The sequence below is a fragment of the Mercurialis annua genome, linkage group LG5 (assembly GCF_937616625.2).
Source record: "Mercurialis annua linkage group LG5, ddMerAnnu1.2, whole genome shotgun sequence".
Taxonomy (NCBI): domain Eukaryota; kingdom Viridiplantae; phylum Streptophyta; class Magnoliopsida; order Malpighiales; family Euphorbiaceae; genus Mercurialis; species Mercurialis annua.
In genome coordinates this window covers 16814228-16886316 of record NC_065574.1, presented here as the reverse complement: position 1 = coordinate 16886316, position 72089 = coordinate 16814228, and the positions used below count along the sequence as shown (strand labels likewise).

Genomic DNA, 72089 nt, shown 5'->3' with positions numbered 1-72089 from the left:
CCACTTCTAACTCTTCAAGATATTGTAACTCATCAAGATCCTCATACTGCACAGGAGACTCAAACTGCACAGGATCCTCTAACTGTAATGGAGGCTCTAATAAGTTAGACGGATCCTGATTTCCATCAATAATGTGCTCCAGATAAAACTCTAACATTGCCCCACTCTTTGGCTTCCCAATCATGTCAAATAATCCTTTATCATCAAAGATCAATACATTCTCACCCGAAGGCAATCTGTAATATAATCCACTAACTACTCAATACCCCAAGTTCTCCACATAACAAAGATGAGAACTCCATAATCCAGGTTATCCAAAGGACTGTATTCAGCTACCATAGTAGATTTCCCATATAAATACTTTTGCCTTGATGTAAAATAACCACCATGGTGGATAACAACACTGACATACCACATTTTACTGCATAAAATAACATTAACTATTAGGGCTACATCATTAAAATACAATTTTAATGTCATACATAGGGCAACCAAAACCATACTAAACAACAACATTGTAAACCCCCCATAACTGTGTGACAGTAAGGTTACATGACTAATGATTGTTCACAAATAGTGTGCCTTTAACACAACAAACTTAATTCACGACAAACAAATTGATAAAATATTTTCTAAGGCTATCAGTGAAGTGTTTTTTCAATTCATTATTCCAGGGGACCACATAATAAATTTAGACAAACATTCTCCTCTAGAAGAATAAGACTTGTTTTCGATTTCAGTAGGGTACATCCAGAAATCCTAATTTCTATCACTTTAGATAAAAACCCTAATTTATGAAATTTCAAGAAATGGGGCCCACATATTCAATTCACACCAACCAAACATTCACCTTTAAAACCCTAATTAATAAAATTCGACATATACGGGACCACATTACAAATTCCCACTAGCAACCAGAGTAAAAAAACCCAGTAATCAAAACAAATTTAGAAACCCTAACTAATCAACCCGACAGTTTTAGGGACCACAACTCAAAAGAAATTTAAAATTAGGTTATAAGGTACCAACCTCGACACCAGCAGCTTTAAATAAACCTTTCTCTTTCTTCTGATGACACAATTGTTCCTTCTTTGTAAACGGTAAAAACGAAGATGACCTGAAGCTTCTTTCAAATCGTGAACGTCATTTTAAAATTACTCCATCTTCTTTCAAATCGTGCGCAACATTTCAAAACTAGGGTTGTACAATGAAGAAGAAGAGAGGGGATGAGAGTCGTTCGAATAAGGAGTTTAGGGTTTCATCACTTCAGAGCATAGGCTTTTTACCATTCCAAAATGCAAAGCGACGCCGTTGAAGACTTCTTACTGCAAACTTACACGATGTCGTTCCTTTCAATTAGGGTAAATACATAGAACGACGTCGTTCTATTTAAGCTGACTAGGACTCCGCGTGTAAGCCACGTGTAAGGCAACATATATGACGTGGATAATTAAACAGCACGGGCTTTACAAATTTGTGGCCTCACTCTCGTTAACGACGCTTGAAATTCACGCGGATCATTCCGCCCAGAAAAAGGCTTAAAAATTCAAATAATGACAAGTACAGGATTCTAGAAAAGACAAACTTTGGCATAGGGGCCTCTCGAACAAATCATATAAAGTACAGGGGCTTCCGCATGGGTTTTGCCTTTATAAATAATAATATAATTTTAATTTTTTTATACAAATATATAATATTAGTTTAATTTAATATTTAACTGAATCAAACTAAATTAAAAAATTAGATTTGAAATTATATATACAAAAAGAGAAGAGGAAATGACGCGCTGTACCCCTTTTTTTCAAAATTTTCCACATATGCCCTCTCAACTTTTAGAGTTTCATGCGTACGCTTTTTTTAATTCTTTGTTTCCACAATTACGCCTTTTTCTTTAGCCATTCTTTAGCCGTCTCTTTTCTTTTTTCTCCGTTTGATTTCACCTTTTTCTTCGCCTGATTTTCTTTTTCCGGCTGAATCATCCCCTCTTCCATTTCTGTTTTAGTCTGATCACTGATACATGCTTCAATCTCTAATCTAAAGGTAAAATACTTGATTTAGGTATTTGAATTTCTTTTTTCAAATTATCGTTTCTCGATTTTTTTTTATTTTAATTTATGGGTTCTCTTCGTGTTTTTTAATTTATTTGTAAAATCAGTACATAAACTTATCGAATGCCATGATTTTACTTCTTTTGTGTTTCTGGATTTTGTCATTTGATTATTTAGTTTTATTGTTTTTTTTTTCATTTTTCTCAATATTCTGTATTCAATTTTGTAGTGTGTGATTATGGTGGCTATTTAGGTTCAGGTTGATTTTCCTGTTCAAGAATTTGGTGGAGTCTTTATTTTTATTTATCTAAAACCTAGTTTTTAATGTTTGAAGCTTATTTGATTTTAGGATTGTGTATTTATTCATGCAACTGTCAATTTTTTGATGATATGTATCTAATTTTAGGTTTTCCAGAATTTTTATTTGGTTTTTAATGATTGGTAGACTGATTGTATTATTTGCAGATATGATGGAATTTTATCTTACTATGAACATTGTTGTTTTTCATTTTTATTTTTGTTACCTGTTTGATTTATTTTATCAGACTACACTTTTATTTGCTGTAATTTTTTTCACTTTGTTTATTTTTCTCATTTGTGTTTTTTATTTATCATGTTTTTAGGAAAATTTGTGAATTTGCTTTGTTGACGTGACGCAACCGTTTGTTATCAGCAGAAGTTTTTTTGGTGCTGTTGTGAAACAAGGAATTGACGGTTTTTGGTGTCTAAGTAAGTTTTTTATTTGATCACTAAAGGTTGTGCTTGAACAGTTTTTTTTTTTTTTTAATTAGTGTTTTTGTTATTTAAATGATTAGTAGTATATTTTGTTTTTGATGCTGTTTTTTAATCCTGCTTCATTAATTTCAAACTTTAAAATGTGTTTTTTTCATTATTTTCTCATTTTATTAAAAGTATTTTCAGATTTTTTGTTTGCCAGATGTTATATTCTTAATCCAATTTCATTGTTTATTTGTAATTTTATGTTTTTATGTTCAATTTTGTTTTGTTATGTAACATTCTTCCTTACATTACATTTTTTTACTATAGGTATTTCAAAAAGGGTATTTTATGTATCTGGCTTAACAGTTGTTTGACTGTATATTGACAGTTGTTTGACATTAGGTTAAGATTAAATTGACAGTATATAAGCATGTTTTTTTTCATATTTTTCCTTATGTATATTATAAGTGAATATATTTAACATATTTTATATGGAATGTGTTAGGTTTTTAACTTATTAATATAGGAATTTTAAAGTAAACTGTTTTTTGATGCCTTTGTTTTTGGTGATGTCCTTACTTGCTTTATGATCCAAATTTCACAATTAGTATGATAGAAGTTATTGACTCTTTAGATTATTGGCAATATATTTCAGGAAAATGGTATTAAAGTCAGTGTCTAAACATAATAAAAAAGTCACACCAAGGAAAGATGAAGTCAGTGCGACAAGGAAAGATGGAAATCGTGCTGGTTTAAGAAGTAATTCGAAGAAAACACTTACTGATATTGATAATCAGCCTAAGGTCAGTGTTTTTTTGTAATAAAATATGCTGCAAATATGATTTTGTATGTTTAGTTTACAAATAATTGAGCATTGTGTGATTGATTATTTGTATATGTTTTTATGTTGGTTTTTTTTTTCAGATTTGGCAATATGCTATACCTGTTGATGAATGGTTTGTAGCAAAAGTGCAAACTACTTTAAATCATGATCCCATTTTAAAGTTAAAAACCAAATTGAATGATGTTGAGTTAGATTTGTTTAGAAAGAGTCCCTTTGGTTATTTTCTTGATATGCCAGTTTTTAAGGTTCAAACACAAGTTTTGCATTTCCTTTTATTGAGGTTGCTTAACCAACCGAATGCAAATGAATTGTGGTTTAATATTGGGGGAGTGAGACTGAAATTTGGGATTGATGAGTTTGCCTTAGTTACAGGTTTGAAATGTCATGGAGATATTAGTAAACTTAGGTTTAGAAACACATCTGATGGGATCTTTGACAAATATTTTAAGGACCTTAGTTGTTTTAATAAGCAAGCCTTAGAGGATTTTTTTGTCACTAGGAGATGGTCTAGTCCGGAAGATGGAGTTAAAATAGCAATTTTGTATTTTCTTGATGTGTTTCTGTTTTCGTCTCAAAACGTAAAACGTGTTTCCATAGTCAACCTTAACATAATTGAGTCAAGTGAGTGCAATGAATTTCCATGGGGACTGGATTGTTTTAATTGTGGGATAGATGATTTAAAAGATAAGTTGAAAGGGAAAAGTAAGCAATATGAAGAAGAAGGTAAAACCCCGTTTTATCGGCTGGCTGTTTTCATTTATGCCTTGCAATGTTGGTTCTATGAATGTTGCCCTGTCGCGGTCAATAACCTTGCAATTTTGGAGAATGGTGATGCTATCCCGAGAATTTTGAGATGGAAAGTTGACAATAATCCTGGCGTTGCGGAATTAGAGAAGCCTTTCTTCTCTTTGAGTGGAAAACAGGTTAGTGTTGTCTTTTTTAAAAAATAAAAATTATACAATCTATATTTTCTTATTTTTTGTTTTTTTCTCTTTTTCATTGTACAGATGAAGTTGAGGAAAATCACTCCTTCTGTTGAGGAGATGAAAAAGTTGGACTTATCTCATTTTTTTATCAAGGGAAAGGATAAGAAGAAGGAGGTGAGCGAGAATTTATCTGATTCAGAAGATGATAAAGCTGAGTATCAAGGTGGTGAGGCATCATCTTCAGCTTTACCAAAGAAAAGATTGCATCTTGATCATTTTGAGAAAGAGCTGCAGACGGTGGTTTCTTCTCAAAATAAAATTGTGGAAGATTTGAACTGCTTTAAAGATTATGTGACTCTTCAGTTTACTAATCTTTTTAAAGTTCTTGATTCAATCAAGAAGAGCTCAAATGTAATTGAAGAGCAGACAAACTTGGTAAGTAATTTTTTTGTTAAAATTTGCAATCTACTTTTGAACTACTACTGATATACCTTTAAACTACTTGCATTTCACATCTAAACTACTTATGATATGCTTAATTTAACTAGTATTTATTTACTGATTTTTTCTCTTTTTTGTTTATTTTAACAGCATAATGGAGCTTCAATTAGTGATAATGGGTCTGATGACAAGGAGGAGGATATATCGTTTAAGGTAAAATAATTAAGCTATTATGTATTTGTATCAATTTTTTAAGCAACATAGTGATGTACTAATATGAAACGACAAATTTATATTATTATATAGGTGATCAATCGCAATATTGTTCAACCTATTGTGGAAAAAAAGAACAATTTGGCGGAGGATGATACGGCAGTAGAGAATAAAAAGGAGGTTGAGCAACAAGATCAAACTAATTTATCTCAAGTTGATGAAGCAGCAAATGAGTTTGATAAAGTTTCTAGTGATGAAGTTGAGCCTGAAATCGTAAAGGCTGCAGAATGCAACATTGATAAGACGTTAAAGGATGCACAATGCAACATCGATACTATTTTAAAGGATGTAGAATGCGATATCGATGAAATGGATGCTGCCACTTTTGACGAAATTATTTCTTCTGCTACAATTGCAGTTGAGAAAATAAAATCACAAAAGGTACCTTATATGCAATTTATGTAATTTTTTTAGTATACATCTGGTAGCTTGTTAGTTGTTTTTTTTTGTTATTTCTTTATATTTTTGTATATTTCAATCCTTGCAGAAAGCTATGGCATGTTCATCTAGTGACAATAGAAATCATCCTGAAATTATCGCTGCAGCTATGTGTCTAGATGCTTTTGAGGTACTTTACTTTTATTTTTTTTATCATGTGTTGTTTTTTTACTAAATAGGTTATTATTGGTTGCTTAGCACTTTATTAAGTTTTTTAGTAGTTGTTTAATATATATTTTTATTAAATTTTTTTCTCGTTTTAGATTGCTGAGAACAAGGGTGGTTGTTCAAATCCAAACCTTGAAGCTGTTAATGTTTCAAATACTTTATCATCTGCCTCGGTATTTGTTTATAAATTTAGTATATTTTTTATCATGTGTTTTTTTACTAAAACAATTTATTATTGGCTGCTTAGCAATTTTTTATGTTTTTCTTAGGAGTTGTTTAATATCTGTTTTTGTTAAATTTTTGTCTCGTTTTAGAATTTTGAGAACAAGGGTGCTTGTTCAAATCGAAGCCTTGAAGCTGTTGGTGTTGTTTCAAAGACTTTATCCTCTGCTTCGGTATTTTTTGATAAATTTAATATAGTTTTTTCATCATGTGTTGTTTTTTTTACTAAAACAGTTTACTATTGGTTGCTTAGCAGTTTATTATGTTTTCCTTAGTAGTTGTTTAATATCTGTTTTTGTTAAATTTTTGTCCTTTTTTAGAATTTTGAGAACAAGGGTGCTTGTTCAAATCGAAGCCTTGAAGCTGTTGGAGTTGTTTCAAAGACTTTATCCTCTGCTTCGGTATTTTTTGATAAATTTAATATATTTTTTTCATCATGTGTTGTTTTTTTTACTAAAACAGTTTATTATTGGTTGCTTAGCAGTTTATTATGTTTTCCTTAGTAGTTGTTTAATATCTGTTTTTGTTAAATTTTTGTCCTTTTTTAGAATTTTGAGAACAAGGGTGCTTGTTCAAATCGAAGCCTTGAAGCTGTTGGTGTTGTTTCAAAGACTTTATCCTCTGCCTCGGTATTTTTTGAGAAATTTAATATATTTTTTCCCTTTGTTGGTTACTTAATTATTAATTATTACATGTATCATTTTTTTTCTCTTTTAGAATACTGAGTGCACGTCTGTTCATGAACATCCGAGTCATGTATTGGCTGAGACTGTTTCAGAGTCATTACCCTCAAATTTGGTATTTTTTTATTTTAATTTTGTTAATTTTATTTATTTTGTTGCTTGTCAGTTTGTTTTTTTATTTATTGATTCTTTAAATTGTTTGTTTTTGCCTCTTTAGAACGCCAACCTCGTTCATGCAAATCTGACTGCTGTAGTACATGATGCTGCTCCGGTTTTAAATGATATTGATGCATCATTTGATTTTTGCAAGCAAATTGAGTTTGATTTATGGCTTGGAAAAGGATTTAAAGAGAAAAACAGGTAAACATATTTTTATCTATAAATTTGTTTTTATAAAATATATTTGTGACTTATTTTAATAATGTTATTTTTTATTTTTTTAGGTACAAGCATTATTCTCCTGAGGACAATGAGATTGCACCTCCCTTTGAGATGTATGTTGATCAAATAAGCAAAAAAACATGGTTCTCTTATCTGAACTACAGTGGTCTGCCTTTATCATGTTCTGTGAGTTTTTTTACTACTCTTACTTTTAGTAAATAAAACTAATTTACTACTAATTTACTTGTAATTTACTGATAAGTTATTTGCAAATTTTAATTTATATTTTCAGCATATCGACGTGTTGTTTTATTTTTTGAGGGAGAAGCAAAAGTCGAGGCCTAATGTGAGATGCACCACTGCTGACAATATCTTTGATAGACGCATGCAAAGTTTGTATGCTTCATATTTGTCGACTTCTGATGCTGAAAAGTTTTTGAAAGGGGACGCTTTGATTTTTGATTATATGCGGGGTAAGAAGATTCTTATGGGTACTCCTTGGAGTGAAGTTGACGACGTTTTATTTCCTATTCATGTGGGAAATAGTTGGCATTGGATATTGGCGCGTTTATCGTTCAAGGATAGGTGCATTTATATATACAACTCTAAAAAGTCACCTATTCTCAACCGAACGGCGGCTGAAGTGGTTATGGGGTATTGTGTCCTGATTCCAAGGTTGTTAGTCATGGGTAATTTACTATCGTCTATCAAAGCTATTGATTTGTCTTCTCCTGCTTATGTTGGGAAAACCAAATTTGAACCTTTTGCTTTGTCTCAAGTTGATGGCTTACCAACACAATCTGACAGGTAAATATTTATGTTTGTGTTTTTCATTCATTCATTTATTTCTCTTTTAATGCATATGAATGAGTAGCGTTCTCTCCTAAATTTGATTAAATGTTCTGGTTACATTTTATTATGCGTTGTTTATGTTATGGCTGTGTTTATGATATTGTAATTTGATTTTTTTCTTTTTGTGATACAATTTGGTGATTATATTATGTTTCTTCTTTATATGTAGTGATTGTGGTGTATTCGTGGCTGCATTTGCTGAGTATATCATCGAAGGGAGGAAGGTGCCTTTGCGTATCTCGATTGAAAATATGAGGTCTAGATATTGTACTTTGTTGTATGCTCACGCACTGTCAAAGCAACCACCAATGGAGGAAACCAATACTCAAGCTGCACCAATTGTAGAAGAAGGACGAGGGAAAAGGAAGAAGATCAAAGCAGAGATTAAAGACATTGGAGCTGAATCAAAGGTTGAACAAGGCAGGGGGAAAAGGAAGATTATCAAAATAGAGAATAAGTGATTTTTTAATATGAATTATGATACTTTGATACTTTGTCTAAAAATATGAAGTTTGTTGGATTTTTTCTTTCTATTATGTTATGATCAGATCTTTATACTCTAAGTTTAAATTTTTATATATTTTCACATCTTATGAAATATTTATGATTCTAGTTTATTGAGCTACCAAAAAGCTGCTCATGAGCTACCATAAAGCTGCTTGAATTTGTAGGTGCTCATGAGCTACCATAAAGCTGCTTAGATTTTTTTATAATTGTACAATAAATTTATTTTTTAATTTGAATTTGATGATCTGATCAGAATGTATCTAATAAATATTTAATATAGTAGCTTACTTATGAAAAGAAGTCCATTTTTTTAAAATAAAGACTTATCATAAGGTAAATTTAAACCTTTTCCAAGACCTGATACTAATGAGCTACTAATGAGCTACTAATTAGCTGACCAAAAGCTACTTAAATAATACTTATAGCGAAAACCATAGTCATGTGTTTTTCATACGATTTTACTTGTAATTCATTAATTGCTATCTTTAAATAAAAATAAAAAAACATAAGATATTTTTAAAATGTGTATTTATTGAATAATAATTTCATATTCTTGTTTGAATTTGAATCATAAAATCATAATGTATTTAAAAAAAATCAAATAACTAAAGAATTACAATCAATTTTTTTTGGGGCATTTTGGCACGTTTTCCTGTTGTGTCCGTAAACTCCGCACCTGCTGCATTTGTTCTGATTTGTAGATTCGCATGGTCCTTTAATTCTCCTCTTCTTTGGTCTTCCTGACTTGGTTTTTCCATGTGGCGGCAGGACTATTTTCTCTGTAACATTTGTTGGTATGCTAGGCAAGTTTTGATTGTCAACTGGATATACTATCCCTTCATAAGTTTTTAACATCATTTCTTTTCCAAAGTATTCTGAACAGTACCTATAAGGCTCTTGGTGTAGCTCTTTTAGTAACGCCATGGCATGTGGACACGGAAGTTTGTCCATTTGAAATCTTCTACAAGTACAAGTTTTTTCTTTCAAATCTACTGTGAATATCAGGTCATGTTCATAAACCGTACTTAGTTGATCAGTTGATTTTGATACCTGCAATTCAAGATCAGTTACGATTAATGTTTAAAATTACAAAAAATCTATTTAAAAGTCACAACTAAGCTACTGTCAAGCTACAAAAATCCAAACTGGACACTCATTTTATCATAAACAGCAACAATTAATTAAAGCCGACACATGTTAATGAACACAAAAGAAACAAATATAAAATAAGGGCATACACCAAAATGCACACACATTTTATTAGGATATATAACAAGTAAATCTGACCTTCATTTTCAGCGAATCAATGTAGTTTTCATGTAGCATGTTTTCAGCTCTTTTTGAAACGCTTGTGAAGGTTGACATGGCTGAGAACCTATTTGTATATGTCCATTCTTGAACCAATGCTCGTAGGTACTCTAACAAAGGTGTTATTGGTAATTCCCTTGCACCTCTAATTTTTGCATTCAAAGATTCTGCCACATTTGTTGTCATCATCAAATGTCTATTGTTTGTAATATGTGCCCTCGCCCATTTTGGATACCCCACTTTTTCTAGATACGGCCTTATACGCGCATCCATCTCATCAATTTCAGCCATGTAAAATTCAAATTTATCTTTAGTGTATGCCCTTGCTGCTTTGAAAAATGTTTTTCTAAAATCTTTTGATTTCTTCCTGAAATTTGTTTTGAGGTTGTTGTACAAATGAAAGGTGCATATTCCATGGCTAACTTCAGGATATACCTTTCCAATTGCATTTTTGATGCTCTCATGCCGATCCGAAATAATACACATTCCCTCCCTCAATCCAAATGCCTCTCTTAAATTTTGAATAAACCATTCCCATGATTCATTATTTTCAGAATCTGCCACTGAAAACGCTAAGGGGAAAATTTTGCCGTTTCCATCTTGTGTACTTGCTGAGAGCAGTGTTCCACCATAAGCTGACTTTAGAAATGTGCCATCAACTGCTACCAAAGGCATACACGAAGTCCACCCTTTTATTGAAGCATCTAAAGCCATGAACACGTAGAGAAAGTTGTTGTCTTCTGTAGTTTGTAATCTCATAAATGATCCTGGATTTGCAATTTGTAGGAGATATAAATAAGACGGCAGCTTTCCAAATGAATCATCGGCTCTTCCTCTTATTTTTTCAAGAGCCATCTCCTTTGATCTATAAGCTTTAGTATAGTTGATGTTTACACCGTAGTCTTCTTTCATGTCCCTCAATATATCTCCCGGCGTGTAAACTGTTTTTAAACTCAGAAATTTTGACTTAATGCACTCTCCAATGATTGCTGATGTTGCTTGCCTTTGGTTGCTTGTTCTTGATTCTAATGGGCAAATATGAACATTGTTCAACTTCCTTATCATGAACATGCTTGTGTTTCTTTTTCTTGAAGCTCTTAATTTCCAATCACATCTCTCATCCCAACAATCTAAGAAAAACTGTCTTCTACATGACTTCTTCACCTTATATTGGAAGTGATTCTTTATCGCGTAGAAGCTCATAACCGTGCTCAAAGTTTCTTTGTCTTTGTAAATCTGCCCTTGATCAATTTCTGGATGTTTTCTATTCGATATCACATTCGCATCATCAAACTTGCTCTCTATCTCTTCGTCCTCGCCATCAAAGTCATTACTCGAATAGTTTGCGCAAAGGACTGCCTCTGAAATGCTACCGTCTGCTTCTCCATTAAATGACATCATTTCTGACGTAGTTTTTGAGCTTGAGGCAGCAGCAGTATGAATGCTTCTGATTTGGGTATTAGTCAATAATAAAGTCGAATCAAAGAAGTTGACGTCCCTTTGACTTTTGGCAAATGATATGCACAATGGATACTTTGTGCAATCTCCATCTTGTTTTTTGAGCTCTTTGTAAAAGAATAAAGTAACATTATCTTGTATCTTCAAAGGTGGATATTCGTTCTTCACTTGGTACTTGACTTCTATTTCAGTAGCTCTCTGGTTGCTTTCCAGTTGATTATTTAGTTTCTGTAGTAAACTGATGTAGTCACATTCATCCGGCAAAACCATTCCAGTAACATCAAAATTGATGTAGTCCATACTCTGATTCCACTCTCCATTATAATGAATGAATACTGGAATATTTTCCATGTATTAAACAGAAAAACAAAAACAAAAAAAAATCAAAATATGCTTTGAACTTATTCCTAATAATATTTAACCATGACAGTTAATTTAAAATGCCATAAACTTAATTTGCACACATTGCAGAGATAATTAATAGAGCTATAAACAACTATATTCAAACAGATCAATCATAATTTTATATAGAGAATTCTTATTTTGTATTTGTCTAAATCTTTTAATGAAAAACGTTCTTATATAGTGCCAAATATAATTGCACAGTTATAACCTAGAAATCGATTCAAAAATTGCATAAAATAAAACTCATTCATCATAATTGTAATTTATTTCAAAGAAAAACCTAAAAAATTTCAGATCTCTCTAAATAGAATGGAAACTAAAACAGAGATATTATAATTTGTTATTACAAAATTGAATTTAATGAAAAATTACTAAGACATTAATTGAGTAATTGATTAAATTTGAATCACGTACCTGAATTAGATGAGAGATTGAATGCTTGAAGTCAGACAAATACTTGAATATACGGGACAAATCTGATTAATTATTCAATTATCTGAAATTTTTGGAGAAATCAGCAGAAATCGGAACAATTTTGGAGATTAGCTGTTTTATCTTCAACTTTAATTTTTGAATAACCTAATTTTTATTGATTTGAAGAAGAAACTGCCGTTGTTCATCGGAGAAGATGGAGATATTTAACGGTATTAGAGTCTGTTATGGTGAAAGGCATATTTGCTATCTTTTAAACAAAAAAGGCGTATATGTGCTAAAGTTTTAATGGAAGAGTGTTTATGAAAAGTCCAAGCCCAATTCAAGCATATATGAACAAAGCCCAAAAGAGAACAAGAGATTTTACCCTCTTATCCCCGTCTTAATAAGATATGTAGAAATCGAATTATTTGATAGAAGAATGTGCAACTTTTGGGGAGCAAGGATGGATGGGGCCCTTAATTTTATCTCCACCAAAATAATATAAAATACCAAAAGTATCCAAATAAATTTGTTTCCTCCATTAAAATCTACCTCCTTTTCACCAAGAAATGTGGTCGCTCCATTAATGATAAGCAGACAGCATAAAAAAAGGTAAAGAAATCAAAGATAATGACATTATATAAATCAAAACGAAATGAATTAGAAAAAAAAGAGAGAATAAGTTATTGGGTTAATTGATGGTCTAATTACTTAAAACTCCCACATTATAACTTTTTCGCATTTATATCCTAATTTAGAAAAAAAATTAATAATATCCTATTTTAAATTTTTATATTTCGTCTCTACCCTAAAGCATTAAATAGAACTCTTTTTATTTAGAAAAAAAATTTAAAATAGTCCTTTTTTTTGGCTAATAGGCTGAAAAAACCCTAACCTTTGTTTTAATTTTCAATTTCATCCCGACGTTGCAATTTTTTCAATTTTACCCTATTTTGCATTTTTAGTTTTCAATTGAACCCTGAGGCATTCAATTGAACCCTGAGGCATTCAATTGCTCCTCCGCCTGAGGAGCTGCTGCTCCTCCGCCTGAGAAGTTGTTGCTCCTCGGAAGAGGAGGGGCTTTGACGTCAAAAATAAAAAAAATAATTTTTTTCAGGTGGTTTCCGATGGTAGGTGATAAGCAGAGTTCGGTCGATTGGTCCGGTGATGGTAGGTCCGATGAAAGCGGAGTGAGATGTATTAAAAATTAATAATGAATTATAATTAAGATTTTATTATGAATTTATTTGAAACTTTTTAAAGTTTAAGAATGTATCGAATTTTTTCCATATGAAAAAATGTATGAAATGATCCTTCAATATTTGTTTTATATATTTTAATCCTTATAATAATAAAATTATTTAATATTTTTATTTCAGGGTGCAATTGAAAATAAAAAATGCAAAATAGGGTAAAATTGAAAAAATTGCAACGTCAGGGTGGAATTGAAAATTAAAAGAAAGGTCAGGGTTTTTTCAACCTATTAGCCTTCTTTTTTTTATGTATATTCTAATTAGATTTTAATATTATTAATAGTACAAAATATTTTCTTTTAAAAAAATTAAACTTATAATAATTATTTAATTTATATTAATTATCAATAATTTTTTAAATACAAAACCGTAAAAATATATAATTTTTTTTAATTGTTTTTTTCCGATTCTCAGTTCGAAGGAGGAGCCCGACCTACTCCTCCTTCATGGAGGAGGAGCCAAGATCTCCAGATCGTCCAGATAACTCAACTAAGGGACAAACACAAGCTCCGCGGCTGGATAACCCCTCAAATTAAAATAAAGAGCAGGCGATACAATGTCTCTACCACGTATCATCGACAGAGGTGGATCGCTAGGAACCGTACGAGCACTGGGTCCGACTACTTGAAATATCCCAAAGAAATTGTTTGAACTAGGCTCGTAGGGAGAAGCACTATGAAGGAAAGAAAAAAAATCTACTCTTTTGGATTGGGTCAGAAAATGTTAAAACTTGTTGTCACAAAAGAGAATAGTAGGCCCAGAAAAGTTTATACATATTTTAAACCCGTTCTTCCGACCATTTTTACTGATAACTTGTAGTGAACATACCCCTTATGAAAGCTCACCGTTGGAGCACACGCTTACCTAAGAACCATGACCGATAGCTCGGTTCATGCATCTGATAGCGCAGGCCGGATCTCTCAATAGCACCCCGCAGCCAGCAAGGCCAGCGATTCCCCTGAGGATTGTTACAAGACGAGTGTATCTGTAAGAAGAAGATTGTTCAAATAAGCATTGAAGTTCGAGAACAAATCACCAACTTACAAGACTGTAACTTACATCAATCCCCGCTAGATCGTTCAGTCGATCTCTACACTCAACTCTCTACTGATAGGACAGAGTACGGGAAAAGTCCTACAATCTCAAAAGAGGGATGCCCAGCGCTGGAAGATCGCCAAATCCGGTCAAAATGTACATCTGAATGACCCAGATCTGAAAAAGGGGAAAACACATAATCAGTTAAACATCGAAAATATAAATACAACATACAAAAGATAAAGAGTCAGCAAAAGCAATCACATGTACAACGGGCAACATCCCAAAGAGACGGGATCCCTCACGAACAACCCGGTCCATGCTGCTATACAAATAAACAAGAGCAACAGACCCCCAATCATAGGACGCAACGAGATCCAAGTTCTCTAATGTCGGCATTACACAAATGGGAAGAGTAGAGCCTGAGTTACAGAAATAACATATTCCCCATCATGTAAAATATAAAGGCCTGAGTGAGTAGATCAACCTCCTTCATTTTCTCGGAAAACAATTTCGATACCGGTCATACAGCTCAGTATACCAAAGGGCCCAACCCTTGATCTCTGGTACGAAGCCAAGCATCTCTGAGATATATACATCCCTCTAGGCATAAGTCGCCAAACCACCATCAAATGGAATCGGTTGACCCCCAAAAGCTATCTCAGTAATAAATGAAAAGTCTAGAGGAGTCATAGTGAACTTCCTTATCGACAAGTGAAAAGTATGAGTCGTGTCCATCTACCGATCCATCAACGCACGCAACAAAATTTTGTCACATACCCTCGTCGCAGTAAACAGCGCACTAGCCAAATGGCCAAAGCCTAGACATTTACTCGAGACTAAACAGCAGGGGAAAAGAATTGTACCAAGTCTGAGCATCGACAAAGTTCCCCGAAGTACGGAACGACTCCCTAATATCAATACCAGAGTTAGAATCACACAAAAGTAGAACGAAATCACAATTGCTCTCCCTCCCCGAACATTTTTTTGAGGGATCCGACCCATTTTCGAGCAAATTTCAAGTTTCTTTTGAATATACAAACAATTAAAACACATACCAAAGAGGAAAAGTCCAGAAAAATGGGACCTTCTGAAATCCAGAGCAGATGTGTTGCTCCAAGCACAAAAAAAAGTGGGACCTCCTGGCCCGTCTCAAATATCAAAGCCTTCCGGATGGCTTGTCGATCAGCATCCCTACACAGCTCCTTAAATCTCCATAGTGGTTTCATACTACAAATGAAATTGAAACTTGCAAGTTAAGAGAAAAAGCATGCTAGGAAAGAGAAATGTGAAGTGAATGTGAGCAAGAAAATCTCTCTTCCTTAACACTTATTAGGCACAAGCCCGCAAGAAGACAAAAAACTGCATAGAGGCCATTCTCATGCCCGATAGAGGTCGTAACAAAAATTGGATTTTTTTTAATCCCCCTAGCGCCAGAGTTCCAGGCTACAAGACTAAGGTTTTGCCCTCAATAGAGCAGGACAATCAAACATCCTAGGGAAATGTCGCGAACCATCGACAAACCAGATCACTCCCCAATGAATTAGAAACAGACTATCTACACTCCCTAGTGGACCAACCAGAAGGAAAAATATCCATTGGACTACCAAGAGGATCAAACCAAAAAACTTCTCCATAAGACAGATCAAAAAATAAAAACTCCTTAATGGACCAACCAGATTCCCAGAAACTCGAATCATAAAAATTCCTAGTTAACCAACCAGGGGATCAGACTCCCTAGAAGTTCGAATCAATAAAATTTCCCTAGTGGACTAACCATGAGATTTCCCTAGTGGACCAGACAGAAGACTTCCCCAGAGGATCAGACTAGAAGAATTGTCCAGAAGACAGGATTGAAATGGCCAACGATAGAAAGACATCGCCACGCCATTCACTATACGTAGAATGCGACATAGTGTAATAACAGTCTAACTCTATGTGCAAGACTCCGGATGGAGGATTAATTTATTGTCAAGAAGACAAGAAATGGTAAAAAGACACTGAGATACGGTAAAAAGACACTGATATACAATAAAAAGACACTGATATATGGTATGAAGACACCAAGATATATGGTGTGCAACAGTTCAAATAAACTTCAAACATTTTTTTTATAGTTGTTGAATAGCTACAGAATCCATACACCTATGCAATATGGTGACCCTTGGGATGCCAAGGGGGTGTTGTCCCTTCTACAAACCTAAGGAGTACCAGACATAATAACTACTAGGGGTCCAAGCCATTAGATCACTCTCAGGACGACTGAAAGTTCATAGCTTCATTCCATATGGCACACACCAGGGGTCCAAACCATTGGATCACTCTAAAGATGGCTGAGAGTTTATAGCTCCATTCCACAGGGCACACATCAGGCATTCCAAACCCAACGGATGACCTTCAGGACAACTGAGAAGACGTACTCTCGGCCAGATGCAGAGTAGACTGGAATTAGGAGGCATGAAGTTAGAATCATGCACCATGACCTGTAATGCTCAAACTAGGGCATCACCAAATCACCGGCGAGCGAGTACCTCCGATGGTGGGAAGTATCCTTGTTGCTTGTCGAACAACGAGTTGCTTCTTTAACAAGAATTGACCTACTTTATCAATTTCCGTTAAAGAGGGGGCAAACTGTAGATACTTATTTTTCGGACAGGAAAAAGTTGATAAGGGACTGAAGCGTCCAATGATGATCTCTAGATAAATTTGTCTGGGTGACGAGCTATCGATTCGTTTGTTTGAATTCAAGCATGCGTGATCAGTGCACAGCTGTGAACTTGAGGGATTGAAACATAATTAGCCATAATTAGTCTATAAAAATTTAAAGCAATTGTAGTATGTCTATAAATTAGACTAAGTACAGTATAATAAAAGTTTATGGGTAAATTTTCAAGTTTGACGAACTAAAATTTACCATAACCAAACCTGTAGGGTCCCAGAAACCTTTTTAATACTTTCAGGCACTAAAGAAAGACTTTTTAACACACTTTACTTAGCCTTAAAGAAATATTACGAATTTAATTAAAATAAATAGAAGTTTAGCCTAATCCTAATACTGACAGGTTTGTCACTTCACACTTTTTCACCTTTCTTGTTCATCTACAACTCTAGCTAACAGAAAACTAAACTAACAGAGACTCTAGCTAACCCTAAACTACCTCTAACCACTATAAATCGGACCCCTAGATAGCCTAGCCAAAGGTCAAACCGGTAAGTAATTAAGCACTAGAAAAGCAAACACAAACCCTAGGAAATACTTAGATTGGCCAGACCCTACACATGCACACACACAAACACCAGTCATTCAAATAAGCTAAAGCGCTATAATCTCTCAAAGACACCCTGCAGATATTGTAAGATAAGTCAAAAACTTGATAATAAAGGTAATTATTCAAGTTATACACAACAAAAGAAAGAGAAAAGAACATAGGAAAGGTGTAAGTTATGTTGAGTAGAGAGAAAGTTATCCCCAAGGTGTGTTGGTTCATACCAGATAATGGAAGTATCAACAAAGTTGATACATGACTTCTCTCGTGAAAGCTAACCATAGACAGTGGAAATGAACGAAGAATATTCATAAGAAAAGGAAACTAATAAGAAATCGTCAATACAGAAGTACAAAGGCTACCAAAGAGATTCACACGATGAGAATCCTTTGGAAGAAGAACCACTCTAGAAATAGAGGGTACATGAAAGGTGAAAGTGGGTATACAATGAGGATACTCATATTGGTTTATTCCGAGCAAGTGGCAAAAGTTTAAATTTGAGGACGAATTTATTATAAGGAGGGGTAATTGTAATAACCCTAAAACGATTCAGATATTGGATTGTGCCACGATGTCCTAAATTGTGAAATTTAGGTCAAGTAGGTCAGGAATGGGACTCGACTTAAGAAGTTTAGACGAAATATGAGAATTAATCGGACTACGAAATAATAATTCGAAGTAGAAATTATTATTAGTTGGAGCATTATTAGCGGGACTAAGCGAAAAGTTAAGGAAGATTAAATTAAATGAAATAGAAGTCCCGAGCTAATAATTTTCACAACAACGTTCGTGAAATATTATTAAGAATTAATTGAAAAAGGAATTCCAAAAGTTAAGCATGCTGGTTAATTGAGAGTTTGAGCTAAAGTGCAAATTAACCATTTTGAGCTAAAATGGACTTTAAGCCACTTTGAGCTAAAGTCGACCTTTAGCCAACAACTTATTTAGTAAAGGAATGAATTTTATTCATTTCACTTATTATAAATAAATAGGAAACGAAAGGATTTCCGGAAATCAAATTGTGAATTAAGCACGACGGCAAGTCGTTTTGAGAGTTAAGTATGTCGGTTTAACGTTTCAGTTAAATTGGACTTTTGACCTTTGAATGATGTCATTAACTTAGCAACTACGGAGTTGAATAAGATATTCCTCTTATTTATCTTAAGAAACGAAAATAGAAAAAAAAAAGAACAAAGCTCTCTTCTTCCTCCCCTAGGCCGAACCATGCTCCTCCTCCACACCTCCATGGATTCTTCACTTTAAATCATGAAACTTGAAGCAAATTCTTCATTGATCAAAGGTAAGGAAGCTAGACTCATCAATTTAATCTTTGGTTGATGGATTATGGAGTTTGATTGATTGAAATTTGTTAGGGTTTATGGACATAAATTGGGGATTTTACTTAAGGTTCAAAGCTTTCATGGAGGATTTTTATATGGTGGTTTGTGAGGTTAAGGGTTTCGGCATGAGGTATATCCCCAAGGTGAGCATAATTCTGAATTTGGTTGTATATTGAGTGAGATAATTGATGATTATCTTGTTTCCAAAAGAACATATCTTCTTCCCTTAATGAGCTTTTGTTGTAGTCAAAGCTCATTACTTTAGGTGCAAGTCAATGAAGATCACTTTTGGAGTGTGAATCAAGCTTGTATCGCTTATGGAAGGTCTATAAGTACTCACCAAGGCTCCGCACTTTCCAAAACTATCAAAACAGAAATTTCCAGGTCCTCAGCCGGCCTTTGGCCGGCTTGGAGGTTGTGGGACGGCTCCGGGCCGGCCGAAGGGCTGTTCAACCCAAATCCACTGACATTGGCTGATTCGCATCTTGGTTTGCAAGTGTTCCGTCTTGGAGGCCGATTTCGAGCCGGTTAGAGACTGAATTTGGACTCAGTTTCTTCATGAAAGTTGTAGATATACTTAGCTTTTCATGACATGTTTAATCACATGATTTGAATATTTATGGCTCCAGATATGATCCGAATACGAAGATGTATCCGAATTTTTAACTTTTCGATCTAAACTTTCAGCGAGTAATTTAGCGGCTATTTTGCTTGCACGCAGACACTATTTTTCATTATTCTTCTTCATGGAACTGATAGAATCACTCCTTCTTGGATTTCACTTCATTTAAACTCTATTTATTCAATTAGACTCTAAAAACGATATGCATTTACATTTTATATTAAAAATACAAAACAAGTAAAAATAACTATATAAGCTTCTATTTTACGCAATAAAGCACTAAAATATAGCGAATAATGATATGTAAATTACGTAAAATATAAGCTTATCAAACCTCTTCACACTAAAATTTTGCTGGTCCTTAAGCAAAACATGAATCTTACTATAATCACAATCTAACTAAGTCCAATGCATGATATATACAAGTCAAAAATTAATTTGACAAACTAATAAATTAATTAAGTGAATGTTTCTAAACCAACACATGTTAATGATGCAAACCAATGACGAATATAATGACATAATTCGATAACGCTATGAACACTATCATTTTAGCTTATGCGACACTGAATATCACTAATGAATCACCATCGTTTGCGGGACATGTAAAAATAGTCAATTTCTTACTTAGGCATATCATGTCATAAACTCATAATAATTAAGCAAATGACATCAATTCCTCATAAGTTTTCACTCCGACACTCATGTGTTTGAGGTGTGAAATCAGCAATTTATCTCACAATTGAAAACATGCAAATCTACCATAGGCTTGCTCATAGTCCCGGACTCTACTACTTAGCTCAATTTTTGACAAAAATCACTTGGTATTTATTCTTGTGTTGTGATGGGGTTAAGATAAAAGGTGAGTAATTTTGGTTATTTAGCTACAACTTGACTTGAATCAGCTTTACTGTGAAGTGCGAAATAATGAACTAGCTTGGAACTTTGTTTGAGTGAACTTTTCCTTCTTTTAGTGGTCTTTATTTTATTTTTTTCCTTTCTTAATTTGTTTTTTTTTCTTTTCCTGTCATTTCTAGCTTCTTTCTTTTATTTTTATTGCAAGGCATTCATTTTCTTTTCTTTTTAGGCACTTGTTCATTTTTTCTTTTTCATCATCAAGCTAGAATCGCACTTTTCTTCAATTTAATTTGATCAAATAAAGTTGAGGTGTTTAAAAGAGGTGGAGATTTGAAGGGTAAAAAGTGTGAAATTTGGGTTAAAAATCAAGAAAAAAGTTAAGGCTCAAAATTGTGTAATCTAATGGATGAAGGGTAGGCTATTTAAGTGGTTTGCAGAAAACATTGTGGATACCTAAATGCCAAGATCATTCAAATGTCAAAAATTCAACCGTGTAACTTTGAACGGACACTGAGTAAGTTCTAGAAATAAAGCATGTTAACAATTATCACAACAAGAAAATTAGGCTCGAACTCTCAAACATATATGTTGTATTTTGCCATTTACTCAAGTATTACAAGTCATTGCCAAAAATGCCAAAGGTTTAAAAATGACACAATATTTGATAAATAACAAACATGTCATGATTTCGCATCAGGCTACTCAGTCGTGTTTCAGTGGTCACTAAAAGCTAAAAATTGAATTCACCCTAGGCCTATCGAATCATGTCATATAATTAGCATTTTTATTTGTCAAGCATCATTAACTATTGTCAGAATCAGAAACCGCATTTAACATTTATTCATGGTTTGAAGCTAATTTTTTGATAAAGATTTATTAATTCAAGCCAAAGCTTTATTTTTTATTTTTTTATTCACATTTTCCTTTCTTTTTACCTCCTCACACTATTTCTAGCCATAATTTATTTTCTTTATTGATTTTTCTATTTTACTTTTTTATATTATGATTTTTTCTTTTTCCACCCCCCTCACTTAACTAATACATTGTCCTCAATGTATGAGAAACTGCAAGATTAAAAGAAACAAGAATTAGTAATAAAAAATAAAATTGAAATACCTTTATTTATAGACCTAATACACTAATGAATTTTATATTAGTGAGTCACTAAAAAGGAAAACTAAAATGAATATGATGATGGAATTCCTAATTAAAAAGCTTTAGACAACAAATCAAAATAGAAAATCAATTAAGAATCTAATTAAGGTGGGAAATGTCAAATAAAAAAGGAAATAAGATAATTGTAATAAAACTATAGAAACTTTCTAAAAGACTAAATATGCTACCATAATTCTATTAAATAAATTTAGCACTAGCAAAATAAAAATATATGAAAATATTTAATTTAAACTCATAAAACAAATCTGAGAAATTATTAATAACTAAAAAAATTAATATTTTTATATATGACTCAGTCCCTCGGTTGGCCCTTGGCCGGTGCACGTAAACAGGCCGGCTGAGCTACTGCAAGATTTTGAAAAAAATAACTCGTCCTTGCACTTCTCGGCCGGCCCTTGGCCGGTTCTCACACCTAGGCCGGCTGGAGGCCGGCTGAGGGTCTGCCTAAATTTTTTTAAAAACGAAAAAAATAATTAAAGAAAGTGCGGAAAAGAAAACGAACCTCTCGGAAATGCCTCCAGAGTGCGCTTTAGTTAGAGTCCAAAGGTAGACTCTTCGCGTAAGGTTGCTAAAAATACAACCTAACATGAGGAAGCCATTTTGGTAGCATCTTCTCCCTCTTTTTCATTGTTGGCTCCTTCAAATAAAACTCAAATAATATAGAGTATGCTCGTACTCTATAGTAAGGGACATGAGGAGTATGCAGCATCTTCATATATTTGATATTGTTTCTGTCATACTCGGAATTAAATCCCTCTAAGAATGGGTCGTTATAATTAAAGGATTTGTTGAATTCCTCGTAGAATACCGTAATACCAAATTCCCCCTCACTCTCATCATTTAAGCTCATAGGACAAGTAAGTGGACAAGAAATCAGAGTTTTAGGTTCACCATCTTCACTCTTCTCTCTTTCACTATCTACATGTACCTTTGTGGGAGGTTGTTCTACTAAAGTATCATCATCATTCAACTCTATGGCCATATCATGTTGTATTTGAGTAGCTTCGATTTCGGCTAGTAATCCCCTTTGATTTTCCGGCGCCTTATAGAGTCGACTCGGAAAAGGCACTTTTGGTACATAAGGAGGCGGAGGTGGTGGTAGAATATAAGGAGCTTCAATCTAAATTACCACATTCTCACTAGTACTTAGCTCACTATAACTTGACTCATCCTCAACCACCATAGGTCTCTTGCCATGAGGGTCGTCAAGAGCTTTTCTGCTTCTAAGCTCAATGTCCTTGAATTACTCTCTCTGATTAGACTCGGTTGTAGATGATATGCTACCTTGTGCTCCACCTTGCACAAAAAGCGCCATTTGAGCAATTTGAGCCTCAAGGCGGCGATTCATGGCGGCGTAATATTCCTCACTTTGTCTCGCCTCGAGCTCTCTTTGCTTGCTATCAAGTTCCATTCTATCCAATTTCTCCAAGATCTTATCAAGCATACTATCCTCATAAAAAAATTCATTTTGCTGAAAGTCATGTGATTGTTATGGTTCGTTGCAAAAATTAGAGTTGAAGCCCCATTGGTTTTGATGTGGGTGATGACTTGAATTGAAATTCAAGTTTTCATTGAAGTTCTCCCAATTTTGTTCCAACCAAAGTTCGGATGGTTGTTCCACCCCAGATCATACATGTCGGAATAAGGTCACCATCTTGCCATTGATCACCCACATAATTGGCATGATCATTCCAATTTGTATAGAGATCAAGACACTTACCTCCAATATGACCAGAATCCCCACAAATATCACAATTTGAATCCCATGTCATTGCTCATGTCCAAATAGATTCACCATAAAATCAATATATGTAGATAAACCAACAAATGCACAAATTTCCTGCACAAAAAAAACAATACCACACGTAAAATCCAATAAAAACAAAAAAATAAATAAAAATAAATACAAACTCACCCAAGAATTCTCGACTCTTAATCTATATAATACACAATTGTCCCTGGCAACGGCGCCAAAAAATTGTTGATTCGAAACCGCAAGTGACAGTATCGCGCAAGTAATATAATCCGGAAGTACGGATATCGATCCCACAGAGAAATGGACTTAATGACTAATTTTAAGAATTCTTTTGACCGGTTATCTGCGAAAATAGTTTGAGAGTTTGTGACTAAACTAAACAATATAAAGACCAATTAGTAAATAAACATTAAGTAATTGAAATCAATAAATTCAAATGATTTAAAAGCTAGTATTTAAAAATAATAAGATAAAAAATCTCAAGAGTTGATAATCCTGAATAAAAACATAACATCATGAACAATGAAATGAATATTTTGGTGATTTTATCTAAAATCGAGTTATTCTAAAACATCGAATCCCGCTCTCTCGAGCCTCAAAGACCGATAAAATCACAATTCAATTGTATTGCCAAATTATGGTTCAGGCTAGTCTGAAGCACCTATAGCTCTTTCTCCGGTTACTATAGATAAAAATAAACAAATAACCAATTAACAGGCAAATTACTCACTCTCGTGTTATAATGAACCTAGTCAAGTGATTAAATGATATTTATTAAGAAAACCTCAAGAACACGTATTCATCAACTCATTCTCGTGTTATTAAGTCATACGATGTTGATTAACTGATCTATGTTAACTAAGCTTTCTCGAGTCAGAATTAAAACATAGGGCAATGAATGAATTGATCAAATACATTCAAGCATGAAGAATATTAATAACTACCAAATTTTAACACCTATTAATTAATCGATAAATAACTCGCTCTCGCGTTATTAAAAACCAATTAACCAACTGAATTGTAATTATGAAGCAAACTCAAAGATTACTTAAATTCCAACCCACTCTCGTGGCGTTGTCCTTTAAGTTTTCGATTACTTAGATCTATTTAATTAATAATTTATCAATTAGTTAATTAAACATGCATCATGAATCAATTTCTCAATTTAACTCAAACATTAAGTTCAATAATCGAAACACGATAAATCACCAATATATTCAAAGTCAATCAATTAAAAAATTAAACGTTCATATCAACCCTCGAACGAAAGGTTTAGTTACCCATTGTCATATTGGTGATAATAATGGATAAGTTACACCTTGAGTACATAAGAGATAAAAGATAGAAATAATCTACACTAAAAGTATGTTTTTGATATCTAAGTCTAAGTCTATGCTAAGTAGTACCTATCTATGTACATCTTTTTCTCTATATAGATTTGAAACCTGTGTGATCACCAGTTAAAATCAAGAGATTCTATAAGCATCAGAAATCAGAGTATCAGAAGCTGGCAGAAATTTTCTCGAGAACAGTACATGCATAGGTTAAACTCGGTGGAGTCATCTCGGGACCTATGTCTAGGGAGTTAAACTCGATGGAGCGAGGCTCTCGGGACTCACCTCATTGATTAAGGATACAAGATAGTACTAGTTTAACTCGGTAGATTCATCTCAGGACTGTACTATACAGTTTTAGTTAAACTCGGTAGAGTCATTTCTGGACTAAGACCATAAGGAACAAGTATCAGAAACTTATTTAATAGATGAAGTGATTGGAATGAATGGACTTAAGGAGTGAATTGGAATAAGGGAATTGATTGGATTGTGATGAGATAAGCTAAGGTTTAGGGTTTCAATCGGAAAGTTGTACGTGGATGCATTGGATTGATTATTTTAAAAGCATTGATTTAAATGTTTTAATTAGTACTCATTTGTAAACTTATGAACTCACTCAGTGTTAAATGACCCCCATAGTGTTTGCTTTCAGGTGAACATATTTTAACAAAGCGGACTTCTACCTCGTTCCAGAAGTCTTACGTATAGAAAGAACGAGTCAAACAACAGTGTTGTAGTAGTCGGGCCCTAATGTGTATAAGTAGTTAACAAACGGCTTGCATGTTTTACCCACACTCTGATATTTATAAAAGATTTTGAAAAATGCATCTTAAACCGTTTGTTTTAATGCGGAACAGGCTATACTAGGATGTGAGACATCGCATTATAAGACCGAGGTTCCTTTTTAACGTTTTCAAGAATTTGAATAGATGTTTGAAAACGTCAAGTTTTTAAAAGATTTAAGGAAAACGTTTTATGAAAGATTTGCAAAAAAAATTTATAATGTTTTTAAGGCTTGCTACGGGTTTCAGAATTAACATTCCCATTCTCTAGCGCCGGTCTCGACTCGAGATTACGGGTCGTGACACCAAGTGTATTGATTTAGTTTTAGAATCGTAATTTGTATTGTAATAGGCCTGTCCAAATTTATTTTGGGCCTTGAAGTCCAAATTTGTAATCTGCCAAGACGGCCGGGCTCAAAAGCCCAAGCTCGGCGAGACCACCAACCTCCAGACCAGATTCTGGGTTCATCCGAACTCGAAATCGACCGCAGTTCAAACAAGTGGATCTGTATCGACGAGATAAGGAACTTCTGTTTTCTGGCCGAGTCCAGATTCCGACCACACCGACTATGAATGCCAGAAATTTTGTGTCGACAAGGTTTAAAAGTATCCTGCATATGTGCATGTTGAAACTGTTTAAACGCTTTCCAAAAGCATGACCTAATCAAATATTAACAGGCTAAAGGATTAATCACGTTAACTTAGCAATCAAATCCATCAAATACAACAAATCAATTAGAAATTTTAGAATTTCCATAAAAATGTAACTAGAGGTTGTGCATTCAAGATGACTTAAAATAAAATCAATCCCACTTAGACTGGTTTTAGTTTTTGTGCATGTAAACTGATCCAGACCAACCATTTTTTGATTATTTGATAGAAACCGCCAGGTTTATATGTATGCTTAGGGGTAAGTGCTATTTGCCTCACGTGCCAGTCCAGATTGAGTCATATGTGAGTCTACGTGTTTACCGCTTTCAGACTTGTTTACATTTCTAGCACTATATCTTGTGGCCTGCCATTAAATGTTGAAATGAGATAATTGAATATGTCTAGTAAATAAAACTAGTATCCGATAAGCCAAGCACACGAGTTTTGGGGATGTTCACGAATCCGGTCTTTCAGTCTAGGCGAGCGGCCCCCAAACCCCGCTCAGCTCACAATACTCTCTTCATACCAAAATAATACTCCACTTTCCACTCTTTTTTGTCCCAAATAGTTGTTTATGTTCCTAGTAAATCACAATTTAGATTATTAATTTTTCTATATTTCGCTTTATCATTTAATGCTATTAGCTTAAAAAGTAAATTAGTCATGATATTTAATAAGGGTATGATAAAAAAAAGAACATAAAATTGTGAAAAGTTAGAGTAATGATTATGTGTTTTTGTGTGAAAATAAAAAAATGAACTATTATTTTGGATAATATTTATGAAAAATTTATGACTAAATTTAATCATAAAATTTTAACAAAATGTTGTCCGCCATTTGAGTTATAATTCATATGCAGATTATGATTTGCATCAAATTTTATAATATCATTATCATTTGTAAAATACTATGAAAAAAGTATTTTTTTTATCAGAGATAGACCTATTCTAGAATTAGTTGTTAGCGGGAGTTAGCGGAAGTTAGTATGCATTTTTTAAAGTTAAAACAGGCAAACCACGGCCTGAGCGAAAGTCGGAATTCGAACCCCGATCTCGCAGTGCACTTATAAGGACCTGGCCATTAGGGCAAGTCCTTATGTGCGAAAAAATATTAAATTGGATCAAGGTAAGTATTATAAGATATTTTTTAGGTTATATTTTTTTTGATAATTGAAAAAGGGAGCGCTTGTGGAAAAAATTAAACCGATAACTTTGACAATTTATTGTCCAGTACTTATACCATTTGAACTTTAACTCATTGATTTTTAAGGTTATTATTCTCTTTCACTTTTCTCTTTCTCCAAATATTGTTATATATTTATAACAATAAAATATAATTATAATTATTAAATTAAAAATTAAAATTTAATTATTGAAAATATTTCATCTTCTTTTCGTTTATTATTTAAATTTTAAAATTGTCAAATTTAATATATTTTTTAATTTTCATCTCCAATAATAGTTATTTGGTTAAATTGGAGTAGGAAAAGATTAATTTATAGTTTTTATGTTTATATTTTTGATGATAGAAATAAATTAAAAAAATATGAAATAATATTAAAGTATATTTGCATTTTTTTAATTTAATTTGAACAAATAATTGTAATAAAATTTAAAAAAAATAAAAATTTAATTAATAAAAAAAATAAAAATTTAAATATTTGTAAATGATCAAGCCAAATATAAAACATTTTGGTCTTTATAAGATTTTAGTAAGGTAAAAGGCTCACTTTAGCCCTTGAGGTCAGAGCGAAAGAATTAATAAGAGCCTAAGGTCGAAGGTTGCTCACTTTACCCCCTGACGTTGCTCAGATCACACCAAAAAATTAACACCGTCTGTTTTTCAGTTAAATGATGACGTGAAAACATCCTTAATATTTAAAATATTTACCAAATTATATATTTATAACTTTTTTAACCATTATCACCGTCTTTTTCATTAAATATCAATAATTAAATAATATTTAAAAATAAAATATTTATTAGACAATCGAAATTCAATTAAACACGTAGAAATCTAATTAATCAAATTGAAATCTAAGTAAACAAATCGATCGCCGGAAAATTCATTCAAAAATTAAATAAATAATAATTTATTTTTTACGAATCTAAATTTATTTTAATTGGAGACACGACCACCAATCCATCGCCGAAAAACGTCTAAAAATTATTTTTTTTTAAATTCTGGACACGCTGACCCACTGGTGGTGGTTCTGCTCTAAAAAACCATTGTTCTTCCCCAAGGGGAAGAACATGAGCTGTTCTTCCTCTTGGGGAAGAACCGATCGTTCTTCCCCAAGGAAGAATAGCCGGTTCTTCCCCAAGGAAGAACAGAAGCTTCTTCCTTGCTGTTCTTCCCCAAGAAAGAACAGATATGTTCTTCCACTGGAAAGAACATCCCGGAGAAGATGAACCCGGTGAATTTTTTAATATATCTTTTAATTTTTAATTAGAATATTTTTGTCGTTGTGGTTTACGGCGGGTATTTGGGAGTGAGTGGGTGAATTAAATTTAATTAGTTGGATTTTAAAGCGTTTAATTGGATTTTGAAGCATTTAATTTTGTTTCGAAATGTTTAATTGTGTTTCGATTGTCTTAATAAATATTTTAATATTAAATATTTTTTAATTATCAATATTTAAATGAAAAAGAGGGTGAAAATTGTTAAAACAAATTGTAAGTATACAATTAGTAAGTATTTTAAACATTAAGAACTTTTTTGAACATTTTGCCTATGTGCCACGTCATCATTTGACAGAAGTAAATTGACGGAGTTAAATTTTTGGTGCAATGTGAGCCGTTTTGGACAAATACAAGGTGTGAAGTGAGCCAACCTCAATCTTAGGGGCTTATTTATTCTTTTGGTCCGACCTTAGGGGCTAAAGTAAGCCTTTTACCTTTAAGTAATTTAAGACTTATCCCCGTGTATGTTGCTCAAGTATGAGTTGAGTCTGTAAGTTTAGCCGGCAGTGTGACCGACGAGCAGTAGTTTGATTAGCATGATGACGAGTCTGTTATTTTCTTTCCACTTACCGTCACTGCTCCATCTCTTATGATCGGTCAGTCTTCCTTTTTTTTTTCTTGTATAATTTATTTCATCTGGTCTTTATATTTGATTTTCCATTTGGTTTTCTTCATTTTATCACTCTCTTGCTTTTAGGAATTTTGTTTCAAATTCGAGTTTGGATAAGATAGTTTTGTTCAATGTAGATTAAATTGAAGTTTAATTCACTCTTTCCATATGTTGGATTAATAATTTATCCCTTTCGATTTTTTCATTTGCTTATTAGCAGGGGCGGAACTAGAAATTCTACTATGTGATGGCTAATTTATACAAAATAAAATTTGAGGGCGTTAATTGCATAAAAATTAAAGTTAAGTAACCATATTTTCTAAAAAAATTAAAATTTGAAGGGGGTGATTTTGTAAAAAATTTAAATTTGCGGGGCGGTCGCTACCTCGGCCAAAGGGCTGGTTCTGCCCCTGCTTATTGGTCTAGTTGAGCGGGATCAAAAGCAAGACCCCGCACCAATGTAACTTTGTTTAATCGTTGTGCGCCAAGATGACACTTAGTGGGATTCTCGGCTTAGTATTTCTCATTATTATTTGCTTGTATCTTTTGTTGTTTCATAATTATTGTTAGATTAGAGTTTGCAAGATCGTATATTTGCATTTTGTTATATGATTTTGATGTTGTATTTTAATCCCTTTTAAAGAATTATATCTTTGTTAAAAGAAAAAAAGATATTGTAGCTTCATCAATTTAAACATTCTAGTTGCTTTATGAATTTTTGAAGTCATATAACTGATCTTCTTTATAAATTAAGTACGAAAGCATAATAGGCATGTTTAATTTCATATGTTTAGGAAGCAGTGACTTGGTTATATGTTTGAGAGCTGAAGAATGGACAGGAACAGATTAGACTTCAGATTGCACCACTCTGGATCAACGCAGTCTGAGGAGTCGGCTTTAGATTTGGAAAGAAATTGTTGCAATCATTCTAATTTTCCCTGCTCTAGTCCATCTTCACTTCAACCCTTTACATCGGGTGGTCAACATTCTGAAAGTAATGCTGCCTACTTCTCTTGGCCTACCCTGAGTCGATTAAATGATACCGCAGAAGATAGAGCTAACTACTTTGGAAACCTTCAGAAGGGGGTCCTGCCAGAAACTATTGGAAGGTTGCCATCTGGGCAGCAAGCCACTACCCTACTCGAGCTTATGACAATTAGAGCATTTCATAGCAAAATCTTGCGTCGGTTTAGTCTTGGCACTGCAATTGGCTTTAGGATTCGGCGAGGTGTCTTAACAGATATTCCTGCAATTCTTGTTTTTGTTGCACGTAAAGTTCATATGCAATGGCTCAGCCACGTTCAGTGCTTACCTCCTGCACTTGAGGTCAGTAATTCTATTCTTTATATGTACTTCGAGTTCCATTTTTTCCTTTGTGAAAATGGCTTTTCCTTATTTTGTTGCCAGGTGGGAGTTTATTATTTTCTTTTTTGATTGCGGCGTTTGTTTTGTTGCTACCAACTGTCTATCTGTAAATTATGTATTAGACTGTTGGAAACAGAACAAAATATGCATATTTGAAAAAATTTAGTGTAGTTTGAGCAAAGACTTAGATAATGGTTTACTTGGGAAGTTAAATTGCCTTTTCACAATATGCGGCAGGGACCAGGGGGCGTATGGTGTGATTTAGATGTTGTGGAATTCTCATATTACGGAGCACCTGCAGCAACTCCTAAAGAACAGTTATATACAGAGCTTGTAGATGGATTAAGGGGAAGCGATCCATGCATTGGTTCTGGTTCCCAGGTATTTTCCTTTATATCTATGATATTTGTGTACCTTCTGCCTATCAAATGTAAGGAGTAGGCACATTTAAATAGAAAATAGTTTGTATTTAATTTAAGCATTTGAATAATGATGAAACTATCGATCAAATTAATTTGTGGAAAAAATCTGTTGAATTTCGACATGGTAGGTAATTCATAATTTGGTAGGTACATCTTTCACAGACTGTTTTTTAAATAATATATTATTTTTAGTTTTGTTATGTTATGTTATGTAATTTTAATTTTAATTATATATTTTTGGAATATTATATAAATTAATTGTATTATTCAATTATATTATGTTCCATATATTATTATTACATTAAACTTAATTATTATATCATATTATGATATATTAAATAAAATTCTTAATATACTATAGTGTTTTAATTAAATTATTTATTTATTATATTAAATTATATTTATCATATTGAATTTAATAATTTCCATCATTTTTCCTATATGAATAACAAAATAATAATAAAAAAAAATGAAGGGATGTTTAGTTGGTGTTGATTTATTTTGTAGATGTTATGTAGGTGGTTACCCACTTTTTTTTATGGAGGTTGAGTAGATCAATTCATTAGCTTATTATAAATTCTCAGTTCAGGTTCATCTGGTTTTCCTTTTCTTTTTTGTTGGTCAAAGTAAAAGCACATGTTCGGTTTTTAAGATTGACTCATCCAAAATGGCAGCTTGAAGACGAGAATCATGTTAATTGTTTTTTCTTCAGTGAAGTCTTGAAGGAATTAGAGAGACTGAGAGTATAAGGAAAGGCCATGGAATGTAATAGTTTTTAGATTTAAAATTTATCTTGACATATCTCACTCATTTTAGAAAAGCAACGGTAGTTGGTGGAAAGCTTTGATGGAGTGCAATTCCGGTTTTAAAACCATATTCGTGACACATATTTCAAGTGCATAGTCAACTGAATATTTATTTTTCTTTTCTTTTGATTCTTTTAAGTATCAGGTGACATGTATATTTACTAATAACTGTTCCGCAGTATCTTGCTGACGCATAATTCATGATCATGAAATGTATACTTCACCTTGTTCAGTATAACATTTGCCTAGAAATTTTGTTGCTTTAGTACCCAGTTATTTATGCGCCCCTAAAATGTTATTTCCATTTCAATTGATCTTTCTTTAATTTTTTGTGATTCCTGATGAAATTTCCCTTCATTGATTTTGGAAGCCTATTTCCGAGGCTTAGATAGTAGTTCTTATTTTATTTTTGTATGATAATTTTTTAGAATTCTTTTATCTTGTTAAATCATATAGTCGCAATTGAATGAAATGAGCATCACTAAACAAGAGCTGGCCATTATTGAGTTATTTATATAAAATCTGAGACAAACTGAGTTTTGACTCTAAATTCATGTCATTATTATTCATTGCTCATACAAGCGAAGCGCAAGCTAATTTATAGCTCACCTATGTGAAGCCTCACCAATTGTCTGAAAATTCATCACAGAGATTAAGGAAACATTAACATAGAGGCTTTCTTATGATTCATCATTTCAATTGTGTAATCTTACATGGCTTAGATGAAGTGAGTTGCTATGATTTTCACAAAGAAGGAACCACCATCTCTAATTAATAATTGTTTGGCATAGGATTTTTAGCGACGATTAGTTCACTTACGGACGTTGGTCAACTTATTGACCTTCATATACTATCTTTCAAATTGGTCTTCTGTTAATCTCATAATCAATTTTAAACATCTTATATCGTATGAAATTCTTAGAAGTTAGAATTATATGATAATTGTATGTATTAAGGCCACTTGTTTTTTGAAAAAAAGGTTTTTGTAAATGATAAGAAAACTTCTTAAAAACCCAAAATTCCTTATGATCAACTTATAATTGATATTTTATTAGATAAAAGAATATAGATGAACTCTAATTGAGCTTGCTCATGAAAGGTTTTAGGTTGAGCTTGAAATGCATGCGTGTGAATTCTGTTAAAGTAAAATGCTCCACATTGAATGCATGACGAGGCAAACAATATCTAAATGAAGACGTCAATCAGTTCAGTACTGTAATAAAACAATTGAGAAGAATTTATTGTGTATTAGGTTTAAGAATTACATCGGTATTTATACAAGTATAGAATCTCTATTCTAGGAGGAAAATCCTGTTCTAGGAAATAATCAAACACAATGAGTCATAATCAATTATTCTATAGTTTGGCTACAAATTAATAAACTAATTGATCCTAATATATTCACCTTCCTAATATACTTTAACAAGTACATAACACTTGATTTATAGCTTTCAAGGACTCTATCATATCCTGAATGCTCCTTTGATTTAGATTAGGTACGACAAATAATCTAGATGATTCCGCAATATTTAGAGCGGTTCAAGAAAGAAATTTAGCCAATTGCAGGGATTAGCACACAGAGAATTCAATGGTTTTCCATAGCTAGTTGATTGAACAATGGCTTGTATACCACCAAAAGGAATATTCAGTACATCCATGAGCAAGCTCAAAAGTTCTGTTCAAATTTGTGTTTCAACTTCATAAATTAACTTGAAAGGACTTTCGCTCTACTCATTCTCTAGCAGTTCAATGAGTTTGTTACTGCTTTAGAGCTCTAGAAATCTGGCCTTTTTGTGCTCACTACCAAGTTTCTAGTTGTTTATTTTTTGATGTTATTATTTCAGAGGGGTAGGTTTATTGATATCATTTTCCTTTTTCTTAATAAAGATTTCTGTTGTTAATTGTTGTCCCATCAAGTTAGTAAAGTTAATTGTTGTTCCATCCACATCAAGTTAGCAGCTATTAACTACTTAAGTTAAGTTGGATACTCATGGGTCTTCTAGCCTGGTTAAGTTTAAGGTATCGTTCCTATCCAAAATTGCTGTTCCACTCATTGCTGTAATAATGGCAAGGTCGTTTTAAGAACTGCAAGATATTTTTTAGGGCTTCTGGTGGAAGTAAAGGTGCAAATAGCACATTGGAACTGAAGGTGCAAATTTATAATTGGAATTTTTGTTTGGTTGCATAGACAGATATATCATCGTATTCTCTTACTGAATAAATAGTTCTCTTTTTGCTAGTGTATGCCTAGAGTATTACTTTTACTGGCAAGGTCTAAAAGTACTTTTCGAAACCGCAGCGAGGTGTATTCTTATATGCAATTTCATTGCTTTTATCTTAGCTTATGCAATTGAGGTTACTGAATTGTTTGTGTTGTAGGTTGCTAATCAGGAGACATATGGAACCTTGGGGGCCATTGTCAAAAGCCGAACAGGAAACAGACAAGTTGGTTTCCTCACAAATAGGCATGTTGCTGTTGATCTGGATTACCCAAATCAGAAAATGTTTCATCCTTTGCCACCTAGCCTTGGACCTGGAGTGTATTTGGGTGCTGTGGAGAGAGCAACCTCATTTATCACCGACGAGCTTTGGTATGGCATCTTTGCTGGAACAAACCCGGGTAAAGTAACTCCATAGTGTAAACTTTATCAAGGCATTATCTACACATTGGTAGGATTTCTGCAGTTTTTGTTGCATGATGTTCCTCCTGATATAGCATTTTAAAGCCCTTTTTGTTAAGGTGATAGGATTTATTTTCAACAAAAAAAGAGGGTGCTATTTGTGGAAATTGTTAGAGATAATTGAAGATTTCTTCTGAAAAGAATTTTAAGAAAGAGGAAAGAATGAGGATTGACGAGGAGATATTTTAGGGGCTAGGAGATATTAGCTTGTGCTGGACAGTAGTAGCCTAGCGCCCGCACACGCGCACACACACTGTATGTATATATTGATATAAAAATAATTATCCATTAATATTAAACAGTTACAAGTGTAAGAATTTAGAGAAGGTAAAATTGTTCCTAATAACTTGTTCCTAATAACCTGACATAAAACAAAATTCAAAGCCTTGTTCACATATCGCCTTACAAAATTAATATTAAAATTACATCATTGCTCTACGATAATAAGAATCTAATTTTGCCCCGTCTAACAGAAGACTCGCCAATCCTTCATTAAAAAGAGACAAACAAACCTTTCATAGAGAAAGGACATACAAAATTTTCATAGAAAAAGACAATCACCATAATAAAAAGTTTCAAAACAAAACTAATATAATATTTAAACAATTTCATATTTAGTCTTAAAAGGTGTTGATCTATTTCTGATTCTTGATTCGTATATATATATATATATATATATTGAAAATGATGTGCTTCATCGATAAATTTAACCAATAAAAATAAAAAAAATGAAAGGGTGTTGGATATTTATTTTATTCTATATAAATAAAGCAATAAAAAAAATGGCTCCCACCAATGATAAGAAATTAAGAATGCACCATTGACGGCAGCTGAAGCGAAAAGGGAAAAAAAATTCTTGACGGCTAGATATTTTTTTCTTTGAGAAAAAAAAAGGGGAGAGCATATATATATATTAGGGTTAATTCCTAAAAAAATCATGAACTTTACATGAAGTTTCATTTTAATCATGACCTTTAAAAGTTGTCATTTAAAGGCACGAACTTTTATTTTATTTCAAATCTATCACCAAAGTAAAATTCGGTGTATTTTATCTGACTAAAAATTCCTAATTCTAGATACTCTAACTGAAAGATAATAAGATTTGATGTTGATTAATAACTTGGGTCTTTCATTAATGGTTTAGTGAAGAATTTAGTTAATAAAAATACACTGAAATGATGAATTTGAAACAATATGAAAGTTTGTGCCTTTAAATGGCAACTTTTAAAGGTCATGATTAAAATGAAACTTCGTATAAAGTTCGTGATTTTTTTAGAAATTAACCCTATATATTAATACTCATATAGATTTTGGATAACTGCCTGGAGAAATTCTTATGTAGACTCGGTCTACCACGTCAGCCAATCATATCATAACACCTCATTAATATGAGGGTATTCTTGTAATTTCGTTTGTTATTTGCATACACTTTTGAATAATGATATTACAAGAATACCCTCATTTTAATGAGGTGTTATTATATGATTGGTTTAGTCCACGGATGACGTGGTGGACCGAGTCTATCTAAGAATTTCTCGCTTGGAGAAAGATTATAGCAATAAGTATTAATATTATTCCAGAATCCAGATAAAACTGTCTTTAATCTTCTTGAATTCTATTGCATTGAAATTTCATAAGAAATCACTTGGTTTGATGTGGTGCATTTGCCTTTTTTTGATGAATGACTGAACAAATTGAAAAATAATTTGCGGTAGCAATTTATTAGGTTTAAGTTGCTTCAGCACTAAACAGTCTGGAATCACCGTCGTCATATCCTGTTAATAATAGATTAAAATGTTAATTTATCCTGTTAATAATAGGTTTGTGAGATTTGGCTTGGTAATCTTTTTGGATTAGGTTAACTCACTGGGTCTTGTTTTATGAATCAGTTTTTGAGGCCAAGTTTTTTCCACTTATGGTTAAACAGGAACTGATGTCAACTCCAGAGTCTTGAATTTTGGTCATTTTGGAAAATTTTCCAGGTTTATTATTTAAATACTTGTCATTTTTTACTCAACCTTTTAAGTTTTTAGAGATTGGCTCGGCTCCTAAGGGTTAAATCAATCAAAATTTCATGAATGGGTGATTTTCCTCCTAAACTGTCTCCGACTAGTCACCAACTTATATGCTGAATCAGATCATTATCCCTTTTAGACTCCAATCGTTAATTAGAACAATAAAGAAAAACATTCATTAAGCTCTCTTGTCATTCTTTATCCTCTATTTAAAAGCTACAGGAACTCAATCTTACCAATGGTATCTTCAACAAGCCGGGAAGTAGAATGGAATGGAAAGCGGATACTTGTTTCCTCAGATTTTAAATCCTCACTTCAAGTCAAGTTCTTCAATCCTTTTAATCTGTAAAAAACCGAACTTCAAAAAAGCAGAAAAGAAAGATAATGGTAGAAGAGAGAGGAAGATAATTTAGAGTGTAATGATGAGACCCATATGTAGCTGGAGATGCATGAGTTCATGGGCAGTGTCTTGACAGCCCTTGCTAAAATTGACCTAATTTGCATGGACGTAGAAGTTGCAACAAAAAATTGTTTGAAATTTACAATTTTTTAATTTTATTTTGGAAAAATAAAGATGAAAGGTCAGTTTTGGAGGCCATAGGCGGCTGAAGAAAGTCTATCTAAGTCAGTGCTCGCTGGAAATCTGGATGCAGCTGAGAGAAAGGAAGAAGTTAATGGCAGCTGAGAGAAAGCAAAGTCTGATTGATTTTCCCTGCAGGGCTACCAGAGCCATTTTAGAACTCATAGGACTTGATAATGGAAAAGAAAGTTCAACTGTATTTCTAATATGTTCTAACTTTTAGGACAAGTAATGAACGTGAAGTAAATAGAAAGGAAAAATAAGTATGCCTCTCTCACCTGGATAATTGGGGTCTATGCTTGTTTTTACCTACTTAACTCTTAAGTAGCCTCAGAAGCCCCTGTGTATATATAATCCAAATTTTTCCTCTCACATGCTTGGTTAGAGATTTTTGCTGTTGTTTTTTGTTTCTTATTGTCTGTTTAAATCGTACGGGAAGCCCAAATATTCATAAGATTAATTAATTGTATCTTCTGCTAGTTCATACTTGCTGTTTCCTGGCCCCACTCATGCCAATAACAATTTGTGTTGCAGAAACATTTGTGAGAGCAGATGGGGCCTTCATTCCATTTGCTGAAGATTTTGATATGGATAATGTAATTACATCCGTAAAAGGTGTTGGTGAGATTGGCGATGTCCATGTTATAGACTTGCAATCTCCAATTAATAGCCTCATAGGAAGGCAGGTTGTCAAAGTGGGAAGAAGCTCAGGCTTGACCGCTGGAACTATAATGGCATATGCTCTAGAATATAATGACGAGAAAGGGATTTGTTTCCTTACCGATTTTCTTGTTGTTGGAGAAAATCAGCAGCCATTTGATCTTGAAGGCGATAGCGGCAGCCTCATTCTCTTGGCAGGCCAGAATGGTGATAAGCCACATCCAGTTGGGATCATTTGGGGTGGGACAGCCAATCGAGGTCGGTTAAAGCTAAAAGTTGGCCAACCTCCAGAAAATTGGACCAGCGGAGTTGATCTTGGACGCTTACTTGATCTCCTTGAACTTGATCTTGTCACAACCAAAGAAGAATTTCAAGGTCTGTACATCCAAATTTTTCGATCATTGTATTGCAGCACTTGGTTAGTTGGTTATTTGGTAATAATCCTAAAGACTCAACAACATTGCTTATCTTCTAATGTTACTGATTTCCTTGATATTTTTAGAATTTATTAGATTATATATATGGAGGCTTTGAATGTGTTCTTAGTGTCCTTAGGAAATTAAGCTTCACTATGTTGCTGCTGATTTGAGGAAAATTTCTCCAGGATAGACAGCCTAATGGAATTTCTAAACAGCAAGATTCAGAAATACTTCCAGAACATTTGAGAAAAAAGGGCAGCTTTAATATTTTTTCACCTGAAAAAGTTGAAAAAGTAGTATGTTCGGCATGATTCAAATGTACCTGTAGTACTTCAGGCGTCTTTATGAATAGGCATACTGAACAGACATTAGCAGATACCCCAAATATATATATTTAGTACACTCCGAAAAGTCATTGTATTCAATAGGTTATCTTAACGGATCAGCGAATACTGCAAGTGTTCGACTTGCTGAGGTTAACTGTGTTGGACAGTTATCTCGCATGCAACAATCTTGAAATGTCAGGCCTTGTATATCTTGGAGATTAAAGAACTAGGTTTTTAATTAAAAATCATGTTTAAGAGTTTTTGTTTCTTTTATAATTATCTAAATTTTTACTAGGGTCATGTATATTTTATTAAATTACATTGATTTATGCTTCTTTTTGTTATTTATATAACTGCAGTGCAAGAGCAAATAAATGTGTCAGCAGCAGGACTTGATTCTACCATTGGAGAGTCATCTCCTCCAGACCAGGGGCCATCAAAAGGTCGAGTTGAGGGAAATTTTGGACCTATTAATTTAAATATTCGACAGGTTTTAATCGAAGGAGAGTCCCAGCAAGAACTATCTACTCACACGGAATTTCATATAGAAGATGGGGTAGAAGCAGGTCCCAGTGTGGAACACCAGTTTATTCCCAGTTTCACAGTTCATGATAAAAGCAAACAGGAAAATTTGGACTTGAATAGCCTCTCAGCGTTAAAGCATGATTCTGATGAGGAAATAGACGTATCGTTGCAGTTGGGTGAGCCTGAGCCGGAAGCCAAGAGACGAAGACAATCCGATTAATGTTTGTTTAAATTGTAAGTATCATCAAGTTCTAAATTGCATAAAGAAATTTAAGGTGCCTTAATGGCTTAGGTAAAGTATCATTCTTTTTTTTTCCTCTTTCATGTATTGGTTAAGGTTACAAGTTTAGGTTACATATGTGGGTGGTCATATATATACAACATTTAGTAGAAAAGGAAAAATGTCTTCCTTTTACATTGGTGTACCATAAGCACTCCAAAAAAATGGAGTATGAACAGCTAATGAAACATAAATGTTATTTTGCAAGGGATCTTGGTTTTTTCTAGAGCCCCATAAAAGAGATTCCCTAAGATCTGGAATGGTTTCAAGATTATAAGTGGTCTCACTTGGTTCGTTTTATGGTAATTTTTGGAAAGTTAATTTTCCGGGAAATATAGTTTCCGGGAAGTTAACTTTTCATGAAATATAATAAAAATTGTTTATTTCAATTTTTATTTTTCAAAAAGTATAGAAGAAATCAAGTAGGAATCTGAGCTAACGAGCTGTTCGATACCACAATAGGAAATATAAACCAAGAAAATTCCACAATAGAAAATTTAAACCAGAAAATTCCAGGTCGGAAATTTGGTTTTAAGAAATGCTGAAATCCGAAGAGAGAACGCCGAAGTCAAAAAACTCTAGCCTAATTGAGAAGACCACAAAGAAGTGCCTTATGTGGTCGAAGAAAAATAGAAAAAGGGGCCTACAAAAAGAAAAATCATTAGACGCAACCGTTGCGCCATGTCATTCGTGCAACAAGCCAATGATGCGTTAGCCATGTGGAAAAAGTGATAATAAAAAAATTGAATGATAATTAAAAGATTCCCTATCGCAAATGCTCATTGGCTTGTTGTAAATATGACATGGCACAACCAATGCATGGGATAAACACTCCTACAAAAAACATTCGAGGGATCGTCAATACTAAGGTACTAGAACATTGAACACCTGAAGAAATATTATCAATATATTTTGTACTTTCTTCAAATGGTTTTTTCACATTTTTCATTAATAAAAATTATTTTCTCCCAAAATTGAAAGCATACTCGTCCAAAAAATATATAAATAATTCGCCAATCTTGAGAGTGATCTCGCGATCACAGATTTAGAATGATTAAAAAAGCAAAAATAAGAAAGAATTTGCAATAACTCTAAAAAGAAAAAAATAAGTAAAAGTTTAGGATAATTCTAAAAAGGCAAAATTAAAAAAGCTAAACAGCCAAAAAAAAGTTTAGATTAACTCCAAAAAGCAAAAAAAAATAGTTTAAATTAACTCCCACAAATATCGGAGTTTAGATTAACTCTAAAGCAAATTATGAGCGAGTTTAGACTAACTCCATATATCCTTGAGTTTAGAATAACTCGAAAGAAATAAGACGAAAGATAAAGGAAATTTTTTTTTTCATTAAATATAAATTACAAAGGCAAATTGATTCTCTTTAAAAAGAAAATACAAAAATAAAATTACAAGATCTTCGTCTCTGCCAAATTCGCTTAAACAACTTGGGCCAAGTTTTTGGGATACAGAATGCCTGAAAGATCCACATCGGGGTTATCCTCCCGGAGCCGTTCCCCAATTGCCAACCGATATCTAGTCATCATTGCTGAATAGAAAGATTTTGTTTTCTTCAGCCGGAGCTGAAACTTCTCCACATCGAATTTAATGATATCCCTCTCCGAAACCAATGAAGTAGACGGAGTCTTCAAGGAATCGGTCTCTTCAGTAACAGTTTTGAGACGAGTCTTCAAAGTCCCGACTTTTTTCTCCAACTGAGCAACAAAAGACCTCAACTGAAGAACCAGAGTCCCGCGCTCATTTGTCAAATCCTGAAGTTTTGTCTTCTCGAATTACAACTCAGGAAGCAGTTTCTTCCACTCCGCCAATTTATCAACAGTAGATTGACAACGTCTCTCTAGGACCAATATCTCCTGAACCGACTGAATAAAAGAAAAAAAGAATTAATACAATGAGATATAAAATAACAAAGATAAAAAGCGAAAGTTTACCGAACGATTGCCAAGGCATGCAAAATGAACGAGGTTTTTACCGAAATCCGGTCGAGATTCCTGATATCCTCGCATATGGTCAGATTCTCCATAAAGGCATAGAAAACATCAGAATATGAAAACCGAAGTGGATCCTGAGCCTCAAACCAACTCACCATGTTGGGCATGCTGGCCGGAACTGAGGACTTACTCGATCTCTTGCGTTTATTTTGAGAAGGCTCTGCTCCAACGACGGTAGAGGGCTGAAGTGATTCCTTACCAAGAATCGGCTCTCCAATAGGAACTGACTCTTTAGTAAGATCATAAATCTCCGATATTTTTTGAAAAGGCACCTCGATGAAAGGATCAATAAGGGACGAAGGGTTATTGGTCCTCGCTTTATCCATTGGAGTCTGCATATCAACTTCAAAACCAAAAAGGAAGGTATTTAGTTCAGTGGTCATCCTACAAATAAAAATAATAAATAAAGTTAGAACAAATACCTCCAATATCAAGGTCCGCCATGGGCACGATCTGATGGCTGAGATAGCTGTATATCAAATTCGTCCATAAAGGCTTCTCCCTTGCATTTCGCAGCAAAGTCAGACTCGTCTTAAGTCGAAGCAGAAAAAGAAAGAGAAATCTTCAAGGTAGAAAACTTCGGTTAAGAGTAGAAAAAGATGGATGAAAAATACAAAAAAAATCAAGTCCATTTCTTTAAAGAAGTCAGAAGATCAAATAAAGATGTCCCTGGCTTCCTGCCTACATATACAAACATTTCGCCTACTCATTGCAAAAAACGTAGAAATAACAAAAAAATATTAATAGAAAGGAGGTGCCCCATGAGCCCTACAAGACTCTATGAATGAAACGAGGACTCGGATGACGTTCGGGTGAAATTTCCCAGGCAGAATCCCCAAACCCATACAGACCTCTTCAATGAAAGGCTCTAAGAGAAGCCTAAGTCTAGCAATGAAGTGTTCCCATAAAGAAAACTACTTTGTTAGAACACTGGAATTTTATGAGCCCTAAACGACGTTAAGGGTTTCTTAAGTTCAAATTCCTCAGAAATTTGAAAATATCAACAATATCAATAATCTTTTCTTACAAAAGGGTACTGATAGTATGCTCTATACTTTCTCTAGTATTGTTTTTCCCACCTCACCAGACATTTTAAAGTTTTTTGGGGGAGAAGAGATAAAATAAACAAATAGAAATAAATCGGAGCCCTAACAGAACAAACGCCACAAAAGTAAAATTGTTTTCAAAAGATCAAAAGAATACTGAGAACAGAAACCTAACAAATCAAGTAAAAAGAAAAAAAGCATAAAAAGCATACAATTTTGAGTGCTCCTCCTCAAGCGGTCGGTCTCGGTGATGGCGGGTCTCAATGGCGTTCAAATTTTGCGATTTTTTTAGTAAAAATTTAAAAATTAATTATATATCTGTTTGATATTAAATAAAATAAAATAATGTTAATTTTTTAAAATATGTATGAATTTTAGTAATTAATTATTGATTTGATTTGATTTAGTTGGATTTGATTTTGTTTGGTTTAATATTTGGTTTAGTTAAGTTGATTTATTGGTTAGGAATGTCATGTCAGCTAATTTGCTAAGTTGGAAGTGATATGAGGCTAATAAATCCGGTTCGATTCAAAAATGACTGGAAAAGAAACAAAATATGACAAAATTGACTAAATCTAGTGATTTTGAAATTTTAGCTAAAACTGACACAAAACATAAAGTTTTGGTTTTTTTTTGTAATTAAATCTATTTAGATTTGTTTTGTATTTTTACTTTTTAAGGGATAATGTGCAATTTTTTCCTTTAATTATAATTAAGAAATGATTGAAAAGTTTAAAATAAACAAAGGATCACTTTACCCGCTAAACTTGGCACAAAGTATCAAAAACGTCCAAATTAACAAAACCGGATCGCTTTTACCCCAAACTTGTCAAAACCGACCCAAAAAACCCCTATGCTGATGTGGAGCCTTAATTGGAGAATGAGTTTTATAAATATAATAATTTATACTAATTAACCAAAAGTGAACTCTAATTAACCAAAATTAAACTCTTAATTAATTTTTTCGAACTTTTTCAAAAATAAATTATTTTCTAATTTCTGGGTTCGCCTGAGGCATCTGGGTTCGCCTCAGGCGAACCCATCTCTGTCTGAGTTTGCTTGAGGCGAACCCAGACGCATCAGGTGTCACGACCCAAATTATTGAGCCGCGACCGGCGCTAGAGAACGGGAGTGGTAGCTCCGGAACCCGTAGCAAGCCTAAAACCAATGTAAATTTTTCGCGATTTAAAACATATTACTATATATAATTTATTATCATAAATCTTCTTTAAATAATATATTATAATATCGTATTCCTTTTCTGAAAACATTCGCGAAACAATTCTTAGAAATCAGGGTCTTACCGAGCGATATCTCATATCCAGCACCGCCCTATTTCTGATCACAAACATTACCAATTCCACTCACGGCAATCGGTATCAAATTCAAACGGATAAACGCCATCTTTCTAAACAACTCATTTATAAAATTTATATCAGAGTTCACATTTTAAATACCGTTTGAAATCAAATCATAAATCTTATTTTGACACCTACTGACTACTGCAGCTCTAAGGACTCGTACTTTGTGTAAGTCAGAAGACTTCCAACACAAAGGAGATGGTCTGTCTGATCCGACTCCGATCACCTGAAATAAACACTGTGAGGGGTCAGTATTTTGGGAAATACTGAGTGAGTTGGCATTTACTAACCGTATTATAAAAATATAACATCGCATCTCAAGAAAACAACAATATAAAACATATAAACAGGTATTTGATCCGTACGAAACTAATATCCTAGCATGCGACACATTTCTCGAATAATCATTAACATTCAACCCAATCGTAAATATCAATCGCGAGTCTAACTCGCTGGTGGCCCAGCCACTAGATACGGGGACTCCAGACTACACCGTAGCCGAGTACTCACTCGTATCAAAAACCCAATCGTAAATATCAATCGCGAGTCTAACTCGCTGGTGGCCCAGCCACGTAAATTTCATAATCATCATCAGCTCCCAGCTGTGTCAATTCATTTCTCAAATGCAAACATACTAGACTGACTCGATACTGGTGATCACACAGCCTATTGACACCCAATAGGTAGCTAGTTTCTTCGGATCGCATACTAGTTCTCGTATATTGAAACTAATAAAACATATAACATTTCAATCAATTCTATATAATGCGATGCGTGTAAACAGTATATATATCTATATAAAATAACTTTAATATATAATACGTGAAAGTAAAGTGCAACTCACAGTGACCGCTATCCCAAAATTGCATTATAATAATCTCGTAAACGTAAGCTCTATGCGTCGTTCTCGTAGCTATTCCAGCTCGTTGGCCTGGTAGCTCGTCGGTACGTCATTTACCTATTCACGTTACCGAATTCTTGATTTATAACATAAACTTAGTACTTAAATCCTAAATTATCGATTTAGATAAACACTATCGTATTCTAAATACGATTCTTAGCTTTGATCGTGTTCTAACACTTAGTTGAGATATTTGTTATATCTCTTTTTTTTAATTAATCGGGGTCCTTAATCGTTTTTAGGATTTAATATTAAAAATATCGAAATCCCATTTCTTTATGGCTAAAAGTCCATTTTAGCCCCTCGGGCAAAAAGTCCATTTAAGTCCCTCGTGGACCCGCTGCACGGCCGCACACCGGTGTGCGTTCGCACACCATCACTGGTGTGCGTCCGCACACCGCTGGTGTGCGTTCGCACACCATCACAGGTGTGCGATCGCACACCACGTGCGATCCGCACGCAGCCACCGGAAACGTTGTTTCCGGACTTCCTGTCGTGCTATCACTCGCCATACGCGTATAATACCTCATTTCCTTTAAAACCCGTAACTTTGTTTTTCCAAAAACGTTAAAAACGATCCAAAATCATTAAATTCCTAATTTAAACCAAAACCACCATTTAATTCGAATTTCCCACAAAATATCAAGATATTTACCTTGAAACAAAGCTTAGGATCGATAGAGAATTCGATTCTGAAGAAATTGCCGAAAATCGCTTGAATCGGAAGTCGAACGGCGAAACGGCGGCGAAACGATCAATCGGCGATAGGTTTCTGTGTCCTTCTTTGTTTCTCTTGATCCTTCTTCATTCAAATGAAGAATCATATATATTTTGGTCAAAATGCCACTTTAATCCTTGTTCTTTTTGTTTCTAATCATTTATCCTTTAAACTTTTCTTTCCTACGATTTAGTCCATAACTAAATCAATAAACTCTTCTATTACAACTTATATGTATTATTTATCCCTGATAAATAATACAAAGTTCGATATTAACACTTTCCCGTCAAAATCCAATATTTCTATTTTCCGACACAAAGTGGCTAAATTACCACTTTGGTCCCTGCACTATATTTTGGACTTTTCTTGACATTTTTCCTTTTAATTCCAATTCTAACTTTAGACTTGACTTATAATATTAAATCCCGCGCATATAATCCTTTCCAAAACCGACCTACTAAAACTTATTGAACAAAGGATCATTTTACCCCTCGAACTTGGCGTAAAGTATCAAAAACGTCCAAATTAGCAAAACGGGATGACTTTTACCCTGAACTTGTCAAATTTGGTACAAAAACACCCCTCCCACTCTCACCTAAGAGAGTGAGGCACACTCTCTAGTTTTGGAGGTGGTTTTTTTCTCATAGGTGGTTTTTAATGGTATAAGGTTTAAAATAATCCTAATTCTTTTAACATTGTATAAATTAGTCCATAATAATTAGAAATAATAATTTAATTTTAAAACTTTACATTTCAAAATTATATTAATTAAAAACATAAGGAACCTTTTTGCACTTTTTATAAAAAAATCAAATTTTTTTTTAAAATTTTGATGAGCAGCTGCCGGATTCCGGCAGCTGCTCATCTTCAGAGACGAACTGAGTTCGAGACGAACTCAATTCGTCTTTGTTCGTCTCTCAGATGAGAGACGAACCCTCATCTCTCATCGGAGAGACGAACCCAGTTCGTCTCTCAGATGAGAGACGAACCCTCGTCTCTCAGATGAGAGACGACTTTCGTCTCTCATCTGTGAGAGACGAACTCTGAGTTCGTCTCTCATCTGTGAGAGACGAACTCTTCGTCTCTCACAGATGAGAGGCGGGTCAGATGTCGGGCGATGGTGTTTTGGGTTCCGGCGGTGGTTAATAGATTTTTGGTGGTGGTTGATGGAGGTGGGGGCTAGTGGTGATAGAGGTAGAAGAAGATGGATTTTAAATTAATTAAGATTAAATATTTAATTAGATTAAGTTAATTAGGGTTAATTAGGGTTAATTATTTGAAATTTAGAATCTCACTCTCCAATTAGGGTGCCACATCAGCATAGGGGTGTTTTTGAAACGGTTTTGCCAAGTTCGGGGTAAAAGTGATCCGGTTTCGCTAATTTGGACGTTTTTGATACTTTGCGCCAAGTTCGGGGGGTAAAGTGATCCTTTGTTCAAAACTTATTTATCGGAAACTCTCCGATTTTGCCACTCTGGCAAATCCAGAATGGACACGTGGTCCAATTAGATAATTTAATATTTTGGGGTATTACATTCTTCCCCCCTTATAAAAATTCGTCCTCGAATTTTCATATAATTCCTTGACTTGACTTAAACCCTTAACCTTGTGGGCTTTATTCATCACTCCATTTCTGTACTCCTTGTAGATTAATGTTAACCGTCATTGATGACCTTTCATATCGTCTCCGTCTTTCATAGTGTTTTTAGCTATTTTCTTATGTACTATGACTTCTTTCCTTTGATTGCTTCTCTTAATTTTACAACGCAATCGTTGTGTTTGTCCTTTATTTGACTGGTATTCAATATTAGTTTGTCCTAGTAATGTCCGATTATTACTAACGATAATCTCCACTCTTAAACTTGTTCATATGTACTTATGACTTTCCGTTCTTGATTTCTTCCCTCTATCTTCTTCGTTTATTCCTATCATCATTCCTTATTGGAAGTTGTGGACATTCAACTAACTCGGGCTTCACTATTTACGTAATTTCTTTCGTACTGTTGTTGCCACCATTTGATTGCTATTCGTCGTGGTGTTGGGAATCTAATTCTATTATCCACCATCCTTATTTATTTCATTATTTCGCTTTTCATACAAAAATTCCTTTGCTATCGTCGCTTTATCACGATCCTTCATGAGGTGAATTTTCATGATGTATTCTCGTAAGGGTTTTGCTGTCCTTATAAGGGTTACTTTGATCTTTTTCTTGCGTCTTTACTTCTCATATGCTCCTTAACTTATTGTATATTCATTGATCTACTTCCTTTTCTTAAGAGCGATGCACTATTTTTAAAACTTCTAGTCTTTTCTTTCTTCTTATAATCTATCTTATTCTTCATTCTTCATAACCTTGGATAACTGTCTTTGTTATCATGTCCTGTACTTCCTTTTACAATCCTTGCTATCATTTTTTAAAGATTGTCAGTCTTACATTATGTCTCTTTACACCACAGTTGCCTGTGCTTCAATGCTTGGTGTCCTATAAGAAAGAGAAGTTTAATCTCTTTGTGAACCTTCTTGGTTCAGGCACAGTTGTTACGTATACGATCTCCTTACTAGGGGAGCAACGATTGTTGCCACATTGGAGTTTTATTTCCGATTTATTCAATGCACCTTGTTTACTCCTTTTTAATGAGGATCCTTGATTCTCTTAACTCTTGTCATCGGGGGTTGATTTTTAACAGTATCGTCACTATCACCATCACCGTGTATCGTGTATACTCTTATTGATCTTCAGATTCGTTAATCCATCATCTCATCTATCCAATTGCGCCCTCGTGTTCTCATAGAGATCTTTGTCTATCCTTCTAACAAGCGTAACCATTCCTTACGACTTTTGAGGAATGCTGATCCTTATGATCATTACTGTATTCAAATCCTTGTTGCCATATTTGGCACTTTACAATCTCTTCACATCAATCTTCTCTTAATATCAATTTCTCCTTTTAGTGAGTTTCTCACTATGCGTCTCGTCATAATCCATCCTTTGGAATTCCGATATTAACTTTAGTATTAACCTTTAGATTATTACTCGTTTACCTTTTTGTTTCGTCTTATCTATCTTCTTTCATTGTCTTATTAACGTTGATCGTCTTACGACCTTCAAGGATGCTTTTAGCATTTATCTTTATAATCCAACTCTTTCTTATTTCTTTCTTCCTTCCAACTCTCAATCTTAGGTGGCTTTTAGCTTTCAAATCATTTCCATTGACTATCATGTAGCGTTAAGCTTACTTCTCATTACTATATGTGATCTTGCTAATCCTCCTTTTGTCCAAATCATAAATGTATTTCTTCATAATTCTTCTTTGACTTCTTGTTCCTAATCAATCAATAGGATTAATAGTCGTAATGTTATAACCCTACGGTACCTTTCTTATGTTCCATATTCATGTTCTTATCACATGCCTCATGTGTCTTCTATTGCATTCTTGTTATTCTTCTTCATTATACCTTGTATCTCTTATATTTTTTGTTTTAACATCTTTAACTTCGACTATCAATAGAGGGTTGCAATCTTTTCGTTCAAATTACTCGACGTGTTACGCTCTCGACCACGCGTATATCCACTTATTGTACTCTTACTGATAACTTAACTGTCAGTGGATCCAATCCTATGTCTATGTCCTCTTTATCCTTCTTTGTTTCTATATGTCTGTAACTACATAGAATTCCATTTCTCTAATTTCCTTGTCAACTCTCCACGTGACTTTTCTCTTTTCTTTTCCTCGATCACTCTTATCGAGTTCCTTGCGACATACGCAGGTTATCCGTACTTTCTTAATACTTATTACCTTGACTGGTCTCTTATTATCCATGACCTGCTTTTGAATCCTTATATCTTATTATACATACCTCATCCCTCCTTCCACATGGGTACTCTCTTGTAGATATCTTACTTCTACCTCTTGTTTCATATTTCGATCTATCTGGTGTTACTTTCTTTAGTATAGCTCAGTTCTGACATTAAGTCTTCTCTTTACATCCTTTCACGCATTTCAATGCTTGAAGTTTCAATCACATACGAAACAGTTCATGTTATATAATGTATTTTAATCCTTCATATAGTGTTTACGTCTTTACTAAAGGATTACTATTAATTCTCCAAGTCGATCGCACTATGCATTTCACCTTTTCATCATTCAAGCTTGAAGCTTGAGACCCTACACTCCACATACGTTCGTTACGTTTATATCTTCCTTGGTTTACTAATTCGTTTCATAGTTGTAATCTTGTGATGGAAATTCCAACTCCTAATTCACTTATTGCAACTCTTGTCGTTTACCTCTTGATCTTTCTTATCATGCTTTTTAAATCATTAAATTCTATGCGGCTTGATGTTAGCTATACTTAGCTGGCCAACTCTCATACTTTATACCATTCAATTCCATATTCCGTACTTTATATTCTTGTCGTATGTCTACTTGGCTCGTCGCTTTTATCTATTCACACATCCATCATCGATACTCCTATGAAATCTACTTCACGTTCTAGGTTTAACGATCGTGACGGTTAATACTTAGGTAACCATCTTAGGGACATCGTGTCCCAGTAAGAACTTGATCCAACGGTCCAATAAGAAGCTATCACAGTTTTACTAACCTTCACGATTCGTAGCTCATATCAACAGCTTATCACGTTGATGCATAGTAAACTATGCATGTTCCTTACACTATGATACGCATCCGTCAATCTTTTGATTATATCTTCTTATATACTTCTTTTCTTATATCGTTGTTTAACATCTTTGACATCTTGTCAAAGAGATACTTATTTTCTAGCTTACCACTAATAGGGTACGCCTCACTACTCATTAAATCTGTGGTTTTTAGCTATATTCTAGCTTGTTAACTCAAAACTAAGTTCATATCCTAAAAGCAAAACTCCTATGTTCTCGCAATTATACGTATTCATTTGCCTCATGGCCTTAATCGCAGCTTGCTCGCGAGCACTTCACTACCGTCACAGAGTTCTGGTCTAGGTATACTTACTTAAAAACAAAACTCCTTGAAAACTCTTTCAAATAAAACATCTTGTTTTGAAATGTAAATCAGAATTTCATTTAAATCTTAGCAAAATTGTGCACTAGGGTGATGACGTCTCTCATCCCCAAAGAGTTGCCACAGCTCACCTTTTCGTCTGAGTATAATGCATATGATGCATGTACTATTAATGCATGTATTCGTTTATTATTCTTTTCATTAGCAGTGTATGTAGTGATGCACTTCTATCAATGTCGTGGATTTATCAATGACTATCACGGGTCTAGGCACAATAATGCTTTCAAAATCGTTTAAACAAAACAACTTTAGAAAGTTATAAAATTTGAGTTTTGTAAGCTCTCTAGACCTTTAAATTCTGTATCCGGCAAGTTCTCTCACCTCTGAAGTTTTGTACTTCTTCGTTATCCGCCTCCTGGCGTTTCAATCGATCCTCTCGACAGTATCTAGCCTAAATGTGCCAAAACATGAACTGCCTCATCGTAGAATTTCATCTCCTCGAGGTTCCATCTAGATATGCATATCACGTATGCATATCTTATCGAAAACGAAATACGCGCGTGTATCTCATATACGTGTGTCGCAACAAACAAACAAGCACTTCACAAACCAATCAATTATACTTATCGCAAAACAACAATGCAAACTACTTGGATCAGACAGAACTCAACTCTATAGCTGCAGTAGTTCCTAGGTCACTTAACTAACAAATCACATATTAGCAGAGGTAACTGGACCAACTGCTCTGATACCACAATTGTCACGACCCAAATTATTGAGCCGCGACCGGCGCTAGGGAACGGGAGTGGTAGCTCCGGAACCCGTAGCAAGCCTAAAACCAATGTAAATTTTTCGCGATTTAAAACATATTACTATATATAATATATTATCAGAAATCTTCTTTAAATAATATAATTCAATTATTATAATATCATATTCCTTTTCTGAAAACATTCGCGAAACAATTCTTAGAAACCAGGGTCTTACCGAGCGATATCTCATATCCAGCACCGCCCTGTTTCTGATCACAAACATTACCAATTCCACTCACGGCAATTGGTATCAAATTCAAACGGATAAACGCCATCTTTCTAAACAACTCATTTATAAAATTTATATCAGAGTTCACATTTTAAATACCGTTTGAAATCAAATCATTAATCTTATTTTGACACCTACTGAGTACTGTAGCTCTAAGGACTCGTACTTTGTGCAAGTCAGAAGACTTCCAACACAAAGGAGATGGTCTGTCTGATCCGACTCCGATCACCTGAAATAAACACTGTGAGGGGTCAGTATTTTGGGAAATACTGAGTGGGTTGACATTTACTAACCGTATTATAAAAATATAACATCGCATCTCAAGAAAACAACAATATAAAACATATAAACAGGTATTTGATCCGTACGAAACTAATATCCTAGCATGCGACACATTTCTCGAATAATCATTAACATTCAACCCAATCGTAAATATCAATCGCGAGTCTAACTCGCTGGTGGCCCAGCCACTAGATACGGGGACTCCAGACTACACCGTAGCCGAGTACTCACTCGTATCAAAAACCCAATCGTAAATATCAATCGCGAGTCTAACTCGCTGGTGGCCCAGCCACGTAAATTTCATAATCATCATCAGCTCCCAGCTGTGTCAATTCATTTCTCAAATGCAAACATACTAGACTGACTCGATACTGGTGATCACAGAGCCTATTGACACCCAATAGGTAGCTAGTTTCTTCGGATCGCATACTAGTTCTCGTATATTGAAACTAATAAAACATATAACATTTCAATCAATTCTATATAATGCGATGCGTGTAAACAGTATATATATCTATATAAAATAACTTTAATATATAATACGTGAAAGTAAAGTGCAACTCACAGTGACCGCTATCCCAAAATTGCATTATTATAATCCCGTAAACGTAAGCTCTATGCGTCGTTCTCGTAGCTATTCCAGCTCGTTGGCCTGGTAGCTCGTCGGTACGTCATTTACCTATTCACGTTACCGAATTCTTGATTTATAACATAAACTTAGTACTTAAATCCTAAATTATCGATTTAGATAAACACTATCGTATTCTAAATACGATTCTTAGCTTTGATCGTGTTCTGACACTTAGTTGAGATATTTGTTATATCTCTTTTTTTTAATTAATCGGGGTCCTAAATCGTTTTTAGGATTTAATATTAAAAATATCAAAATCCCATTTCTTTATGGCTAAAAGTCCATTTTAGCCCCTCGGGCAAGAAGTCCATTTAAGTCCCTCGTGGACCCGCTGCACGCCCGCACAAGGTGGTGTGCGTCCGCACACCTTGGGTGTGCGTCCGCACACCATCACTGGTGTGCGTCCGCACAACGCTGGTGTGCGTCCGCACACCATCACAGGTGTGCGATCGCACACCACGTGCGATCCGCACGCAGCCCCCGGAAACATAGTTTCTGTGCTTCCTGTCGTGCTATCACTCGCCATACGCGTATAATACCTCATTTTCTTCAAAACCCGTAACTTTGTTTTTCCAAAAACGTTAAAAACGATCCAAAATCATTAAATTCCTAATTTAAACCAAAACCACCATTTAATTCGAATTTCCCACAAAATATCAAGATATTTACCTTGAAACAAAGCTTAGGATCGATAGAGAATTCGATTCTGAAGAAATTGCCGCGAAAATCGCTTGAATCGGAAGTCGAACGGCGAAACGGCGGCGAAACGATCAATCGGCGATAGGTTTCTGTATCCTTTTTTCTTTCTCTCGATCCTTCTTCATTCAAATGAAGAATCATATATATTTTGGTCAAAATGCCACTTTAATCCTTGTTCCTTTTGTTTCTAATCATTTATCCTTTAAACTTTTCTTTCCTACGATTTAGTTCATAACTAAATCAATAAACTCTTCTATTACAACTTATATGTATTATTTATCTCTGATAAATAATACAAAGCTCGATATTAACACTTTCCCGTCAAAATCCAATATTTCTATTTTCCGACACAAAGTGGCTAAATTACCACTTTGGTCCCTGTACTATATTTTGGACTTTTCTTGACATTTTTCCTTTTAATTCCAATTCTAACTTTAGACTTGACTTATAATATTAAATCCTGCGCATATAATCCTTTCCAAAACCGACCTACTAAAACTTATTTATCGGAAAACTCTCCGATTTTGCCACTCTGGCAAATCCAGAATGGACACGTGGTCCAATTAGATAATTTAATATTTTGGGGTCTTACATCAGGCGAACCCAAAAGCATTTATGGGTTCGCCTCAGATGCGTTTTCATCTGGGTTTGCCTCAGGCAAACCCGTTTCTGTCTCAGGCAAACCCGCTTAGGCGAGGACTCCTCCTCGCCTGAGTATGATGAACAGTTCATCTTTTGATGAACAAATTTGTTCATCAAACTAATGAACATTTTTGTTCATCTTTTGATGAATAGACCCATGGGTCTGTTCATCAAGACCCATGGGTCTGCTTAAGATTAAAAAAAATAAAAAAAATAATTTTTTTTTATTAAAAGTTTAAAAATTTTAATATTTTTGTTAAAAAATTAATTTAGGAGTTAATTGGTCATATATATAAAATTTATGGGTCAATTTGTTATATAAAGTTTTAAAATAAAAAGGATTAATTTTTTTTTTAATTATTAGGTATTAATTTAAATTGTGAAATAAATATTAGGACTATTTTAAATTTTTTATAATTACTGAATGACCCTTTTTTTTTAAGTTTAAAATATATATAAGAAAAAAATTAATGTCGTTCGAGGCCCGAGTAAAAATCCGGACTCCGCAATTTGTAGAGCCATCCTCCCCCAAGACCCCGCTGTATCACCCTCTACGCTAACAAAACGGCACATACGAATGAGAACGAGATGGCACCGCCAGAATCCACAGAAATTCCGGTGGAGTGCGAAAGGCTGCGTCGGGCACTGTACGACTGCCACCGCCGTATTCCTTCTGGTTTAGGAAGGGATGCGTCGTGCCGGCACCTTAACCGTGGACTGGCGCAGTGCCTGGTATCGGTGGTATGTCCTCGGGAATTAGAAGCGGTTCGCAGCTTATGTAGTAGCGGCGGAACTGCATTGAAGAGATCGCAGTGCGAGCAGGCTCAGCTATCTCTCTCCGTTTGCCTCTCTAACCATCAGCACCAATCTTGAAACGCCCACAGCGGTAATTTTTATATCTTGTTAATTTTCTTTTGAAGTAATGGATTTTTTTTTTTTTTCACAAAGGCTAAAATTTCCATTAAAAATAATGAAAATTACAAAGAAACAATTCTTACAGTCATCGACTAGGGTTTTTCTAACCACCAAGCGGGTCACCCAATTAAGATTAGACTTGATTTTATTAACATGCTCGCACAACTTCCGGAACGTTCTAGTAGAGCCTAATCCCTGAACGTTCCACAATAAATGATCATTATTTTGTGGCATTTATAGCGTAAATGACTTATACGATGTCGTTTTGGTCATTTAAAATTATTTTTATGGAAAATAACGCATAAAAATGGGAATGAACTATACAATGAATGTTTGGTAAAGTTGGGATGTAGACTGTGCTTAAATTGAAAAAAAACAAAAAAACGAGAGAGAAGGATATTTATGACAATAATTCTTTTTTCTTGTAGTATTTAATATTTTGTTGGCGTAATCGATTCTCCATGTATAGTTCAATATCAGTATAGTACGTAAAGGAGTGAATAATTGTGATGGAAATTAGAAACACAGATTATGCTTTTACATTGCATTTATTTATTTGAATCTTAGTTAATCTCATAATATTTGTGAATTGCAAGAAAAAAAGTTTGCATCTCTTATCCAATTTTGCCTCTTTACCACGGACTGTAGTTGCCTCTTTCTTTTGCAATGAGGAATAGCTGTAGCGATGGCTGTCATGGTGGTTACCATGTCGGATTTGTGTTTTGAAGTGCAATCTTGGACGCGTATGTAGATTTTGAGGTACGTAAAGCCACATGTACCACTATTTGCAGCTCATTTTTACGAAAAAAAATGCTTTTAGCCAATCTATTCCGCTCAGGGAAATCAGTATTTTATATATGCAGTGAGTTTGTCAAGTTAATTACATATCAAGTATATATATTATGTGCTTCAATTTTTATTTGTATTACTTGAAGAGGAGTTTGTGATATACTAGTCATTATAATACCATTGAGAAAAAAGTATATGTTAGCCGTTTGGGGAAGTCGAATGCATATGACAGTGTCGTTTTGTTTATGAAAGTAATCAATAGATTCAACATGTTTCTATTGTTCCTTATTTTCCTTCTGTCTCTTATTATGTATGCTATATATTTTTTCTTGCATTCAATTGGCTGGTTTACTCTATGGTGAAAATAGGCGTGTGCTTTTCTTTTCTATCAATTTCGGATGTCCCCAAATTCAGGATGTTTAGCTTTTCTTTTCCTTCTTTATGCTCATGTCAGGGAGTGAAAATGGACATTTTGCAACTATATTAGAATAAGTAAACAAATAAATAATGGAGCAATTCAAAGTGGTTATCTGCATGACGACCAATAAGAACTGGAGCATCTGGTAGCATTCAAAGGTCCATGGCGTTTCTTGATTGCAATAAATATTCTTTGGCTGAAAGACATAAACATTCTAATATGTATTTGGCACATTGCTAAGTATACTAAAGTGTAGGAGCTGTTGTTGGTGTATGCCTGACTCTGTTCATGATCTGACTGCACAATTCGGAATTATGCTGTGAACTGTGATTGTAATACTATTAACGATACACTTTTGTTCACGACGCTGCACATGAAACCTTGAATGATGGAAGTTTCATATCGAAACTGTTAAATATCTTCTTCTTCTTTTTTCTAACATCCAGAGTGCCTATGGTAAGTTAAGAAGACCTTCAGTCTGGCAGTGGAAATTATCCAGGTTCTGCAGAAATGCAAGTGGTGAGAACCTAAGACAAAAGATTGTCAATTGCCTTTTGTGTTGCTGTAGTTTCAGCCTTAACATTTTACGATCGCTGGGTTCTCTTGAGATCTTCTCACTGTCAAGATGAACGATATAGATCTGTGTTATGCTGGGTAATCTGATGACATGAATTTTTATTAGTTTTAAGAATCATCAGCTATAAACTCATTACAAAAAAGTCACATCATTTTTCTGTCACTTGCATCCTAAGAAGTAAGAACTTTAGGAAGCCTCTGTTTTGCCAAATAATAATCATATTCAGACTATAGAAGTCATCCTATAATTTATTAATATGTATACATGTGTGTATGAAAGAGAAATCATGCGACAGAGAGAATTTTTATTTGTATAAATGGTTCGGAATGAGAATGAAAAATAAAAAATGCTTGTTTTTTTATCTGTCGAGTTGTTTTGCCAGATCAATTACATATATTTTTTACAAATAGAGAGCAATTTAAATTTTAAATTTTGTTGATTTGATATTTAGGTTGTCTTATATAAATCTTGGAATAAAGATGAAAAAAATTAACACTCGTCTATCATTTTAGTCTCTTTGGTAGATCAGTTTTATATAATTTAAATAAATAGAAGCAATTTATTTATTTTATTTTATTTTCTTGCTGCCATATATATATATATATATATGTTAGAATGAAATTGCAGCAAACATAAAAGATACTATGGAAAAATTATGATTTAATTATTAAATTAATAATTAATTTATTAATTAATCAAAATATAATTAATTACTATTTAACAGGGGTAACCTTAATCATTTTTTTACAAAAACATGTTGTGGGGACGAGATTGAACTCGTGACTTCAAGGTTACCAAGCTATTCTACCCCACGTAATGAAGCATAACAGGAAACTAATTTAATGGACAAATAAAGATTGAATGTGTCTCTCTATTATATTTATAGAAATAGAATAGCGCATTTATGCAGAATGGTAAAGGAACCTCTATGATGGATGATCATAAAAATAAAATGAAGGAAAAATTTTAATTCTTACCAACTAAATTTTGTTGCTCCCGGTAACAAACATGCATAAATCATTTCATGAAGTATGTGATTGTATTGTGCATAGTCTCGATAGTTAGCTCTCGGCTTTTTGGTCGAAAAATAATGTTGATGAAGACGTGTCGGTGCACTGGATCAGGGTGGAGATTGTAAAAGATAAATTAAGTGAGTTATCAAGCATTCTAGCAAGTCAACATCTTTTTATCATCAAAGTGCAAGGTATATCATTGTCACGACCCAATTCATGGATCGCAATAATATGTTGTACCAAAATCCGTAGTTAGACTCATTGATAACATACAAACATAAACCTGCAGGGAAATCAACGGTCGGGGGCAACTGAGACTCCAACCTTATTCTAGCATTTTATAATATCAACAGTTAAATAATAAATGCTCGAACAACTCCAAGTCTCCAAACATGGCGTAAATAATAACCTGAGTTAACAATATAAATGTCAAACAGTAAATAAAACAGTCGGACCAATCCGAAAACAAACTAAAATAATAAAGACTTCTAGTTACTTCTGCAGTCTAAGAATGAAATCAGCTTCACAGCTTTATTAAAATAAAGAAAAATCTCCGAGAAAAATAAAGAATCGGAGACCAGGTGACTCGCTCAAAATCATAAACCTGGAATGGGGAAAACAACGGGGTATACTGAAATGAGTTCATACCACTATTTAATTTATTAAGTGAAAAACCTTTAAAACAGTTAAAACACATTATATAAGCATTGCGATTAATAGTTGGAACCCTAAACTAAAATATACTAATTGTAATTCTTATATCCAAAAAGCTTGGTCCCAAGAGCTAGGCTACCACCGAGTTACCACCGACTGCACTTAATCCATAACCAGAGTCCCGAGAGCTGAGTTACACCGAGTTACTCTACTAGGTCCCGAAAGATAGACTACCACCGAGTTAACCCAACCATATCATACCTTGCCAAATCAAACCGGTGCGCACGCAGTCCTAATTATGCCCATTAGGTAGCATGTTCCAACTAAGAGTTATAATGATAAAACAATATGAAACCCTGTGTGTATATATATATATATAGCAAAATAACAATTTACCTAATAAAGTGGTAAATAATAAATAGGAAAAAGGGTCATTTATGCTCTTAAGGTTTGGCTCTAGGATCAAGAAAGCCCTCAATGTTTGGAAAGGTTCAAATATGCACCCAACGTTTTAAAAAGTGAACAACTAGGCCCCTATTTTGACTTATAAATGAGACGTTCGGGGTCTGATTGTCGAAATTGAGGGGCCTAACGTTGGGGGCATATTTAAACCTTTCCGGATTTTGAGGGCTTGCTTGATCCTAGCGCAAAACGTTAGGGGCATAAATGACCCTTATCCCTAATAAATATAAAGTCACAACTTGCTATCACCGTGACAAACTGGCAAGCAAACTAATCCTGGTTCACCTCTAAAGCACGAACAGCCGACGAGTCTAAATAAAAGTAAATAATAATTTAAAACGAACCCTAACTCTGTAGAGTACTAGACACCACATAGGACTAGCACAATAATAAGTCAATCCAAGGTACAAACCATCATAATGTCTCACACATATTCAACCGAAATGTCAAAGCATAAATGTCACGACCAAATTATTGAATCGAGACCGGAGCTAGGGAATGGGAGTGGTTGCTCCGAATCCCGTAGCAAGCCTTAAAAAAAATAAAAATTATATTCTTTAAAACAAATGGTTTTTAATACTTAATTTTCGAAACCCAATAATTAATATTCTAAAACTAGGTGTAAATTTTTCGCGGAATCATTTATAAAATTCTTTTCCAGTTTTAGCTTTTTAGAAAAATCATCGTTCCTTTAAGCTTTCGTTATCGTTTTAAAACATGATTGGGATATCATTCTTTCCCAAACCGATAACCGTGAAAGTTAATCACAACCATAAAACAAATGCCACGTCGGGCCCACTTTAAACATACCATAGCGATGTCATCACAGTTTCCAACTGTTCTTACATATGTCTCGGTATTACACATACCCGAGAAGCATCGCAACACAAAAAGAGCATAAGCATGCATAGAAACATATAATATAAACATGTGATGAAACTAAAAGCAGAGTTGATACGTGGTATTCATCGCAACAAAAGCATGCTAGCGTCTGTCTATCTAGACTGGTCTACTGCAGCGCTACTAGATACTATTCACATAATAATACCACTTGACCCAAAAAGAGACTTCACGAAGCAAGAATTGTGAAATCCCATCAAACGACAGTCTACGTACCTGAAAAAGAGGTACAACAACGTGGGTCAGATATACCGGTAAGTTCGCAAGTTTACACACATATATTAAACAAAACAAATACAATTCAAAATATGCATATCAAAATAATGATACCGGTTGGATTTCCACAAACATAAATCCATAAGACGTTCATAAACGTAAATCCTTTAAGTCTCCGAACAGAATTTTTCAAACGAACTAAACGACAGAACCCGTACGTTCTTTTGCCGTTAGTTTATTAATCCAATAATTCTTACAGCGCTAAACCGTACTTTAGCCTGTTTCCAACTTCCCTTTAGATCTGACAACCGAACTCTCTCGTTCCTAGTCTCTAGATCGTTCGACGGGGCCACTTTCGCCACTGTGTCGTCAATCTGTTCGGGGTTCTAGACCGTCATCTCATAACTCTCTCGTTATGTCTAGGCCGTCGCCTTAGACTTACCATTCATAGTCACGCATAACTTTTAAAAATAAAATACTTATCTCTCTTTAACTAGTGATCACTTAGTCTATTACCGCCCAATAGAAGACACGTTTTGTTAAGCCAAATTCAGATAATATTTTATCTGTTTCACAATTCACACCTTTGAAATGTATATATACTTTTATATATATCACCACGATATACTTTAAAAATACTTAAAATATTTATAATAATTATATCCTCTTATTAGACTAAAATACTTTTATTAGTTTAATACGTCCATGTAAAAATGTAAACTCACATACTGTAGTACACAAAATAATTTTACGCCGCGTTACTCCATCGTTAGCTCCTCAGTCTATTTCAACCGACGCCTCGTAGATACGCTCCTCCGAAGATTGACATTTTATCACATCTTAACGCTCGAGTAGATTCGTGGAAGAAAACGCTTTACTCTACGGTTTGACCTCTAACCAACCATACAAATACGACACTTATCGTATTTCACAACGTAGGAACTCCTTTTTAATTATCGGGTCAAACTTAGGAATTTTAATTTAAATCAAAGTCCAATTCGATTCATTCTACGTTCTCTAGATTAATTTACCATTTTGCCCTTTCACTATTATTAATAGTCTTTATTAATTCCACTTATGTCAAATGAACCATAATCCTCTAACTAAAGTTCCAATTTTAATTAAATAGTAATTGATTCATAACTTTATAATAGTCCACATAGAAAATATGACCTTTCGGTTTAAGCCAAATTCAAAACTTTACAATTTTATTTAGACTAAACCAATTTGGACCTATCATACATTCTAGGTTCATTTAACTCCATTAAATAAAATATAAGCCCTTAAACTTTTATAAAATACATCTTAGTCTTTTATTTATATTTTATTTAATCCATTAAATTTATTTAAGTCCGTATTTTAACATTAAGTCATGTCTACGGTATTTAGTCCAAGGTCCTATTCCGGAATTCCGTTCAATCGGTCTTGGTCCTTAACGGTCTGAGTTTGGGTCTTTAACTCAACCGTGCCGTGGCTCGGTAGAACAGAGCCACCATGCTCCGTTCACCAGCCTAATTAACCAATACTTGATTAATTAGTCAACTAAGCATACACTTATAATCATACAAAATTTATCCAACAATGCTTACACTATTCAGCCAACACACCACGATTTAACACTTAATATTTTTAGCTACTTTAACATGTCATCATGTTTATAAACACCATTTCAACCAAATAAAAATAATATTTATCTCATAATTTCACACTTTAATATTTCCATCAAAACTTAGCAACTTTTACACTACATAAATTCATGGCATTTCACAATAATTATTCGGCCAACACATATTCAAGTAAGCATTAACATTTTAACCAATCCCACATATACTCATGCCTCCTAAATCATTTAATCACAATAGTTCATGCAATATTTCCACAAACTATGCCTATTTCATCCTATCATTTATTCGACCAAGATATACAAAAATTCAATATCAACCATAAACATGTATATTACTTCTCATACAATTTACAATTTTACAAAAGCAATTTACAACACCCTATTATATGAAAAATCTAAAGCATTGAATAAAACATAAATTCCATATAAATTTACCCACAAATTATAAAATTTCTCTTAAAAATTCTTATACATATTCGACATTTTTAATCAAATCAACTTAAAAATTTAATTTGCCATAAACCAATTCAACCTAAGATTCAACAATCTACAAGTCAAATTTTCCATTTTTGACCAATATATTTTGGCAATATCAAAATGACCAAACTAAAAATTCAATTTTTCCTTTCTATATTTTATGGTCAACATAATAAATTTTATTATCACCCCCAAATATATTATTTCCAGATTTTTATTAGATTAAAAATACCCACTTAATAAACCATTTAGACCATAAAATTTATTATAGAAACACATCCATTAATAGGTGAAATTTCAAAGTTTGTCTTCTAAAAAATTCTTCAATAATATTCGGCCACTACCAACATTTTTTACTCTTTTTATTTTCTTACTCAAACAACTTTATTTAGCTTAAAAATCCTATATTATACCCAAAAATTACAATTTCCAGCTTTTATTTTAATTATAAAAATACCTAAGTTTATGTAACTTTCAACTAAAAACATAACTCCATATAACATTTCTATTTTTCCAAAAATAATTCGTACCCATTATTTATTTTAGTTATTAGTATCATAACCTCCATTTGCATGTTAATTTTAAGCTCTAGAAACTAAATTTTCTTTTTTTTATAAAACAATTTTTCTTTAAGATAATCACAACCCATTAGTTTAATTTTAATAAAAATTCAAATTTTGTAAATAAATCTAAAGCTTAAAGCATCTTAATATCACCCACAAAAATAGACAAGAAAACCTTTCAAAAATAGACACTCAACACAAGTATAAGATTAAAATGAGTTTTGACTCTTACCTTAACAATCTTGAAGATAAGAAGACAAAAATGGTGTCCTTTTCTTTGGCTTAGGGTACGGCAAGATCAAAGGAAAAGAGAGCTTTTGGTTATTTTTTTTATAAGGGAATAAGAAAAGTCTTCTCCTTTTGGTCTGATTTTAAAAAAAATTAACTTTTTCCATAAACCACCCACATTTGATACCTACCCTTTTTGCATGAATGACACATGTACAACATGTGTCTTCTTTAAGACATTCCTTTTGTCTTAAAGGAGAAAAAACAAAAAAGATACCTATTGCATTATAAATGCAATCATTTGGCGGTTTTCGAGAAAATATTAAAATCTTTCTCGGAACTTGTTTCCGAATATTTTAAACCTTTGATTAGTCTTTAAAAATCGAATACCGTATTATTTTATCGTTTAAATATTTTAAAACCAATTTTAATTATTTGGCCGAAGTTTACAAAAATACCATTCATGCAAAGTAATTAAAATCAATCACACATGCACACGCAGCACGTAATATTACCATATAATAAATCTAGCTTAGTTAGAACCTTAATCGAGATTAAAATATCGATACCTAGGCTACAAGCTCCAGATAAAATTTTCCAATTTTATCCTTTTCCTTAAAATCCCACACACACGAAATATGGGGTATTACAAAAACAATAAAAACTTTTACACAAATAATATCCATTTAAGGACTAAAAACATGGAAGCAAACATACAACATATATACAAATATTCACACTAATTGTTCTGACAGACGCATGGGCTCTAGTTTCCGTACCACGTACGAACTGACCTCACAGTACTATATACATACTAGTGTATCATATACATATCACCGGCATGTGGTGCCGTGAACCAAACACACAAACGTAGCCTACAAGAAGATAATCACATGGGACAGCAAATAAAACAACAAACCAAATGCACTGTTGTCAAGGCTACTACTCTGTCGACTCGGGATTACTACTGCAGCTCTACAGAAGTCAGGAACTATACATGCTACTGATGACTTCCGGACCCAAAAAGGGTCGACTCTAGCCAAGTTCAAACGCCAAGCACCTGAAATGTTTGAAAACAACGGATCAGACTATGCTGAGTGCGTTTACAAATTACTAACAGTCTTATAAAAATAACATCGCACTTTAAACAATCATTTATATAATATACAATATAAGCCAAACATTTGATTCGATCGAAACCCTAATCTCGTAAACAATTTTAAACTGGACAATTCCTAGTATTTATAATGAATACAATCTTTTAATCCGGATGGAGGTTACGGGATAGTTCAACCATGTCAACCACCATCTGGTCGGGGCATCGGGATAGTTCAACCATTATGCCTCATACCATCTCAAGTCCAACAATACAGCGGAATCCCGGGATAGTTCAACCATGGAGACTCACTAGATACAGGCCGCAGGATAGTTCAACCAAGCTGATCTCGTATCACAATCACAATAAGTTAGTCTAATTCTACTCGCTAAGACTTACCCGACACCGATGATCACATAACTTATTGACACCCAATAGGTAGTTGTTCCATCGGATCGCACACTAGATTCTTATATTTAAAATAATCAAACATACGATATACAATACAATTCAAATCATATAATATGCGATGTATACGATAACACTATTTATAGTATATAAAATAACTTTTACGAATAATACACGAAAGTAAAATATAACTCACATGGACCGCTATCCAATCTACAATGTACTCGATATGGTGATCAAACTCGTCTAACCCCAAAATCTCTACATCGTAGCTTGCCGATACGTCTGATTCATATACAAATCAAATACAAGTTTAGTACATAAATGTGAACCTTGAAAATCTAAAACCCTAGGTTATAGATTTAGGTATTCCCATTTTACTTTTTAAAACGATTCTTAAACTCGTTAACCTTTAACCAATGTCTTATACGTGTTTAATACCGTTCAAGGTATTCGACTAATCGCTTAAACTTTGTTTGAAACATTACTTAGAAACCCTAACTAGAATCGTCGAGTTTGACAATCGTTTTGTACGTTTTCAGAGTCCACGTAACGTTTTTGGGTCGAGTATGTCGTATCGCACCTTGACACAACAAGTAGGGGTCGTCGATAGCTAGGCACATTGTGCCTAGCCTCTCTCACGTCGTGAGAGAGGGTCTCACGATGTGACAGCCAGTCTCGCGTCGCAAGACTTGGCCTCGCGTCGCGAGACAGTGTCTCACGACGTGAGGCACTTGTTTCAGCCCCCTCCTCCGCCGTTTTTCAATCTAAGGCCACCCAAATCAATCCCGACATGCTTAAACACGTAAATACCTCAAAACCCAACTACGAAATGCTAAAAAAGTAATGATTTCAACGTGTTTTACGTAAGTTCGATCCGATCGTACGATATTCAATACATAACAGCCCATTAACATCAATACACGCATCCAAAATGTCAATCTTACCTTGTTTCGAATCTTAGGAATGATAGAGGCTTGAATTCCGGAGAGATCGACACCAAGAACGCGCGATTCCAACGTCAAACGAGTGAAACCTAATGATCGTCACTTCCTTCCCCGTTTTCTTCTTCTTTCTCTGATCTTCTTTCTTACTTAACTTAGAACCAAAGTAAAACGAAAGTTTAATTTCAAAACCTTTTAACCAAATTAATATTTTTTTGAAAACAATGGAACTCAATATAGCTCAACAACCAACAAACCAAATACAACAACATACATAACATTATATAGCCAACAATTGGCCAAATCACCTCATATTAACACAAGTATGCTACACTTCTTTTAAAAGAAACAAAAAGGATATAATCATCCACTTAAACATCATACTCAGATTTGAAACGAGAATCAAACCACCAATTTAACCACGACAAAAACTTGTCTACTAAAGTATGACCAACACGAATGAGTATTACACAACCAAAGCAAAGTCAACATGCCAAGAACACTACAAAACAGCCCCAACATAATTATAGGCAGCATTAACAACCTCAAATAGAAATTTAAACCAAACGTTATATACATATGCAATATAATCTTTAGTTTTTGAGATTCATGGGTTGGAAATATCCTTTATGTCATGGCACGACAAGTTAATTTCACATGTGATAGAATATTTAATTTTGAGTTTGAGAATTTATTGGTTTTCAGATGTCTTCATTCAATTTCCATAAGAAGTCATCCTTTCAATAGAATTTATTTGAGTTCAGAAAAACTCATTCGAATTGAAGTTGTCAAAATTTTCCCACAGACGACTCTAATTGATGGATCCGGCCTTTGTGAAGGGTTATGAATCTCCTTTGGCAATCTTTGACCTGGAAAACAGGGGTTAGACTGCTTATTGGACGGTGGTTGTTCGATGGGCACTCCGATGTTTAAGTCAGTATTGAATTTAAGAGAGCATTGAATTATTGTAGTTGATATGTTATGTGTTTAGGCATACATCAACCTCTTTATATAGTAGTAGTGAGTGAATAACTTGCAGAGTCCAAATAGGAAAGAGATTTCTATTTGGCATGTGAATCCAAATAGTCATAGAGTTTACTTAGGAATACATAAGATTATATTTCTTATATAGTAATATAACTCTAAATAGGAATGTGTTTCCTATGATTTTAGAAGATGTAAATTTTAGAAGATTTACATCTTTTAAAATCTTTCTTTGGTATTGATATATATGCAGATTTATGGATCTTTAAATATCCATATACGGGTCTGATTATCGAACCACATAGGATTCCATCTTCTGTTTATTATGGGGATCCGAATAGATTCTTCTTGATCTTGATTGTCTTTAATATATCATTCTTCAGCGAGTCTCAAGGTCCGACTCGGTGGGCGAATCCCACAAGACTAGGTTCATAATATTCTGATTTCCATCAATTATTAATATAATTTAATTTAAATCAATTTGTTTTTATTATAAATTCGGAGAGCAAATATAATTTTTTTCTTCTATTCTTACATAGAGTAGGAGATGATCAAGTGTAATTTTTAAAGCATTTTTAAATGTCTATTTCGTCATGAAAATTCAATAGAGTTTGATTATTTTTTTATATAACTAGAAAAGGAGGAGCATTTGCTGAAGTAATTGAGCTCACAATATTTGAGCGATAGCTTAACGGTGAGTTTGATTATTTATAATTCCTTAGTATGATTTTTGTAATTATCCTAATTTTATACTATCACAATATCTTATTTTTATTTTTTTTAAATTTTAAATAGTATAAGTAATGAGCAATAAACTGGTAGGTCGTAGTTTTATTTCCTCCCACAAGCACTCCCCTTCCCTCAATTATTAAAAAAAAATTGTATTAAATTTTAATATAAAGATAACTATAAGATAATTAAAAATAAAATACAAAATACTAGTAATCCTATAAATAAACTCTAATCCACAATCGTTTTCATATAGATATGGAACAAATATTCCATTTCCTTGCGCTTTTCGATGTGTCTAAATCAAATTAAAAATTCAAATCCAACATCAAATTCTCCTGAACGTTTCGGCTTCCTTCTCCACTCTCGTCGTTCCGGTAAAACTCACCAACCTCTCCTTTTCTCCATTGTTAACGGCTCCATGTTCTCATGCATTTACTCAGTTTTATAATCTCTACAACGCATTCTTGTTTTCTTTATCTTTTATTCTTATTTTAATTCTTGTTTGGTTGTTGTCATTTGCTTTACTATGTTGCTGCAGAATAATTTATAACTATTTTACTGTGATTGATGATTTTTTTGGGTTCTGTAGTTTGCTTTCTACATGTTGATTTGTGGGTTATGAGTGATTATTGTTGAAAATTAAGTATTATCAACAAGCTTATAATTAGGGTTCTGTAAATTGTTTATATAAGTGAAATAGAAGATAGTGGCTATTTTGAACTTTGCAGCCTGTTACTACGCCAACAACGATGACTTTTCGCGCTAAAACTTCTGTTCCGGGACAATTTCCTGAGTTTGGTGCTATCTTTATGTGTAATACTGATACGAAGAAAGAATGTTTAGAACGGAAACTGTTAGGGCTTCCGTCAGGTCAAGCGAATTTTGTAAGGCTGGTTAAAACTGGAATGATCTTATTTCTGTATGAGTTTGAGAAGAAAGAACTTTTTGGTGTATTTCAAGCGTGTTCTGATGGTGCCATTGACATTGTGCCCCATGCGTTTGAATCTTCTGGGAAACAATTTCCTGCACAGGTACGGTCATCTGATTTCCGATGAGCTTTATATTTTAAGTACAATCATCTGTTATTTACAACGTTAAGTTTTATGTGAGTTTTTTTATAACTCGATTCTTTCAATCATTCTTATGTAGGTGGAATTTACCCTAATCTGGCATTGTAGTCCACTCCCTGAAAGTGAATTTCGTCATGCAATTAGAGAAAATTACTTTTCAGCAAACAAGTTTCACTTCGGTTTGTCCGAGAAACAGGTTAATTTTTTTTGAAGTGACCTCAATAACATGAAGAGTTCTACATTGAGTCATGTTTTGATCTCCTTTAAACTTCTGTTATAGGTTCTGAAACTCTTGTCATTATTCGATTTAAGAAAAGTAGAGGATAAACACTTTACAGGACATTTCACTCAAAGCAAAGTTCCAAAACAACTTGGATATGTTGTAGAAAAGACTAGAAATGCAGTTGATGATGGCAGCTGTTCTACACTCAATATTGAGCAAGATGAAGAAAATGGAAATCTCAGCCTTGGGTCAATCAGGAATCAGTGCTCTGGTGACTACATCAATGATTATATACGTGGAATTAATGCTCAAATGCCTGCAAGTGGTTCTACTGAGCATGAGCATGATGCAGAGAGAGGTGTCGGATTGTTTTTATCAAACAAGCAGTTTAGGAACCCTATTTGCGGGGTAGGAAAATCTGGTGACAGTGTCCAGTTGCTAACAAGCAATGAGATAGGAAGAGAATGCCATACGGCTAATGATCCTAGGTCACTTGGTCCACGTCACTATCCGGCACATTCTTTCACTTCATTTAGAAGTACTCCTAATCACGTCACAAATACAATGATTTCTGACCAAGAAAACAAAAGGAATGAGCATAATGATTTCGTGCCTTTTGTGTCAACTAAGTACCCTGATTTATTTCAGTTTGATCCAATTGTACATCCAAGCAAGTACATCTCACAAGAAAAAACTTTAAATGATGATCAACCTCTTCAGTATTCAGCAACGCATAGGTCAGTGGTTCCAGAAAAGTTGAATGTTTCTCATTCACCAAGTCCTCGAGACGCAGTTGTCAGGAACACTCCGCCTTATGACCCTGATGCCCCTGCTCTTGATTATATGCACTCATCGTTACTTGGGATATATAAGTCAGGGCCCGAATATTCTGTTGACAACACTATATTTCCGCACCTTGAAAACCAATCATTATTATCAAATATGGAACCTCAAAGTACAAGCAGATGCTCAAACCTTGATTCTGATGTAACTGATGTGGATATCTTTTCAAAAAATATGTATTCTGTTTGTGAGAAGAAACGAGCAAGTGTCTTCTCTCGCCTGGCACCACCTCCAGCTTCAAGTGAACTAAGAACTGAAAATGTTGACTGTGGTATGAATTCATCAGTGGATGAAGTTATGACCATGTTGCACCAGAGTCATTTTGATTGGGTGAAGGAAAACAACTATAAGAAGCTGATCAGAAGCCAGGTTGATATTGCAGACAAGAGGAAGAAAAGACAGGTAACTGTGAACTCAAGACTGTCAAAAAATAACTTGGCAACGAGATCAAGGGATAAAGGTGCACATAATATTATTTCTGGTGAAGATGAAGTCATCCTAAATGAAGAAAAGATACCTTTGTTGGATTTTAAACGTCGTAGTGAAGTACAAAAGTCTCAGGATGATGCCAGTAGCAGGGGATTTAATGAGACTATTGAGAATAACGGGGATGGGCAACCTAAGAGGAGGAAGCTGGTTAGGCCAAATTTTAATGGAGATGGAGCTAGCAGCAAGTTTCTTCAAGGTGTTGAATTTTCGAATAACTCTTGTCCTTTAAGTCCTAACAGAAATAGTAGTAACTCAATAGAACTTAATTCTCAATTAGAAAACGTAAGGAAAGAATTTAAAAAAGTTGAATCAGTAAACAGTAGTCTGCTAGGATCTATTGAACCTGTCAGTTACTGCAGCATGTCTGAAGATATATGCAGAGGAAATATAGAGAGACTGGGTTCCGATGTAGGCAAAGAGTGTAAGGTAAATATCGAAAGTAATAGGGGAAGCGGAAATGTTATCGTTTCTAGCTGTTGTGAAAACATAAGTGGGTGCATATAGGTTTTGCTCCAGTAACCAAAGTTGTCTTCATCTGGAGCTTGTAGATGCAGGTTTAAGTAGTGATGCAAAGGAGAGAGAAATATAACTGTTTGTGCAATTTAGATGAAAGTGTAAAGATGGTAAGCAGCTTAATCATATACTGACTGTCCCTCTCTTGTAGTTTCCCCGAACGTGACTTCACTTGCATATTTTGTATACAAGCTGATAACTATGATACACTTGCTTTGGATATTGCTACTTTTTTTGGCTGAACTGAATAGAAATTTACTTAGGCTTTAGTCATGATGCTGTCTTGTTTCAGTTTAAGTTATGTGAATCAACAAATTGTTCATTGGGTTTTGATATTTCAGTGCAACTGTGGCCTTAATATCTATGTGTATTGAGTAAATCACAGATTTTGGTTGTGATTGGGAGTAGTATAACTGGAAATCAAACTGAATTTTAGAATGTTGGTTCACTTTTAGATTTTCCTGTGATGTTGTACGCACACTGTGTTTGATGTGTTGCTTTGCTTTGCAAGCAACTGCGAATGATGAGTTTCTTTCCTACATCACCATCATTACTTGCAACATTTACTTCCTCTCTATATCCTGCCTCTGTGCTTTGTTTTGGCCAAGTTTTCAAGATTAAGAATAGGGTTTCTTTTAGGGGTGTTAATAAAAGCCGAATCGCTGAAATACCATCTGCAATTAAATTGAAATAACCGGTTAACCGAGCTGATGGGTTTCGTTTTGATTTCGGTTTCAGCTTTTATTCAGGTTATGATGCGGTTAACCGAACTGTAAACACCTTTACTTTCTATTATTCCTCTTTAATTATCGACGGGACTTGCATATTTATATTGGTGCAATTTTGGAAAATTAGTTTCCGGGGGGAATACCATTTCTATTTTTTCATTTTGATTGTTGTGTTATCTTCTGCATTAGTTCACCACATATTTCACAAGTGACCAAGTGCTATATTTGGTTTTGTAGATATTGAATAGGGGTGTCAGATGGATTGGATTTGGCGGGTTGTGTTCGTGTCGATCCACTTTGGTGGCACGATAAGGGTCAATATGAAAACGATCCATTTAACTAATTGTGTTTGAATATTCAACTCTAAAGCGACACGAATTTTAAACAGGTCACACGGCATGACATGATTAATGAGTAACCCGAATAACACAACACTAACACGAGTGACAGTTAAACACTAAAAAAAATGATTTTTCTTGAATCAAAATAATTGGAAAAATAAAAGGAAAATTAATTTTTACAGAGACGAAATCGTCAGAACATTAAACAAATTATTATCTCTGGTATTGTTAAGATAATTATTGGTAACAAAAAAGAAATTAGAAGACATAAGATAGAACTAACAATAAAATGTATACATTAATTTCACTAAAATAATAAAAAGATAGTGAAACTCGTAGACACAGGTTTGAGTAGGGTGTTGCTATTCACCGCCCGCTTTTACTTAGCACCGCACAGGCGAAAGACATTTCTGCCCCTCTAGTAAAATTTCAAAAAAAAAAGTTCTCTCAACTCATTTGAACACACTCGAACAACTACGTAAAAAGTCGAGTAAAATGACGGATAACGAGTATAATTCGTCGGGAAACGAATATCGACGTTCGGAAACAAGTTTTTCCGGCTTTTCCGAGGTAAAAAATAGTTTTTTAAAAATTTTATTTAATTTTTTTGAAGGGGGACGATTGCGTTTCACGTCCTCTTCAGAGGAGGGGACGCCGGAATTCGGCGTCCTCTCCAGAGGAGAGGACGTGAAAACCAACGTCCCCTCTAGAGGAGGGGACGCCAATTTTCGGCGTCCCCTCTTCTAGAGAGGACGTTCGTCGTCCCCTCCTCTAGAGGGGACGCCGAACGCCGGCGTCCACTCTTCTGGAGAGGACGCCGGCGTCCCCCTTTTCCGGCCGCGATCGAAACGTCGCGGCCGGAAATTAATTTTTTTTTTCAAAAAAAAACGTTAAAATGATTTTTTTTAATAATTACAGTGATTTTTTATTGCATATTATTACGACTTTTTATTACATATTATTACGATTTGTTAAACGTAAGTATTTATGTTTTGCAGGTTCATTTAGAAGATTATGGCGATTTTCATCTCGTTCGGAATCCGACATTTTCGTAAAATATGAATTTGAATAGAGTTGAATGAGTTGAGAGGATTTATGTTTTTTGTTTATGAGTTGGTTTTCTATTCAAAAAGTGAAAAGGGCAAAAATGTAATGTGACTGTGCGGTGCTAAGTAAAAATGGGCGGTGTTTAGCAATCCAGTTTGAGTATTTGGTAGTGCCAAGTCCATCTTCAAAACC

The 72089-nt window shown here is 34.0% G+C and overlaps 5 protein-coding genes and 1 non-coding gene across 7 annotated transcripts; 5 read left to right on the top strand and 1 right to left on the bottom strand.

Moving 5' to 3' along the window:
- Positions 1–1960: 1960 nt before the first annotated feature.
- On the top strand, positions 1961–8503 carry LOC126680564 (uncharacterized). The gene is made up of 17 exons (XM_050375704.2): positions 1961–2040; positions 2672–2777; positions 3424–3571; positions 3693–4535; positions 4620–4973; positions 5130–5192; positions 5286–5633; positions 5740–5820; positions 5954–6031; positions 6173–6253; positions 6401–6481; positions 6629–6709; positions 6798–6878; positions 6981–7123; positions 7207–7330; positions 7437–7951; positions 8166–8503. The coding sequence occupies exons 3-17, from the start codon at positions 3428–3430 to the stop codon at positions 8455–8457; spliced, it is 3309 nt and encodes a 1102-aa protein (XP_050231661.1). The 5' UTR covers positions 1961–2040; positions 2672–2777; positions 3424–3427; the 3' UTR covers positions 8458–8503.
- A 102-nt stretch (positions 8504–8605) lies between these two features.
- LOC130015536 (uncharacterized) lies at positions 8606–11620 on the bottom strand. Its single transcript, XM_056105870.1, has 3 exons — positions 9791–11620; positions 9180–9553; positions 8606–8651 (listed from the first exon to the last, which is right to left on the bottom strand). The coding sequence occupies exons 1-3, from the start codon at positions 11618–11620 to the stop codon at positions 8606–8608; spliced, it is 2250 nt and encodes a 749-aa protein (XP_055961845.1).
- A 17465-nt stretch (positions 11621–29085) lies between these two features.
- On the top strand, positions 29086–39563 carry LOC126681286 (protein NARROW LEAF 1-like). The gene is made up of 6 exons (XM_050376803.2): positions 29086–29219; positions 30028–30559; positions 30836–30979; positions 34206–34446; positions 37637–38137; positions 38867–39563. Exons 2-6 carry the CDS (start codon positions 30065–30067, stop codon positions 39250–39252), a joined length of 1767 nt encoding a protein of 588 aa, XP_050232760.1. The 5' UTR covers positions 29086–29219; positions 30028–30064; the 3' UTR covers positions 39253–39563.
- A 14551-nt stretch (positions 39564–54114) lies between these two features.
- Positions 54115–54529, top strand: LOC130014559 (uncharacterized). Its single transcript, XM_056106051.1, has one exon. The coding sequence runs from the start codon at positions 54232–54234 to the stop codon at positions 54514–54516; it is 285 nt and encodes a 94-aa protein (XP_055962026.1). The 5' UTR covers positions 54115–54231; the 3' UTR covers positions 54517–54529.
- Positions 54530–55154: 625 nt separating this feature from the next.
- On the top strand, positions 55155–56195 carry LOC126679961 (uncharacterized). The gene is made up of 2 exons (XR_008790856.1): positions 55155–55317; positions 55802–56195. It is a non-coding gene; the product is annotated as an uncharacterized LOC126679961 (transcript).
- A 10692-nt stretch (positions 56196–66887) lies between these two features.
- On the top strand, positions 66888–70121 carry LOC126683075 (uncharacterized). 2 transcript variants are annotated; one of them, XM_050378905.2, is made up of 4 exons: positions 66888–67017; positions 67372–67674; positions 67793–67909; positions 67994–70121. In XM_050378905.2, exons 2-4 carry the CDS (start codon positions 67393–67395, stop codon positions 69770–69772), a joined length of 2178 nt encoding a protein of 725 aa, XP_050234862.1. In that variant the 5' UTR covers positions 66888–67017; positions 67372–67392; the 3' UTR covers positions 69773–70121. The 2 variants fall into 2 exon arrangements, with proteins under 2 accessions (XP_050234862.1, XP_050234861.1); XM_050378904.2 differs by having other exon boundaries at positions 66888–67674.
- Positions 70122–72089: the final 1968 nt, after the last annotated feature.

Coding starts and splice junctions, on each gene's coding strand:
- LOC126680564 (XM_050375704.2), top strand. CDS start 3,428: ATGGTATTAAAGTCAGTGTCTAAACATAATAAAAAAGTCACACCAAGG. Junction 5,634..5,739: donor AGAAAATAAAATCACAAAAG/GTACCTTATATG, acceptor CAATCCTTGCAG/AAAGCTATGGCATGTTCATC. Junction 7,331..7,436: donor GTCTGCCTTTATCATGTTCT/GTGAGTTTTTTT, acceptor TTATATTTTCAG/CATATCGACGTGTTGTTTTA.
- LOC130015536 (XM_056105870.1), bottom strand. CDS start 11,620: ATGGAAAATATTCCAGTATTCATTCATTATAATGGAGAGTGGAATCAG. Junction 9,554..9,790: donor TTGATTCGCTGAAAATGAAG/GTCAGATTTACT, acceptor CTTGAATTGCAG/GTATCAAAATCAACTGATCA. Junction 8,652..9,179: donor AATCAGAACAAATGCAGCAG/GTGCGGAGTTTA, acceptor AAATTCAAGCAG/CTTTATGGTAGCTCATGAGC.
- LOC126681286 (XM_050376803.2), top strand. CDS start 30,065: ATGGACAGGAACAGATTAGACTTCAGATTGCACCACTCTGGATCAACG. Junction 34,447..37,636: donor CTTTGCTGGAACAAACCCGG/GTAAAGTAACTC, acceptor TTTGTGTTGCAG/AAACATTTGTGAGAGCAGAT. Junction 38,138..38,866: donor AACCAAAGAAGAATTTCAAG/GTCTGTACATCC, acceptor ATATAACTGCAG/TGCAAGAGCAAATAAATGTG.
- LOC130014559 (XM_056106051.1), top strand. CDS start 54,232: ATGGCACCGCCAGAATCCACAGAAATTCCGGTGGAGTGCGAAAGGCTG.
- LOC126683075 (XM_050378905.2), top strand. CDS start 67,393: ATGACTTTTCGCGCTAAAACTTCTGTTCCGGGACAATTTCCTGAGTTT. Junction 67,675..67,792: donor GGAAACAATTTCCTGCACAG/GTACGGTCATCT, acceptor ATTCTTATGTAG/GTGGAATTTACCCTAATCTG. Junction 67,910..67,993: donor TCGGTTTGTCCGAGAAACAG/GTTAATTTTTTT, acceptor CTTCTGTTATAG/GTTCTGAAACTCTTGTCATT.